Source organism: Cryptomeria japonica, chromosome 3 (genome assembly GCF_030272615.1).
Source record: "Cryptomeria japonica chromosome 3, Sugi_1.0, whole genome shotgun sequence".
Lineage (NCBI taxonomy): Eukaryota > Viridiplantae > Streptophyta > Pinopsida > Cupressales > Cupressaceae > Cryptomeria > Cryptomeria japonica.
In genome coordinates this window covers 813,679,231-813,751,319 of record NC_081407.1, presented here as the reverse complement: position 1 = coordinate 813,751,319, position 72,089 = coordinate 813,679,231, and positions in this window count along the sequence as shown.

Here is a 72,089-nt window from a genome sequence, read left to right as displayed (position 1 = left end):
CCCTAGACTCTTGATTTTATATCTGATATGTTTATATAAATGGTTGTGTGCAGACCATACATGATGTACTGTAGAATTGATATTGGTTAATAAGAATTCTCCTTGGTTTTTGGTGGACATAACCACTTAGTGGTGAACCATGTTAAACTTTGTGTTATGTGTTGTTATGTTTTCGTTTCTGATTTGTTTTCTCTATTTTATTGTTGATTGTCATGTTTTTTTGCTCGATTTTAAAATAACAATTGGTATCAGAGCCACGGTTGGCTTGAGTAGAGATGTGATTGATTGGATAGTTGATCCTGGATATGGGTGCCCTTACTTTGTGTTTGATCCCAGAGCTAGGTGTTTTTATGTTATTGACAAATAGGCTGAAGTTTCAGATGATGAGGCCGAATCAGACATCAAAAAATTTCTTGGCAATCTAGAATCGGTAGAGAGTGATGTCCAAGTGGAGGTTGAAACCAAATGTCATTGGTGGGATGGTTGGAAAGAGGAGGAGACTTTGGCTAAAGAAGAAGAGGGTTTGTTGTATTCGTTGTTTGAAGAAGAAGAGATTGGTTTGTTTCCCTTCCAAGATAAGGGGGATGCCTCCTGAGGTGAAGAGGATGTAGTCTCAAATCTAGTGAATGAGGATGACCCTGAAGAAAAAAAGGCAGATTGTAGAAGCAATGATTTATTGATGAAGATTGCAGAAGTGGAGGCAGAATGTAATGCATTGATTGCACACTTCTCTTCCAAACCTTCGAACCTTGTAATTGAAGCTTCATAAGGTGCTAAGGATAGTGTGGAGTTGGCAAAGGCAGATGGAATTCCAAACGATGATGTTCTGTCACGGGGGAGCTTCGATGATCTTAAGGATTCATTTTAGGATGAAGGGTTCATTTTAGAACCAGTTAATGATATTTTCAATGTTTTGGATATATCAACTGCAGGAGTTAATCGTAATGTCATGGTTCAGTGGTTAGGTTTTATTCAATCTGACGTGCTTTGGAGAAGATTAATCTGAAGTGTATGCGAGCAGAAGATCGTGAAAGTAAAATCTAGTAGGCTAGTTGTAATGCGAATTTCGAAAATGGAAGTAGGGATGTCAGTGCATGGCTATGCCAGTTGGCCTTCACGGGGGAGATTATTGGGTATATGAAGCCCAATGGTCACATGATTGTTTGTCTTCCCTAGACTCTTCATTTCATATCTGATATATAAATGGCTATGTGCAGCCCATACATGACGTATTGTAGAATTGATATTGGTTAATAAGAATTCTCCCTGCTTTCTGGTAGACGTAGCCACTTAGTGGTGAACCAGTGAACCACGTTAAACTTCATGTTATGCATTGTTATGTTTTCTTTTCTGTTTTCTTTTCTCTATTTTATTATTGATTGTCATGTTTTTCTGCACAGTTTAAAACTAACAGGGTCTGCATAAGAAAAGTTAAATTAAAAAGTAAAAATATTCTTACAAAAGATGTACGTAGTCCTAAAAGTTAACAAAAATATTGAGATCTCTATTGGAATATAGATCATTAAAGAGTATTTGAACCACTATAGACCAATGATAAGACAGTTGGGACATCCAACTTTCTTTGATGTCCATTGACAAGTGTTGAACATTTTCCCGAGCCATTGTGCAAAGCATTGCAAGAAATATCCATTTGGAAAGAGAACGAGAACAATGAAACTATAGAAGATAGGGATTTTGACATTGAAAATAGAAATAACCCACTATTTTGCAGTCATTACTTCAACTAGAGAGTCAATGCATTTTTGTAAATGATGCTAAAAGCCCACGAACTTTATCACAGGCTAAACTAGAAATACCACAAATCATACGCTCAAATAGAAATACCACAAATCATATATGATGGATACAAAGGCTTTTTTCATCCCTATTCAATTTACACACCTACACTTTCGTATATAAAACGAAGAGACAATACATCAAAGCGAACAACATTAAAATCAATTTTCTTCCTTATGGGCGACTTATTACAGACGAGTAATGTGAGAAAATCACATACCAATGATGTATATACAAACTGGGTACATATAAAAACCCTTTCCTATATTCTCTTAACTCTGATACAGAAAATCATTAACACTCCTGCTGGATACTCTGCTTCCATGTTTTCTATGCCTAAAATAAATGACAGTCGACCGAAATGACACTCCACTCTTCTCTATTCCATCCCCACTCATTTTATTCCCTGCAACGTCACCAGTTCGAATCTTGAGATTGAATGGAGAGCGAGGAGAAGAGTATTTTTCACAGCTGTAGATAACCAACAGCTGGTTCAAACGCTCTGTCAAGCAAAAAGAACAGACACCCACCATATTTGCACAAGGATGCTTTGTGCATGAATTCTTTCTCTCCATATTTGTTTCTCTCTTTTACAAAAAAGTGCCCTACAATACTGTGATCTATACATGCAAGAAACTAGTTGAAACCCATTTTCTTAAACAGTAAGAATATGAGAATTCTTTCTCTTGTTTTTTTTTTATCACATATGGTGTTGGCAAACGTGGCAGACTACGGAGAAACTTCAGTCCACAAAATTAGGGTTCCGAACATGCAAAAATTGTGTTTGGATTATGTGATTTGTCGTGTAATGCAGTTGACAGAGGAAATAATTATTATCAGACAGACTTCCATTTCTTAGTGTGTACACAAAGCAAGAAGACGTGTTTAACAGATTTTTAAAGAGAATAAGTTGGTCTGTTGCAGAAAAGTATATGAAACATTATTGTATAGATTCTTTGTAACGTGGCGTCTCCAATTTTTTACATAGCCAAGGAATCTTGTAGCAGATTGTTTTGTGGATCTTTTTGTATTGTTCTATTTTCTTTCTCAGACTTGGACGTTTTCCATGTTGTATTTTGCTGAATTTATGTGGACTAGCTAGTAGTTTGCCAAGCCATCACTCAATGCATTTAAAATTTTTGATTGTGGGGTGGTAAGGGCAAACAAGAATTTTGGTTCTCAAAGCATATTATTCTGCTCGAGTAAGGGACAAGCTAGCCTTTGAACTGCTAATTTAAAATATTATCATTAAAAATAGGTTATTTGTTGTCTTTCTATATATGAGGTGTAAAATTATTATTAACTGTTTTATATTCTGATAGACATTCCGGATGAGGTAGGGATATTTGATTAAGCTATATATGATGGTGAATGAGAAGAAAATGACAATTTTAAAGGATACAAGGTGATTAACATTTAAGAAAAGAGAAAAAATTATTGTCGTTTGGATGATGCCATCATTGAAAATGAAAGAAAAGAGTTTTAATGTGACAAGGTGGAGGATGTGCATATATTTAGTTTCTATTTGTTGGTTGTTTAGTATCACTGAGAGATTTCGATGCAAGGAGATGAAAAGAGGAAAGATGGCATCATCTTTTATTAGTGGTAAGGGATTTGAGAGAGGTATATAGGAGTAGTGGTCCCAATGCTAGTGGTCGCAAGAGGAAGGATCATGTGGATGGGGAACACATGTTAGGAAACTTTATGGACTTTTTGGAAAGGGAGGCTACCAATCCTAAATTATGATAATAGGTGGCGAATAGCTAGAAGATTACAAAGGGGATGCATGGTTCTCCATTTGTTGGTATTAGAGATGTGTTCAAGCATCTTCTGGACCCACCTCAACCAATGGGCAAGCACAATGTATTTCATGTTGCTAAATCTATATTAGCCTAACAATGCTATCAATAATCACAAACACATATCTATTGCATGAGGATATTGTAGGAATGGAGTAGCAAATAGAGATATTACAACTATCAATTGCACCATTTCTTTTACCAAACCAATAACATATGTCAACTACATTGCACAATGGAAAAGCTTTCTTCTAAACTAAAGGTGAGAAAATTTGATGGTGTTGATTTTAATATTCTTATCTATTGTTGTGAAGTGTTAGAAGTTGGTATAGTAGAAATTTATCTACTTCTTAATGATGTGTATAAAAATTGTGGCAATGACTTTGGGAATGGAAAGACCTATGTAGTTTACCCTTTCCCTGTATCATGAATACAAGACTTTATGAATTTGAGAGGGAGGGCTAAGGTAATTTGATCTTTCTCTTATATGGTTGAATAACTAGCGCAATGGGTAGTGAGATTTTTTTTTTTAGGTGTATGGATAATACATTTGAAGGTTAATAGTAATATTTCTTTTACTTGATTTTTGTTGTGTCATTCTAGGGAGGGGTGTGGATTCTTGGATGCTCGAACTACTTTTGGGAAGGGGCCAATTTATGATTATTGAGATTTAAGAGAAATACTAATTTTTGATAAATAGGTTCAATAAATTAGTTTTTACTAGAATCTAAGCACTTCAAAGCTCTTTTTTAGTCCTTGGAAACCTATCTTAGATTAATTTAGTAAAATAAAAATTATTGACTATTTGATCATTGAATCAAATAATATTTAAGTAGAGTTATGCTCAAAAAATCTTTCCCAATAAAAGGTTCAAGTAAGATTAATTATATAATATTTTAGATTCCATGAACATCATTGCATACTTGATAATATCCCTTTCAATTTTACTTTCAATTTTTAAAATTTTTTAATTTAGTTTGTATGTCTTTTTATATATATTTGTAAGATTATAAAGAAACAAGATAATAAAAGAATAAAATTATTTTTAAATATTTGTTAGAAGTATATAATTGTAAATGGAACAAAATCACTTTTATATAAATTTAAGCTTGTTAGTAAATACACAATTAGTTTAGATGTGATTAGGTAGTTAAGATGATAAATTTAATTTTTAGTATTATTATTTATTTATTATGCAGTTGGGTACTTAGCTTTACAAAAAATAATGATAATGTTGTATAGAATCTAGTTGTTAATTTATAGAAATGAATGCTCTTAATTTATTAAATATTTTGGGTTTTGAACAATGTCATTAATATTTTATGAGTCGAATCCGACAACTTCAAGTTCAAACTTGAGAATTATAGGAATCAACAATCACTTAAAACAAGTTATGATCTAAGGGAGTTATTTAGAAAAAGGTACCTCTTTTCCTTTACCTTCACCTTCTTAATGTCTAATCCTTTTAAGGTGGTTTTTATGAACCTATTTAGAAAAGTTGTTAAATCTCTAGGGTCGCATTCTCCTAGGTCAATTGCTAATTGTACTAGATTTATAGCTTTGAGTGTATGGTTAAGAACAACATGCAAAACCATGCAAACTTATTACATGATTTTGATACAAATGCACCATTTTTAGGCTCCAAGAATTACATTAGAAATTTATGACATGAGGTGAAGTAGTGCTCCTAAAAATTCGTCTTACCATTATAAAGGCACATCCATGTGCAAAAAATGTGAGGAATATTAATGAGTGAGGATTTAATGTAGAAAATAGAAGAGAATATTATATTCATTTTAAGTAATCATGAAACATACAACAAATGGGAGACATACTCTAAATAAAAAGAATACCAAAGCTATAAAGCACATGTTTACTTTAAAATTAGAATTTGAGATTAAAACCAAGTAAGATCCAACCCATTCCTATTTTTGATTAAGACATAGGATAAAATTTATTTATTAATGCCATTATAGTCATATATACAATGTTCAACTCATTATGAGTTCAAATAGGCTAGTCTTAAGGTTATTTTGTTTATAAGATAATAAAATTTAAGATATAGAAGAAAATCATAATATATTTAAAAAATGATGAAGGGATATTCCACCCTAGAGCAACAATACAACAACACAAGAAATGCAAGAGAAAGTTATTTCTTCTTATTACTCCAAAGAGATTAAAAATTATAATATTCATAATTCTCAAAATATTAGCCAAATTAGCCTTGCAAATATGCAAGTTACATTTGCAAGCCTTTCTACTTAAACTTTATATTGAAGAACTCAACTATGAATTCTTAAACCTCTATTTCAAGTGCCTTTTTATAGTGCTATTGTGCCTCTTACAATTCTCATGCCCCCTATTGATGAACAATACATAACTATCAAGAAATGCAACACATAGCTAATAAATGACCATTCAACATCCCTAGGCGGGTGCCTAAAGAGATGTCTTTTTAATTTTCAAAAGTGATCACCTAAATAGGTGTCTTTTATCATCTTCTATGTAAGTACTCAATACATGTGCGTTCATGATTGTTAGAAACATGGTTATCAGAGCACCAAAAGATCAACCTATTAATGCCTAATACAACCACAAGATCTAATGAATCTACATGAGGTAGTTAAGACATGTTAGAAACCTAAGCACTATGCTACATAAGACAAGGAGACCAAGGGCACACACCTTGAAACAATCCCCTCCTAGTGCAAGAGAGGGGTTTGAACTTATGACTTAGGCTTTGATACCACTTGTTAGAAACATAGTTGTTGTTGCATCAAAAGATCAACATGTTATTTCTTGATAAAGTCACGAGATTTAATGAATCCATGGGAAGTGGTTAAGCCATGTCACAAAACTGAGCACTACATTGCACAACACAAGGAGACCAAGGGCACACACCTTGCAAAAATGAATCTTCCCTTTCCCCATTTTCATGACAAGGTGGGTCTTTTCTTGATTTTTGCATTATAAATGATAGGAAAATGTGTTATTTCTTCAAAATTACAACCACCTTTATGCATAGGCTATAAATATTGAATAATATCAATACCCTATGTCCTTTAGGATACTTTCCTAAGTACATGGTGACCTATAGATTCTTTAATTTATTTTTTAATCACCTTAAATGATAATATTTTTTGGTTATGTTGGATTGCCCTACATCTATGGATGCTCCTGTATCAGACACCCTAGGTAAGAAAAAATGTTCCATGAGGGAAGCTCAAGAACATTTCAAAATCATATGACTATGTAGAATTCAATATGCTTCTTGTTTGCTTGAACATTCTTCTTTGCCTTGGTCCGCTTCTTTATGTCTCCTACTTATTTCATTCTCCCTCTCTCTCTTCTCCTTTGAACATAATCTATATCTAACAAACATGCACTATCAAACTCTCAAAATTCATATGCATTCACTTTCTCTTATTTATCATGAATGTCATGTGTTACCTTTATTACTACTACAAAATGTTTTCAATCATCAATCTCAGCTACAATATAGTGCTCCAAAGTCTATGCTTTTATAAAGATATGTTTCAACTACAAACTTTCTCTTCTCCACAGTCAAAACAATGTTAACATAAAATTATGGGATTCATTATTTTCAATTTGCATGAAATTGTCAGTCTTTCTTATCTCCTCTCCTAATTGGAGATCTTTATCTTCACCAATTTCTTTATCTAATAGGTAATCATCAAGGAACTACATTTTATCTCATTCATCTACTTCCTCACTTCTATTTGCACTATTTTCTTCCAAATTATTTACGAGCACAATACCCTTATTCATCGCTATCTTATCCTTTTCATCAAAATAATTAGATTTACCTCACCCTTTTTTGCTGGAAATTTTTCTCTTCTTGCTTTCAATGCAAGACATATTGTTGCAACTCACATTAGTCGATCATCTTCTTCACCCTCATCATATTTGGCTAACTATTCCATTCCATTAACCAAACAAATTTTGGTATTACTACATACCTTTTATTTTTCCTCCTTCAAGGGCTTCAACTTGTAGATAAATCCATCATTTGTCAATCAATATATATTTGCATATCCATCATGTATTGCACTTTGATAAAATTTCCATGGCCTCTCCAATAACATATTAAAAAAACAGAGGAATGATGTCACATAGTACGTCATGATGGTAGTTGCCAATCTTAAATTTCACTAAACATTGGTCATTGACCAAAACTCTACAACTATTCAACAACCATGCAATTTGGTATGGATGTGGATGTCTCATCCTCTCCAATTTTAACTTACAAAATATCTCTTTTGATACAATATTATCGATTCTACCATGATCAATAATCACATTACATACTTTTCCTTTGCATTTTCATCTAGTGTGAAACAAGCCCTTCCTATAAACTAGATATGTGTCTATTTTTCATTAATACTCTTCTTGTGACAAGAGCCTCTTCTCCTTCTCCATATTTGGAATGTGATGACTTCACATCTTTATTTGCATGGGAAAACCTTGCATTACCAGCTAGAGTCTTTTGTTGGCTCTCTCTTGGTTATGGCGATAATCATATGATGTATGTCATTCTATGCATTCAAAATATTGGAAATATCCTCTTCTAGGATCTAATCCAAATAATTGTATTACTCTTTGATATGCATTATTCTAGTCACGAGGATGGTAGTTATTATCTCCCTTTTTTACTTGACTAACTTCTTTTGTCTTCTTTTGATCTTAATTTTTATCTCTATATAATTTACCTCTTCCTCTTTACTTTTTATTTAGCTTATCCTCTACCTTCAAACAAAATTGATAAGCATCCTCAATTTTAGTAAATCTTAATAGAATTAGCATCTCTTCTATACTCAATTTCAACCCATTGATGTAAAGGGACACCTTCTCCTTGTTGGCCTCATAATGGCCTGTTCTAATCAAGACTCTATAGAATTCCGCCATATACTCCTTAACAAATTTTATCACTTTATTTAAACTTTTCATTTTCATTAGCTACTTAAGCTCATAGTTCATGGGGATAAACTATTTCTTCAACTTTTCCACTGCTCGATCCCATCTTGTTAACTTATCTTTTCCTCTTTTGTTTCTCTCCAACTAGACGTCTCTCCACCAAATATTTGAATATCCCTTAAATTTTGTCTTCAAATATTTAACTTGACCAGGATCTTCCCTCTCTTAATACTTAAAGTGTCACTCCATATTATTAATCCAATCAATCAATTCCTCTAGATTTAAGCTTCTAAAAATATAGTTACTTCAACCTTCAACCTCTTTAGGATCTCACACGAGTTCTTTTTCTTTCTTGGATTTCCCTTCCTCTTTAGATTCATATTCACTTTCATGTTGTCTTATTTTCTTCACACTTCCACATAACTCCACTATATTGCTTGCTCTTGTCTTTAGATGACTCTAAAATCCTTTGATGGAACAACATTTCTTCCACCACAATTTCTCCCACTAACATTTCTTCTACCAACATTTCTCCCACTAGAATTTATTCCACCATGCATACCAAGAATTACTCTTGGAGTTCTCTTAATAACTACCTCACAACTATAAATATTGGTGTGAATTGTCTCAAATTCAACACTTTGTCTACACACATAGGAACTCTTGCTTTAATACCACTTCATGAAGGGCTACTCCACCCTAAAAAAAATCACAACATCAACAACGTAAGAAACACTGGAGAATTAATTTCTTCTTATTACTCCAAAGAGATAGAAAATTATAATTTCATTTAATCTCAAAATATTAGCCAAAATTGGCTTTACATATTTGTAAGTTTGAGCTAGAAGCCTTTCTACTTAAACTTTTTATTGAGGAACTCAACTTTGAATAATTAAACCTCTATCACAAGCCCTTTTTTATAATACTTGTGTGCCTCTTATAATTCTCACATCCACCATTGATGAAAAAACATAGATATCAAGAAATACAACACATATCCAATAGATGACCTTTCAACTTCCCTAAGAGGGCATGCAAAGAGATGTCTTTTAAAATTTCCAAAGTGAGAACCTAAAGAGTTGTCTTCTCACATTTTCTATGTAATTCCTAAATACATGCGAGTCTATGACCCTTCCCCTTCTCTATTTCCATGTACCAAGAAGGGTTTTTCTTGATTTTTGCATTATAAATGATAGGAAAATGTGTCATTTCTTAAAAATTACAATTGCCTTTACACATAGGCTAAAAATGTAAAATAATCCTAATCCCCTATATCCTTTGAGAAACTTTCCTAGGTACATGGAGACCTATAGATTCTTGGAAGTTTTTTAAATCATGAAACCTATTAAAAAGATCAAAATAACAATATTTTGAATGATGTCGGATTTCCATACACCTATGGATGCTCCTACATCATAAATAATTTTTATACAAGTAAAATATGATAGCTTACATGTATAATGTGAAGAATTTTAAATCATAAATTAAATTTATAATTATTTAAGATTAACATGCTACATACATGAGAGAGAGGAGGGAGAGGGAGAGATTAAAACCTACACATAAATCAATATTATACCAAGAATATTTATATTTTATGTGAAATTAATTACACTTCGAATCAACATCAATTCAATTTTATATTTTTAGCTAGCATGTATCGTGTTGGGGCTTCAAATTTCCAAATAATTTCAAGCACCCTACTATTAAAAATGGTGGTCACTTCATGGAAATGACACATAATGGATGATTAATTATTTGAACAACTATATTAAATGAGGATATGAATAAATTAATTCCAATGGACCCCCTGAAAGACTAGTGTTTTTTATATGTAGAAAAGATGATATGAATAGAGAATTAAAATGAATGAAACATGAAAATATAATAAATACCCATTTCATAAAATCAAGTTTCCAAGCTTCAATAAAAATATTAGATCTTTACAATGTGTTTTTGGCTATAGACCATATAGAAGACCGTAAGAAGGCTGAACAACCTGTTATTTCGACTTGCATGAAAGAAGATGTCGACATGGAATGAAAATGTATGCAAATACCAAATCTGATGAAGACCCATTTTATAAGTGGATTTTTCCTATCACAAAAAAAAAAATCAGATTTGTATCTAAAGTTTAAGGCTGCCGACCAAACAAAAACCTGAAAGATAGCTTAAAGCAAGGTTATTGACTAACTAGAGCTTAAAGCAAGGTTATTGACTAACTAGTTTGTATATTAATTTCGAAGGGTTTTCTTAGTTTTAATGTAAAATGGTGACTTTTCAACCCAAAAGGGGTATGGTGCCCATTCAACCACATATATAAGTGGTTAAAAAATGTAGATATGAGGGGGAGAATGAGAGAAAAATATAGGAGAGACTCTAGATAATATTGTACTATTTTGAACCTTCTAATACAATCAGTTGTTTTCCTTTTTGCATATGTGTTGTGAGTTATTTTATTTTCTGTAGGCAGTTGTTTGTGATATTATCTAAAGGAGATAAAGTTTTTCATATTCTTATAGTGAAGTTTATTCTTTTATGTTATAAACTTGGATTAATAGGATCTACTTGCGAATTGTAATTGTTCCTTGTAGTTCTTCCTTGGATGGTCCTTTAAGGTTAATGTTAAATTCATTCAAGCGGTTTATGATATAAACATTTAGAAGATCTCATAAGAAATAGTAACTGACAGATTTACCAAAGGGGGTAGGTTTAAAAATTGTCTCACAAATCATACATTAAGTCCTAGAGAAATATAAGACTGTGTAGCCCAAATAACAGGAAAGACATTGGTCATTCACAAATCACAACCTTTACCATATTAATTACTTTTACATTAAAGCAATAGGACTAGTTGAGTAGGACATGTAAAACCAGTTAGCAATTGTATACATACTTATAAATTTCAAGTACAAAGATCGAATAACTTCCACAACAACAATCTTGAACTCATATAAAAGCCACCCATCCTAGGAACCTATGCCATTTTGAGAGAGGAGGAAGTTAGATTAAGATAAACAATCTGCTATAAAAAGCATTAGTCATCGAAAGCCACTAGTGAATAGGTATACTCACCTAGGTCTTGCAGAGCCTGAAGTGAGGGAGTTAGTAACCACATAGGTTCACTCTATAAGTTGGCCAAGTCAATTGGAGGGTTTGATCATAGGAGTTGGCATTTCCTTAGAACCTATCCAATATGTTGATTTGAGATCCAACATATCGAACTAAGGAGTAATACATAAACATGATAAATTTTTTGTTAAATTTTATAAATGGAATCAATAAATAGTGGACAATAATATAGTACTAAACTAATTATTTGACAAAATGATGAGATGCAAATTATACACAATTTAAAAGAAAATAAAAATTATGAAATATTTGACAAAATGTGAATACAATTTATTTATAAAAGAAAAAAAAAGCTAAAGGTATATAAATTCATTGTTAAGTTCTTTGAAGGAGATTTGTTACAACAAGCATGAGTTAGCACATACAAATATTATTCGATAAAATTCCCAAATAGTCTCAATGAAAAGAGATCATATAACTAGCATGTAGATTACATGAATAAATATTTACATAAATTAAATACTGGAAAATTAAACCTTACAAGGACATCTAGATCATTTAATATAATGTTAAAAGGAAAACTAATACAAAAATAGCATCTTAACCATTACTACCTAGTATATGTAGAAAGACAAGGGACCAAAAATTTACCACGTCACTTTTTGGATCCATCTATTATAATGCAAGTGTGTTATAACATGATCATGTTCTTCTTGACTTAAAAAATGAAACATCAAGAGGTTGAGTTAATTTAAAATTGGCCTCTAACTTGTAAAACAATAGTATGAAATGTTAAAGGAGTACACTTATATTTGGGAAGTCATTATTTCATGGGAAATTCACCTCTCAATCAATACCAAAATGCCACCATGATGTCCTCAAATTTGAGGAGGTAAGTTTTCTTCATGTTTTAGTATAAAAGTTTGATTAAATGGTAAGATATAAATGGTTTTAAATGAATTTTATTTATTTTATTAAAATTACCTAGTGAAGAAAAACCATAACAAACACATCTGGCAATACCTTAACATCCTTATAAGACAAAAGAAGACATATTAATGCAAAAAACAAACAACAATAAAGAACTTGAGATAATAATTCAAAATTTAATAGACCCATTAGTAACAATTCATGCAAAGCCAATGAGTCTCAATGGGTCAAGAAAGAGGGTAGAATAATTCATGCAAAGCCAATGAGGTGCTATAGTACTTTTTTAGGAAACTTTGTTGTGAGTTTGTCCTCAATGAGATGCTAAACTATTTTAACATACAAATTTTCTAGGGTTGAGATGCGAGATATACATAAGATAGAGTGGGGGGGAATATACCAAAAATTAGGTATCAAATCCCCTTTCTAGGCTAAACATTTAGAATTTCACAGTCCTTTTCATTATGAAGTAGGGAATTGAGGTCGATACCCTACAATATATAAAATCTCTCACTCAAATCCTTTTACAACACACTTGGCCTCTAGTACAAGGTGATGTGGTGACTCTTCTATGTTTGAAATTTCACCTCACTTATATAAAAATTGTTGAACTCTTTATGATTATGGGTTTTAGGATGATCAAGAAGCACCTCACAATAACAAGGCACGTCTTTGTTAGATCATTTTTTCATAGCAAGTAAATTACTAAATCAAACATTTGGCACAACAGATAGGTAAATTCCAAAAAGCTCAGATTCAATTTATTATATTTCATTTTTAAATATAAGGTTAACTACATTTTTATATTGATTGCATTAAAAATTTAGGGTCAAAGTGTTTACCTTATGTATGGTGGTCCTCTAGCTCTTGATTACATGATGATGTCGAGTCCAAAGGCATGTAATTAGTAAAGAAATAATTAACATAGTGCATGCAAATAGTTTAACCTTATAAGGACCTTATACATTAGCACCTATAAGTCAAAGTGGCTATACATCTTACACTAATGTAAGCATGACTATTTATTAAGATAGATATAGGTAATTTAATAATTATTTTATTTTTAAGATGATGAAATTAGTCGATACTCCTCCTAGTATTCATGCCACAATGGAGTATGGTGTTGTTTAAGTAGTGATATCTTCAATTTGTTTGAAAGAGGCACAAGAAATATTAGTAAATTTCATAACTTATTTGTTGTTTTATATATCTATTAGTGATAATTTAAACTACTATTCATTTTTAATTTAATTTGTATCTTGAATAATGCTTGCTATAGGACCTCTCAACTCACCTTCATAAAGCTTCCCCTCTTAAGAAAGTACCATAGGAAGGGAAATTTTTATTTGAAAAGGTACTCAATTTATACATTCCTAAATGAGAGAGATATAGAAAGGGGGAGTAGTTGAAAAAGAGGGAGCATTATACATTCAAAAATTATTTCTATGATAGTTTGTCAACAATGAAAAATGAGGATATTACTAGAATTAATTTTCATTAATGTCAAAGATGAGAAGGTCAAATCAATAACATTATATTGTGGTTGTGAAATAATAACATGTATAACTTGTGTAGTGTCATACATTGCATCCTCATACAATTTCATGCTTATTTGGGTATCACCTTGGTGTTTTTCCTTCTTTGTCCTAATTATGATTAATTTGTCTCAAACCAATGCTAGATCTATGGTCTATGCTTTCTCATCTTGCTTCCTAGCCTTTTCTTAATACAAAAGGATTAGGCTAGGGAACTAGGCACCATAGTCCATGCAAAAAGATCCCAAATTTGAACCCTCCAACGATTGGAAAAAGTTGAACAAGAAAAGATACCTAATGTTGGCCTTCTTTGTAATTTTCAACACTTTTCATGAGGTTGAGTATAAAAGAAAATATTATCCCGTTATTTAAAATATCTTTCCACAAGTTTCCAATACAATTCAAGTGAGAAAGCAATCAAGCATCTTCAAGGTGAAGGAAAGTGTAGATGGGCCTTTTATAGTCACCTAACATGCAATATTTTTGAAGTGAAGCTTCTCCTAAAAGAGAGGATTACGAAATCTGCACTCCCAAGGTCCTATTTGTTGGGTCACAACTGTGCGAGGGTAACTCAGGGTTCATGTGACTTGTTCAATCAAGGTGGTATGCTGGTTGTAGAAGACACTCTCACAGATCCACTTAGAAGTAAAATGAAAAATATATGGGGAACAAGGAAGAAGCAAACATAACCAAACAATATTGTTAAACTTGAAATAAATACTTCAAATAACTAGATATTATCAATAACGGAGTAGATAGCGGTAGGTGAAAATTCCATCTACATGTAGGGTCTACAATCTTACATGCAAAAAGAGATAATTAGAAACTTCACATACCATAATAATGGAATCCACAATATTCAAAACAATTATGCTATCTAGAATGAGAGAAGATATCATTTTAAAGAAATACCAACTTCATTTTAAAAAGATTATGAAACATGTGATCCATGAAGCAACTTGCATTGATTAATTATGAAAATAAAGGGTACCAACAAGCACTGATACTAAGAGAGTTCAACAAAGTTTGGAGCTTAAAATGCTAGAAATAAAAATATTGAAAATAAAATCCTAACTATAGCTTCCAATCTTCAATTTTCAAACCCCCAAAATGGTCTGACTCATTACATTTATATCATCTTGCCCCCTTTATTCCAAGAGTAAACTATGCCCATAACCTAGTTACAAAATGGTGGAGGTTGCAGTTGACATGCAAGTCACTAATTTTGAACCTCACTCAACTATCACTATACACAAGCAAACAACCAGCCTTCTCCAAGTGCGATAGTGTGCAAGGTTCCCACATGTGCTATGCTTATCTATCAATGTTATTGTGCGTGACAAGTGTGATTTGGGTTCTTTCTCAAAACTGCAATCATCACCAAGATTATTCCTTTCCTCTTCGTGACGACAAGAGCGCACTATGAATCAACTACTTGTTTGTTGTTTTCTATTCTTGTAGTTGCAGTAGTTCCTGATGTAACAATCTATTGAGGTAGATGGTGTATCAGACACATACTCAATATAGAACTTCAAAATTCTTAGAATTTCCTTTACCTCTTTCATCTTATCAACCATTTTGTCTACTATTTGTGTGGCTTGATAACACTCAAGAACTAGATGCATGTACTTGTCTATGACCGTGACATCAAATTTGGTGGTTGAGGAGAAGTATTCAGTCACATGTACACCTCCCATTTCTTGATAACCGCTTCCTAGTAAAGTGCACACGATTGCATTAGATATATTCCATACTTGCCCAATAGTTTTGTTACACACTGCTCATATTGCTCCAACAGACCAAAGAAGGGAGAATGTTCTATAAATACCCTTGTTTTGCATTGATCTATCATATCTACTTTCAACTCTAAGATATCAATGCGGGACTACAAAGAATTGAGGTCCTCTCCACCCAATAAGTCTTCTTCCCTTATTCCATCTTCTCCCAATCCCTTGATCTTCTTGAGTACTTTGGCCTATTTTGAGAACTTATCAGACTAAGCTTCCCATTGTGTAGAATGAAGAATGAGGTTGCCTTTCTTGAAGAGGTGAGCATCTTCATATATATCCATGACCAGTGTCTTATAAAAACATCATCACATTGATTAGTTGATTTCTTTTCTAAGTTTTAATCATGGTTGCCACTTTCATCATTTCATACAATGCTTTGACCTCTTCCTGTGGGAGTGCTGAGGTGAAAGGTAGAGCATCACCAGATCTTGAATCCAACATTTTTGACATCTCAATGAACAACTGTCTATATTGTTGCATCTAAGCCTTGACCTCCTTCTTATATTTGTGTTCCTTTTCTATTCTCATCTTTATGGAAGCGGTAGTTGCATCTAAAGAGGCTATTTCTCCCCATTTGGTCTATTTACCAAGGTTTACTTGGGAGACTTGATACCTTGGGGATGCTTAATTTTGACCTTCTACACCCTGCACTAGAGCAACTACACTAGCTATTACATCCCCTAAGTCACTTCTTGAAAGATGGTGGAGAATTTTAGTGCTTTTGGTTCTCCTTAGTGACTCAGTGATTTCTTTTGTTGGCAACAACAAGGAAAACTAAGAGGGGGAGGGTGAATCAATTTTCATTGGATTAAACAAATTAAGGACAATCTTAGATCTAATCAACTACAACAAAGATAAAGATAACAACAATAACAATAACACACATAACACCAATATTTTGATGTAGAAAACTCAGTTAAGGGAAAAACCACGATGGGAACCTACCCACAATGAGATGATACTCTATAATAATATGTGTAAATATTATAATGGAGAATGCACATGCATTTAGGCACACTTCCTAGAGCTCACTTCTCAAATTACAATGACCCAAAAGGCTACAACCCTCAAGGAAGGTTCACTACCTTACAAAGATGATCGAACTACACTTGGACAAAGATGAACTGCAAAAATAGCATCTACTAATGCTTGATCACAGGCCTAGTTAAGCTCATATGTCTTCCCTTCACCAATCTATGCTCAATACACCACACCGAAAGATTAATTCACTTGATCGCACATACACCACTCTCTAATAATGTAGACTCAACAACAACCACCAAATTATATGAATATTACATCCATTTATACAAATCTTCAACCTTGACTATGAGGTCGACCAAACCCTTAAAAAACCTAATTACAAAATTATATCACATGATACACAAATCAACCACTGAACCAATACAATGCCATAGACAAGATATTATGGACCTAAATCAACTCCTCGATTACACACCACCACTGAAAATTTTGCCAAGATCAATCGCAACATGTTACACCACCAAAAATACCACATAACATGAAGAATATCACTAGACACATAAAATAATCAAGAACATGCACAATGATCAATGCAGACCATCAGAACAAATAGAACATGATTAGGAAACACCAACAAGCATGTTAGAATCATCCACAATAGTTGCACCAACACCACTTAATCAAATCTTCATCGATTAGCACTCTAACACTCAAGAACACTTAACAACAACAACTCGAACAAGAAAGATAGCTTGCAAAACATCAAATCACGAACCATCTGAAATGAAGATACACATGAACATCCCAAACACTCTCCCAAATCCTCAACACTAGATATGATCATACCAAAGAACAATGGATCAAACACCAATACACTGCAACACTGAAAACCAATCTCCATATCAGAATCCTCAACTCGATCAAATCATCACATAGAATCATGTAATCAATAAAGAATGAAGTAGGGACACTAGAGATACTACATACTAAACCTTAGATCCTCATCAACAAACTAAGCCAAATCAATTCTCTACAACACCAAAACATAGGAATATGTTGACATCAATGACAACAACATATCCTAGCAGCAACAATATCCAACAAGCTCCCCCTTTGGAATTGATGACAACATACGAATGTGAAAAACAATAATTAGAAAGTAATAAATCAAAATCATCAAACTCCAACAAACCCCTGCTAAGATCATCCACACAAAGCTCCAAAGATAAGGTAGTTTTTCACATGCTTCTCTCCCCCTTTGACAACAATGCCAAAGACATAAACTGACCAATCTTCTCTCCCCAAACTAGATAAAATTTAAACTAGATAATCTCTCCCCCTTAGGATAAACTCACAAATATTAACAACATATTGACTACCCTAGTTGTGTAGAAGCACCAACTCATCAACCTGGATAAAGAGATAAGACTGTGAAGTCCACTAGATTGATGCATCTCAATGCACCTAGTTCTCATTAGGAAGGGTAGAGACCCCTAACTTGTCTCTCAAATACACAAATTTATTTGTAGGTAAAGACAGTGAAAATATTAGCAATTTGATCCAAGTTGTAGATACATATTCTAGTTTTACTTCTTCATCACTAACTTTCTCCCTCAAGAAATGACACTTAATTGATATATGCTTTATTTTAGAGTGTAGTACCCCTTCTTGGAAATATTATAAGCACTTGAATTGCCATAGTAAATAACAGTAGGCTTATCATACACAACTCTAATGTCTTTTAACATCGACTTCATCCAAACTACCTGAGCACAGTTGCTAGCAATAGCAATGTATTTAGATTCAGTAGTAGATAGAGATATAGCATCTTGTTTCTTACTTTCCCCTGAAACCAACTTCTTCCCCAAAAAGAAAGCTCCACTAATAGTTCTCTTTCAGTCATCTACATCACCTATCCAATCAACATCAGTATAAGAACATAACATGAAATCATCATTCTTCGGATACCACAACCCATAGTCAACAGTTTCCTTCAAATATCTGAAAATCCTCTTCAAAGCAGTAACACGAGTCTCTTTAGAATCATCTTGAAATCTGGCACAAAGACATACAATATGCATGATATCTGGTCTAGTTTGAGTCAGGTACAACAGTCCACCAACCATAGATCTGTACAAGGTCTGATTAACCTTATGATATTCATGTTTATTAGACAACTTGCATCCAGTCACCATAAGAGTTCCAACAAGTTTAGAATCAGCTAACCCAAATTTCTGCAATAGTTCCTTCACATAGTTAGATTGAGAAATGAAAATACCTTTATCGGTCTAACTAATCTAAAATCCTAAGAATAATTTTGTCTCACCTATCATAGACATCTCAAATTCCTTTTGTATATCATTAGCAAACATCATACTCAAATAATCATCTTATCCAAAAATAATGTCATCCACAAACACTTCAATAATCAAAATGTTATCATTCTCAACCTTAAAGTATAAGTTACTATCAATAGTACCTTTACAAAATCTCAACTTCATCAAATACTTATCTAATCTTGCATACTAGGCTCTAGGGGCTTGCTTTAGTCCATACAATGCTTTCTTCAATCTTCATACCATGTCTCCTTCAATTGATGATGAAAATCCTTTTGATTTCTCAATATAGACTTCCTCCTCAAGATCACCATTCAAAAAGGTTGACTTGACATTCGTCTGATATACCTTGAAATTCTTGTAAGCAACATTTATAAGCAACAATCTAATAACTTCAATTCTAGCTACAGGACAAAAAATTTCCTCATAATCAATGTCTTCCATCTGAGAGAATCCCTTATATACCAATCTTTCTTTGTTTCTTACCACTTCACTGACTTCATTCAATTTATTCTAGAACACCCATTTAGTACCAATTACATTCTTGTCTTTAGGTCTCGGAAAAAGCTCCCATGTGAACTATTCTTTTAAATTTGATTCAACTCTTCCTCCATAGCTTTTATCCAGTTCTCATCCTTGCATGCTTCAGCAATATCTTTAGGTTTCCATCTTAGAAATCAGACATATCTCTTCAGCAACAAGTCTTCTCCTAGTCATCACACCTTTATTTTTATCACCAATAATCTGATTCTCAGAATGATTCATTTTCACATTCCTCAGAGTCTTCAGATTATTCTAATTCTTAGACTCTTGAACTTCTTCACTGGCAACAACAATATTTGGATTAATTGTCTCTATTGGAGCATTCTTCTTCAAGATCAGAAAAAATATCTTGATCATCAATCTCATATCCACATGCTCCAATTTGCTTCCCAAATTACTCAACCTTCACATTTCCACTTTCCACTATTCTCTTCAACCTCTTATTGTAACACCAGTAGGCCTTGCTCTTAGTAGAATATCCTAAGAAGATTCCTTCATCACATCTTGCATCAAAATTTCCTATATCCTCATATCTTTTGTTATATCATTTGCTTCGAGAAAATTTGAAATATATTACTATAGGAACATGACCAAACCATACCTCATAAGGATTCTTACTAGAATCACCTTTGATATGTTGGTATTTTGGATGTGTGGCATTGGTTTTGTCATTAATATCAACACTTGTCAACACTTATCCTTCTAGAGATTCTTTGTTTTGTTCACCGGCATGTTCAGTGACTTATGCACAGTCACCGGTATCTAGTTCACCGGCAAGTTATATTGTTCACTGACACTTGGAATGACTTGGAGATTACTTGGTTATGTCGAAGACATTGTTTTAACACTTTGTTTTGGCATTTTGGTCATTGGTCTAATCGGGTTTACATATTTGTTGTTACCAGCAAATAGGTCTAGGTTATGGACCAGCAAGCATTATCAACACGACATGTTATGGAGATGATTGGTTATTATTGTAAATGCATTGAGTCAACATCATGCATCACATATTGATTCATTTGTAATTGATTTAATTGTAATATTCTTTGTAAAGCCGATGTACACTTTTGGTCTTAGGATTTGGTATATATGTAAGATCTCATTTGTGAGATTGAGATCGGATTGAGAAAAAGGTTTATAAGGTTGTGATATTTAGTATATGTGAATATAAGCAGAGCTCTACATGCAGACATCATTTGAAGATTCAAGGAAGGTATGAATAAGACAAGCAGAGCTTAACTGGTACTGAATTCAACATATGAAGATGCTATTTTGAGCAGTACATTATCATTGGATTTAACCATCCAATTGTAGTCAGTGTGAATCTCATTTTGTGATTGAGCAGTGAGCTCTAGGCAGTTGGTCTTTCTGCATGTGCAGACCCCATATTGTACACACATACTATGTGCAGTAGTATCATCTGATTGTGGGTAAGGTTTCCCACCATGGTTTTTCCCCTTACAGGGTTTCCACGTACAAATAACTGTGTTATGTGTTGTGTATGTTATTTGTCTTTCTGTTTCATGCATTAAACTTTATCGGTATTGAAATTAATTGTTAAACTATCTACTAGCTTTAAAGTTTGGTTAAGTTATATTTGGGATGAAATTAATAGAAAACTGATTCACCCCCCCCCCGCTCAGTTGCCTCTAGGACCTAACAATTGGTATCATAGCACAGTCCTCTTTTTGTAGAAGTTTAACAACTTGAGGAGATCCTATGTCTACTAACTATTTCAGGAAGGATAGTCTAAAGCTTGATTGAACTAACTATGGGATATGGAAGATCAGGATGGAGACTCATCTGAATTGCATTGGAAAAGATATATGGGATGTTACAAAGAATGGCTATGTTGGTCCTACTCAAGGTCAACCTAATCCACCAACCTTGGCTAAAGATGAGGAATATGATTGCAAAGCAAGAGAAGCACTTTTGAGTCCATTGTCTGATCAAAAAATCATGGGATTATCAGACAGATCTACTGCTAAATCTATTTGGGACAAATTGGATACATTGAATGAAGGTGATACCACTATCAAAATTGTAAAACTGGAATGCTTCCGGGTTAGGTATAAAAATGTGAAAATGGAAGAAGATGAAAGGATTTCTGCTTTTATGGAAAGAGTAAATGAAATTGTTTTGGGTATACAATGTTGTGGAGGATCCTTAAGTGAAGATGAAATTGTTTCTAAATTTTTGAGAGCATTGCCATCTGCATATAAGATGAAAGTAAATGCTATAAATGAATTGAGAACAATGCCTAATGCATCAGTATCTAGAGACACTTTGGTTGGAAAATTTTCAGCTTTTGAACTTGAGGAATTTGGTCCTATTGCTACATCAAGACAAATTAGGCTTTGAAGGCATCTTCATCATCTGCAACATCATCATCATCATTTGAAAAATCTGATTGGAAAGCACTCTATGCTAGAGAGCTCAAAGAAATCAGAAGAGAGAATGAAGAACTTGAAGCACTATTTGCAAGGAAAATGCCTAAAGGTCCAGTTGGAAGTAAGTATGAAAATAAAGCACCATTTAAATGTTTTAACTACAATAAAATTGGTCATATGGCATCTAGGTGTCCAGATAGACATGCAAGATTGAAAGAAGAAGCTAAAAGAACATATAAGCCTAACCCTGAATATCAAAGGTACAAATTTAAGGAGAATAGAGACAAATCATGTTACTATGTTGATGAAGGAGTAATTGATGATTTTGATGAGGAACCGACAGACAATGGATGTTATTTTGTTGCTATAACAGAAGATCAATCGACACCTACTCTTCAACTGGTAGAGCAGGCCCTGGCAGCTAAAATTGAAGAAAAGGATGAATGGGTTATTGATTCCAGAAGTTCACATCATATGACTGGTGATAAGAGTAAATTCTTAACCTTTCAAGAATACAATGGAGGTCTAGTAAGATTTAGGGATGATAAAGCTTGTTTGATCAGAGGAAAAGGCACTCTATCTTTTGATGGTAAGAATAATACTGATAATGTTTACTATGTTGAGGGTTTGAAGCATAATCTTTTGAGTGTTGTTCAATTAGTTGAAAAAGGATTTCAATTACAATTCAAGAATGGTAAATGCAAAATCATGAATAGAACTGGTTTGGAAATTGCAACTGGTAATCAAACTAGAGGTAATATATTTCATTTGAATAATAATGAGAAAGCATGTTTGACTGCACATATTGATAAAAGTTGGTTATGGCATAAGAGACATTGTCAAACTAAGGGAGTAAGAGATTTACCTAAGATTGTTAAACCTCACAATCTGGTATGTAAGGAATGTCACTTTGGAAAGCAAGTCAGAACAACTTTTAAGAGTATTCCAGAGAAATCTAATAATGTTCTTGACTTAATTCATACTGATTTATGTGGTCTAGCAATAACTATAAGTTTACAAGGAGATAGATATTTTATGCTAATCATTGATGATTATTCTAGAATGTGTTGGATTACTTTTCTCAGGGAGGAATTAGAAGCTTCTGGGAAATTCAAATTATTCAAATTCATGGTAGAGAATGAAACCACTAAGAAAATAAAATGTTTGAGATCAGATTAAGGAGGTGAATTCACATCCAAGAAATTTAATACATTCTGTGAAGTGAATGGAATTAGAAGACAATTATCAACACCTTAGACACCCCAACAAAATGGAGTTGTGGAAAGGAAGAACAAAACTATTTTGGATGTAGCTAGAAGCATGATATCTGAAGCAAACCTACCTCATGTGTATTGGAGAGAAGCAGTCAATACAACTATTTATACATTCAACAAAGTTCACATCAAAGGTGAAACCGGTAAGATCCCTCATGAACTATGGTTTGGTAATACTTCTACTCTTAAATATTTCAGAATATTTGGAAGCAAATGTTATATTAGGAGAGATGAGTATATTGGAAAATTTAATCCTAGAAGTGATGAAGGAATATTTCTTGGTTATTCATCTAAGAGCAAGGCATATAAATGTTATAACAAGAGATTGCATAAAATCATTGAAAGTGCAAATGTGAAGATTGATGAATAGTTTAGAAGGTCTATAGACTATGAACCAGTAGTTGAGATTATCACAAATGAACCTACAATGAGTACACCAGTATAGAATGTTGATCTAGTCACATCGACATCATATGAGAATTCCACAATGATTGAAGAACAACAACAAGTGAATACACCCCGGTATGTAAGATTGAATCACTCTGAAAGTCAGATTATTGGGAATAAGTATCAAGGAGTTATGACAAGAGGAAGACTAACGAATGAAGAGGTATGTTTAATTTCTCAAATTGAACCTACAACTATTAATGAGGCATGTGAAGATAAACATTGGATTAAAGCCATGGAAGATGAATTGGAACAAATTGAAAAGAATAACACATGGACATTAGTTTCCTGGCCTAAAGACAAAAATGTAATTGGAACTAAATGGGTATTCAGAAATAAACTCAATGAAGATGGTAAGGTAATCAGAACCAAAGCAAGATTAGTGTGTAAGGGATATTCTCAAAGGGAAGGAATTGATTATAATGAAACCTTTGCACCGGTAGCTAGAATTGAGGCAGTTAGACTATTCTTAGATTTTGTAGCACAGAAGAACTATAAAGTATATCAAATGAATGTTAAATGTGCATTTCTAAATGGAGATCTTGAAGAGGAAGTTTACATTGAACAACCTGATGGATCTTCTTTGATAGATGACAAAGATATGGTTTTCAGGTTAGGGAAAGCTTTATTTGGATTGAAGCAAGCTCCTAGAGCTTGGTATGCTAGATTGGACAAATATCTTTTGAAGCTTGGTTACACTAAAGGTAATGCTGACAAAAACCTATATTACAAAGTAACTAATGATGACATCTTGGTTATTGAAGTTTTTGTTGATGATATCATTTTTGGAGGAGAAGATGGATTATGTAAAGACTTATCTAATAAGATGCAGGAAGAATTTGAAATGTCTATGATTGGAGAAATAAAATTCTTTTTTAGGATTGCAGATTTTATAGACTGATAAAGGTATATTCATTAATCAATCAAAGTACTTGAAGGAATTACTGAAGAAATTTGGCATGAAAAACTCTAAACTGGTAAGCACACCTATGACTACAACTGATAAAATATCTTTGAAGGATGAATCATCACCTGTTAATCCGATAAGATACAAGTCTATGATAGGAGGTATATTGTATTTGACACAAACAAGACCTGATATTATGAATGCAATATGTATTGTTTCAATATTTCAGAGCAATCCTAAAGAAAATCATGAATCAGTAGTAAAAAGGATTTTCCGGTATCTACAAGGCACAACAAATATTGGTTTATGGTATCCTAAAGATGAAAATTTTGATTTATGTGCATACATAGATGTAAATTGGGCAGGAGATGTAGATGACAGAAAAAGCACCATCGGCGGAGCATTTTTTCTTGGTAGTAGACTAATTTCTTGGTTGAGAAAGAAACAAAGTTGTACATCACTAACAACAGCAAAATCAGAATATATTGTAACATCAACTAATTGTACACAGGTATTATGGATTAAGCAAATGTTGAAGGACATTAAGGTAAAATGTAAAGAACCTATAACCATTTACTGTGATAACATGACAACAATTGATATATCTAAGAATCTGGTATTTCACTCTAAAACTAAACATGTTTCAATCAAATTCAATTATCTAAAAGAGAATGTTGAAGCAAAAGAAGTGAAATTGGTTTATGTGAATACTAAAGAGCAGATTGCAAATATTTTTACTAAGCCTTTGCCTAAGGAAACTTTTGAATATCTCAAAGATCAGCTTGGAGTTATACCCTCACCAATAGAGACTTAGACAGTTGATGCTTGGTATCAAACCGACAAAATTAACAGAGAAATATTTTTACGGCTTTGATGAGGAGAGCTAATTCTTAGGGGGAGTAGTTGGATAAATTGATAAGTTGGTATTTTATAATAAGTTCTATGAACTGATTGTATCTAGTTTTTGTATTTTCTTTGGCATTTTATGTCAAAGGGGGAGAGATATCTATGGAAAAACACATTATCTTTGCGGAGATTATTCCTAGGGGAGACATATTATGTATTTTGATTTATGGTTAATGATCTCTTTGGGAGATTGTTGGTATTTTTGCTTTGGCACTTAGATGGTTTTTCCATCTTGTGTTGCCATCAATGCCAAGGGGGGAGATTGTTGGTATTTTGGATATGTTGCATTGGTTTTGTCATTGATGTCAACACTTGTCAACACTTATCCTTCTGGAGATTCTTTCTTTTGTTCACCGACATGTTCAGTGACATGCATAGTCACCGGTATCTGGTTCACTGGCAGGTTATATTGTTCACCGACACTTGGAATGACTTGGAGATTACTTGGTTATGCCGAAGACATTTTTTTGACACTTTGTTTTGGTGTTTTGGTCATTGGTCTAATCAGGTTTGCATATTTGTTGTTATTGGCAAATAGGTCTAGGTTATGGACCAGAAAGCATTATCAGCATGACACGTTATGGAGATGATTGGTTATTATTGTAAATGCATTGTGACGACATCATTGATCGCATATTGATTCATTTGTAATTGATTTAATTGTAATATTCTTTGTAAAGCCGACCTACACATTTGGTCTTAGGCTTTGGTATATATGTAAGATCTCATTTGTGAGATTGAGATAGGATTGAGAAAAAGGTTTATAAGGTTGTGATATTCAATATCTGCGAATATAAGAAGAGTTATACATGCAGACATCATTTGAAGATTCAAGGAAGGTATGAAGAAGACAAGCAGAGCTTAACCAACATTGAATTCAGCATATGAAGATGCTAATTTTGAGTAGTACATTATCATTGGATTTAACCATCCAATTGTAGTCAGTGTGAATCTCATTTTGTGATTGAGCAATGAGCTCTAGGCAGTTGGCCTTTCTGCATGTCCAGACTTCATATTGTACACACATATTATTTGCAGTAGTATCATCTGATTGTGGGTAAGGTTTCCCACCGTGGTTTTTCCCCATACAAGGTTTTCATGTACAAATAACTGTGTTATGTGTTGTGTATGTTATTTGTCTTTCTGTTTCATGCATTAAACTTTACCGATATTGAAATTAACTATTAAACTATCTACCAACATTAAAGATTGGTTTATCAGTAATATGCACTAAGTTTGGTTAAGTTATATTTGGGATGAAATTAATAGACAACTAACCCGGTTGAATGTTTAAACAATAGTACTAACAAATTCTTTCCAAAAGGTTTGAGCAACATTTCCTTCAATGAACATCATTCTAGCAGCATCCAAAATTGTTTTGTTCTTCCCTTCAACAATTCCATCCTGTTGAGGGGTCCTAGGAGCAGATAACAGTCTTCTAATTCCATTTCTCTCATAGAATGTATAAAACTCACCAGATGTGAATCTCCTCCTCTATCAAATCTCAGACACTTCAGCTTCAACCTTGTCTCAGTCTCCATCTTTTCTTTGAATATCTTGAATTTCTCCAAGGCTTCTGATTTCTCCCTTAGAAAAGTCATCCACATCATTCTAGAGTAGTCATCAATCAACGACATGAAATACCTATCACCCTTCATGCTTCTCACTCTTGTAGGACCACATAGGTTAGTATGATTAAGATCTAATAGTCCATTAGATGTATACAACTTACTCTTAAATGAAGTTCTTGTTTTCTTTCCCAACTGACAATGTCTTTACATACCAAATTAGAGGGCTTCACAATCTTAGGCAAATCTCTAACAGCTTGAGTAGAACTTATCCTTATCATGTAGTCAAAATTAACATGACATATCCTCCTATGTCACAACCAACTTTCATCAATCTGAGCAATCAAGCAACTTTCTCACCAACATTCAAGTGAAAGATATTACCTTTTGTCTTAGTCCCTGTTGCAATCTCTATACCGAGGGCATTCATAATCTTGCATTTACCATTCTTGAATTGCAAATCATATCCCTTATCAACCATCTGTCCAACACTTAAAGATTATTCTTTAAACCTTCAATATATAAGACATCATCAATATTATTCTTACCATCAAAATCTATAGAACCTCTACCAAAAATCACACAAGCTTTATCATCTCCAAATCTCACTATGCCACCATCATACCTTTCCATATTCACAAATTTACTTTTATCACCTATTGTATGATGTGAACAACTGCTATGAATTAACCATTCATCTTTCTATTCAATCTTAGCAGCCAAATCTTTTTCCTCAACAATGCAACTTGTAGGATTCATTGGTACTGGATCATCTTCCTTGATAGCAATAAATACAAATTCATCTCCTGAATTGCCATTGTCTAATTCCTCATCTGTCACACCTTCATCAGTGGCATAATAGTATCTCTTCTAATTTTTGTACTTTTGGTTAGGCTTGTAGGGCTTATCATAGTTATCATGCTTCTCATATCTACCATGCTTATCAAATCTATCATGTTTTCAATGCTTATCATGCCTAGACATTCTTTTAGGACACCTAGAAGAAAAATGACCTATCTTATTACAAGAGAAACATTTCAAAGGTAACTTTCCATCATACTTACCATCTCCCTTAGGCAATCTCTAAGAAATAAGTGCTTCAAGCTCATCCAACTCTTTCTCCTTCTCTTCCATCTCTCTCATATGTCTTTCATATCTAGAGACCTTAGATGAACTCTCTCCCGGATCATATAGCTACTTCCCAAATACAAAGGCTTTAAATGTAGTCTCAAATTTACCATGTGATTCTCCAAACTCACTCAATTCAAATGCAACTAGCTTACCAACTAACATATCTCTTGTCATAGTAGTCACACTTCGGATCTTATCAATAGCAGCAACTTTAGCTTTATAAGCAAAAGGAAAGGATCTCAACACCTTAGCAACAATCTCATCTTCCTCAAGAGTTCCATCGACACATCTAATGTTCATAACAAGTTCATTCACTTTAACCATAAAGGATGTTATGTTCTCATCTTCTCCCATCTTCAATGTTTCATACTTTCCTTTAAAACTTTGCAGCTTAGCAACTTTAACTTGTGCATCTCCTTCATACAAGATCTCTAGCTTTTTTCATATCTCATGTGCAGTGTGAAGTCCCATCACATTAGTCATCTCTGAATTGGTCAAGGTACTCATAAATGCTTTGTTATCCCTTATGTTATGTTCAAATTTCTTTATTTCATCAACAGTAACTGGTCCATTCAGAGGAACATTGTAGACATTCTTTTTAATCTTCCAATAATCTTCTCCAAGACACTTCAGGTGAACTTCAATCTGGTCATTTCATATAGTATAATTATTTCTATCAAATCTAGGACTCTCCTTCTTGAACACATAGGTTGCCATCCCAGATCTCCTCAAGTGGTTAAGCTTCTTCCAGAGGATCTAACTTTCATACCACTTGTTGGCAACAACAAGGAAGGAAAAATGAGAGGGAGGATGAATCATTTTTCACCAGATTAAACAAATTAAGAACAATCTCATATGTGATCAATTGTAGCAAAATAAAAAATAACAACAATAACAACAACACACATATCACCAATATTTTGACGTGGAAAACCCGATTAAGGGAAAAACGATGGTGGGAACCTACTCACAATGAGATGATATTCTGTAGTAGTATGCATGCAAATATTACAATGGGGAATGCTCATGCATTCAGACACACTTCCTAGAGCTCACTTCTCAAATTACAATGACCTAGAAGACTACAACCCTCAGGGAAGGTTCACTACCTTACAAAGATGATCGAACTACAATATGGAAAAGATGAACTGCAAAAATAGCATCTGCTAATGCCTAATGATAGTTCCGGTTAAGCTCATATGTATTCCCTTCACCAATCTCTTCTCAATACACCACACCAAAAGATGAATTCACTTGGTCGCACATACACCACTCTCTGATAATGCAGACACAACAACAACCACCAAATTACATGAATATTACACCCATTTATACAAATCTCCAACCTTGACGACAAGGTCGGTGAAACCCTTAATAGCTAATTACAAAATTACATCACATGGTACACAAATCAACCACTAGACCAATACAATTTCATAGACAACATAGCATGGACCTTAATTAACTCCTTGATCACACATCACCACTGGAAATATTGCCAAGATCAACCGCAACACGTTACACCACCAAAAATACCTCATAACACAAAGAATATCACCAGACCCATAAGATCATCAAGAACATGCATAATGATCAATGCAGACCATGAGAACAAATATGACATGATTATGAAAAACCATAAAGCATGTTAGAATCATCCACAATAGCTACACGAACACCACTTAATCAAATCTTCATTGATCATCACTTTAACACTTAACAATAATAACTCAAACAAGAAAGATAGCTTGTGCAACATAAAATCATGAACCATCTAAAATGATGATACACACAAACATCCCAAATCCGCAACACAAGATATGATCATTCTGGAGCACAACGCATCAAACACTAGTACACTTCAACAATGAACACTGAAAACCAATCTCCATACCGAAATCATCAACTCGATCAAATCATCATGTAACATCATGTAATCAATAAAGAATGAAGTCGAGACACTAGAGATACTCCATATTGTACCACAAATCCTCATCAACAAACCAAACCAAATCAATTCTCTACAACACCAAAACACAAGAATATTTTGACATCAATGACAACAACATATCCTAGCAACAACAATATCCAACAACTTCTTGTGAGGTGATACTAGGAAGGATATTCTTCTTCTTCTTCTGAAAGTTGAAATTCAACCATTGCAGCATACTAGAGTCCAATTGCTCACCTTGTGTGGTAACCTAGGTGATTTCCATGTGGGTTTCTAGTTGTTGTTCTTTCTCCTCTTCACCTTCTTGTTGGTCTTCATCCATCTCTTGTTGCTACTCATTATTTGTATTGCCAATTTGTTCTTGTACCTATTCTACAAAGTGTTCATGGAGTGGTGGCCGTTGCAGAACTTGTTGTGCTAGGTTTTCTTACAACACTTGCTTAAAGTTCCGCTACTATTGTTTCTTAGCAAACTCTTCTAATTTCGTACCTACTTCTTGTTCGAAGGATTCTTTTTTTTCATCATCTTGCTTCTTTTTGCTTAAGGATTAGCTCTTGATCCTATGGGGTAACACCATTCATTCATCTTGTTCATCCTATTCATCTACCTTGATAGTTTCTACTTGTACCTCATATGTTTCTGCTTGAGTTGCAACTACTATTTGATCTTTAGGTTCATCAACAAGTGTTTGGGTCGGTTGTTCATCCTGAAGGGTCAAAGATACTTGTTATGTCATTGCTTCATCTGAGACTTGTTTGTGGGTGGCTTGCCTTTGCATTGCATCTCCTCTTTTCTTATGATCTATTATTGAGATAGGCTCATGATCATCCTCTGAATTTGATTCAATATTGTAAACAATGACCCTTTCATGAGTTGGTTTAGTAGTCACATGAGGAGCTTGGGTGGAGAGAATAGGTTGTTCAATTTCTTGGTCATGCGATGTACCTTCTCTTGGAGTGATACCGATTGCAGGCACAACAGGTGTTATTGATGCTTGTGGTACGACAAGCAATCCGGTAGTTATCCCAAATTCAACAGCCATTTTCAAGAGTTGAGACTCCCTCATCTTTGCATCTAGTTGCTTCATTGATTCTTCCTTATTAATAGTCGGTGTTGTAGCTTCCTGTTCCATTGGAGTATTATTTCTAGATTCAGATTTTTTCAAAGACAATATCAATCTCTACATTCTCCTTTTTCAACCATCTTATTGGGGAGAGAGGTCTTTGGTCTATTATTATTTCATCATAAGTTGGATCGAGGATCTCCCCATTATCTTTGAAGTCACTGGGGATGTTTGTTTTTGCTTCAAATTCCTTTGCCTAGGCAGTTGCCAACCTATGAAATCCCCTTTTCCTAGCCTTAAATCTATCTTGCAAGCTTGCCTAGAATTCCTCCAAAGCTAGTATGTGCCCCTCGAATGCTATTGACGTCATTTCTTTTAATTTTCCAAATGTATCATATCTTGATTAGGTATATTCAAATTATTTAAGGCAAAGGTCCTACAATTCATGGATGGTTATTTTTGAAATTTGTAAATTGTGACATTTGTAGTACTTGAGGGCAATTGGGAATGTTACCCCTATTTTATGCTTCAAGGTCATGAGAGATTGGAGTCCTACAACTTGCCTTGCATATTCAAGAGTAATGATCTCGTTGTTGTAGTATCAAGGGAGAAGGAGAGGGTTACCTATAAATGCACTCAATCAGATGTACATGGAGTGTTGAATTTGAATGAACCAAGTTTCCCATTCTTGTATCAATTGCATGGCCTTGAGAGAGAGACTGTACCCCACATCACCTATTAATTTTCAAATGACTGCATATATAAAGGCATCCCATTGATCCTTTTGAAGTGGTTTTTAGCTTGTTGGATAAGTAATTGGTGTGTAAAATTCCGAGAATTTATTGTCTCTTGTTGCCTCTTCTAATCTGTCATTAGTGTTCAATCGAAGGTAGATTCCACTTCTTGCCACTACCCAAATTACATAAGAAGTCATAAAGCACTTCTTGGTTTGCAACACATTACACATCTTCTCATGAATGTTGTTGGACTTGATTTGTGCCCAGTTAAAGTACTCTTTCCCCCTAAGGATGGTGTGGATATAATGTCACATCCATAAATGATAGTGTCTGATGTATTCTTTGCCAAAGGATTGGCTAAGAATGATAATTAGGTCCATTGGTGCGTCTTTAAAATTGGCCCTTAGAATATTATATGTGGCCTTCAATCCTGATTTTATTGACTCACTAAGTCACACCTCATTTATATGGCGCATGTTGTCTGCAACATTCTTATTAAAGATATGGATGGCTTCATCTTCACTTGTCTGGAGGACCCTATCATATTTAGGAATATCGAAGGTTATGGAGAGAATATTAGCTAAAAGATCAACAACTACATTTCCTTGGTGTCTGTGCACTTCCTGATATCTTTATCGTAGTGTTGAGCTATCTCCACTATTAATTCTAGAGACTGCACTACTTGAGGAAATACTATGGCCTCCACAAGCTCAAATCTCCTTATTCTCCTATGCACTACCTTAATATTCTATTGAGTCATTTCCTGCTTAATTACATCCAAATCAATGTGTCCTATTTCTATATCGGCGATTCATTGTATTTCATTTTTGAACCTATAGACTAGTGCCTGGCCTTGGTACTGATATTTTATCGTAACATGGTTCTTTTCAAGCTTTACTTCACTTAGGGTCTTCTTCCTTGGAGTGGTTGATATTTCCATAAGAACTCTTTAAAATTTAAAAATAGGGTACATAGTTAGTACCTTAGAAATTTCTATCAAAACAGTGGACCTCGAAATCCTTCAGTTCGAAAGTTCAGATGTAAAAGGAACTCTTTTATCCACCACTAGCTAGACTTTGGAATCCTGAAGTTTTGGGGTCCCAAAGCTAGGAAAATATCATAAGGAGCTCACCTTAGAATCTCAAGATTCTAGAGCAGAAACTGGTAACAAAGATCATTGCTTCAGGATCTCGAGATCCCAAAATGGCGAGTAATAAATGACAAGCTCGGGGTGAGACTTTGGAATCCCAAGATTTTGGGGTTTCAAAGTCTTAGAGGAGGAAGGTTACTGGGCACTTCGGGATCCCAAAAACCTAGAATCTCGAAGCTAGGAAAAGGAAAGGAGAAAGATTTCTCCAGGATCCTGAGAACCCAATGTTCTGGAGGAGTTAACCAAACAAAGGTTGTGATCTCAAGAACACAAGATCCCAAAGGGGCAAGGAATTGAAAAAAAGGGGGCCAACTATTCGTCGAGAAATTTGACTTATTTAAAAAAAAAGACCTAAGCTAAGAAAGAAGGGAATGCAAAAGGAAAAAAATAGCACACCAAAAAAGGAAAACCACCAAAAAAACATGAGGCAAGAGAGAGGAAGACCTACCTAGACAGGAAGCCACAAGGAGACAAAGTGCACCAAAAATTGCCTAGTTGTCGAAGAGGGTGGAGCTCTAAACAACGTGAATGCGCAAATGAGAACAAAAGATCCTCAAATGGCTATTTATACCCCCTAACAAATGCAGGACTCAATGCACACCTTGGGGTTCCAAGATCCCAAAGTTCCTTGGTCAAGAGACCTCAAAAGTATAAAGGAAGGAAAGAAAAACCACATCGAGAACCTGAGATTCTAGACACCTAGGAGGTAGGCCTGCAAACAAATAATAGTGGCTCGGGATCTTGTAAACTTGAGACTCCGATGCCACAGATAGAAACAAAACACAACAAAGAAAACTTCAAATTTTTTGGATTCTAGGACTCTAAGGTCTTCAGAAAGGCAACAAAAGCACTGCAAAATCCTGGTAACCCGTAGTTCAGGAGCACAAAACCAAAACAAAAGGAAATGAAGTAAACACACTATGGTACCTCAGAAACCCAGAGTTCTAGAGTACATGGAAGGAAAGAAAAAGGACACTCTAGGATTTCAGGACTCTGAAACTCCGTAGTGCTAAACAAAAGGGAAACACAAACAAAAAGAAAGACAAAGAAAAAGGGGGACCCACATTTCAAGGCATGAAATAGAAGGGAGAGTATGCAGAGCATAACCAAAAGGGAATGTATTCATATTATAAAGAATTCAAGATAGAATTCATGATCAAATTAATGTGAAGACATGCATGATATCCCACCTAGTAACATCAACCTTTCATGAAGACTTCAAGGAAAAGGAGATTAACAAGTGAAGGTATAACATTTCATTTTATATCTATCCTCTTCCTTGTAAGGGTGGGCTCTATTTTCTATATATTCATCATTATAGGGTTAATTCCAAATCTAAGGTTTGACCTAGGAAAACCCCTATCAACCCCATACCATTTTTCCTCTCTTGTGTGTGTGCAAGTTATGGGTTTAGTAGAAACGGATTATAGACCTAGAAAGTGTAGATGTAGACAAAGAGATTTAGACTTTGAAGAAGTAGAAAACCATGTATATTGTGGCTTAGCCATATAGTTTGTAACTTTTCTAATAAAAATTTAGGAGGATATTCTAAGTGACATCTTGATCCCAAATCTATTTACAATATATGTATTAGACACCTTCTAGACTAGGATTCCTAGCCATATAGTTCAAAACTTTTAGGTTCAATTGTAGAGACAAGTTCCTTTTTTTTCCCTATTTCTTGATCTTTACTTAGAGCCTACATACCTATTTTGTATCTTATGGTTTATGCTGATTACTCTTAATTTTACATCATTAGCTCTAGTTTTTGCATTTCATCATTCTATCTTATCCAATTGCATCTACACTCATCAAGGAAGCAACTATTAGACAACTCAAATAACCAGAGGACAATTGCAAGGGGGTGAATCAGTTGTTACTGGATTACAAAAATTTAAGCATTCAAATCCTTAATACCAGAACACACAAACTCAATACCAAAATGCATAAACCAAATGCCAAAATAAAAGATATAGTAATTAAACATGAACATAGAACAGTTACCATCCATCCAGAACACATGACACCAAGATTTGTACGTGGAAAACCCAGTAAAAGGAAAAACCACGGTGGGAAGCCTACCCACAGTCAGATAATACTTCTACAGTAAGTATGTGATTACAATTTGAGGGGCTTGCACATGCAGGAAGGCCAATAGCCTAGAGAAAACTGCTCATCACAAAAAGGAGCCTTTGACTACATAAACATCAGACTACAATCCGGAAAGAAGAGTGAACTGCAAAGATAACATCTCCTATGCCTGAGTACAGTTCCTGTTAAGTTTAATACTGGAGGTCTCAAACCTCTCTTACAAACCCAATTTGATCACCTCTGATTGACCAAACCTTTTGCATATGATTACAACATTATTCACAAAAATATCATCCCATAACCTTGACCTATGATATACAAAGAGATATTACATCATATTTATACCAACTGGTACCTAAACAATTAGGTTGGCCACCTAAAAGATAATACAATAATTTGACAACATAGACCCACAATCCAATGATCAACCAAGTCGGCTTAGGCTGAAAACAATATAAACCAATCCTTAAATCCCATTGGTAACGTATCAGGAACATCCTCCAACACGTTACAAAAACCGGTCCATAACCTAGATAACACCAGACCCAAAATAGGTTTCCATAAACCAAATCCAACACCACTGATGGATTGGAAGATGAACATGATAACCATCAACATCTCGAGAACCATCTAGAAGCCGCACCAACACCACTTATCATGTGCATCAAAAGATCTTCAACAAAGCTCTGTCGATAAAACCCTTACTGGTGACAAAAAGGCTTACTAGAACAAATGATAGCTCTTGAGTCATCAAATCCTTATCCAACTGATCGTGATATAGATCTGAATAGCATGAATGATAGATCCAAACCAATTCCACAAACCAAAGCATACCAGATCATACGATCAATATCATAATCAACCACTCTACCAGAACTAACTAGAAACTGGTAAACAACCAAAATAATCGGTGTTTCCATCAATGACAAAACATCAATGCAACACATAATCAATTACTCCAAATTGCCAACAACAACCAATCATTCTAACTAACTCTCCCAAGGGTTTGTAACTGAACCTATAGGTTGTTTCTTGATGCATGTTGATGTTAATTGGTTTGATTCCTAGTTTTCATGTCTATAATAGTGAGCCCCATTCCTTTCCTGTACAAAAATATCTTATCCAATTGCATCTACACTCATCAAGGAAGAAACCAATCATTCTACCCAACTCTCCCAAGGGTTTGTAGTTGGACCTATTGGTCTTTTACTATATGCATGTTGATGTTAATTGGTTTGATTCCTAGTTTTCATATCTAGACTAGTGAGCCCCATTCCTTTCCTTTACATTTTGGTGAACCCAACTTCTTCATTGTATAATTTCTTATTTGGATGTTCAATTATAAGTTTAATTGTATGTCATTTCAGATTTAAAGACATTAATTGTTCAAATCAATCATTTCTATCGTTCATTTTTCTTAATTAAGTCGTTAACAAACAATTTCATTGGGATATTGCATTGTTTAACCATTTATTTTGATATAACTATTTTCATTATAAATTGTATAAGGGGAACTATGAGTATAAATCCATTTTATTGGCGTTTCCATCTTTTTCTATGATTTTCATTACTCTTTGTCCCAAATCCATTATCCTAGTGAGTAGAAGTTATAGACTTATGGATTCCTAGCATTGAAACACTAAGGGTGTTGAGACTAAGTTGACTAACTTATGTTACAAATAAAAGTTTTTGTTATCGTTGATGTCAAACTTGTTGGTCTAGTTGGTTTGGATATGGTTTGGTATGGTGTGGTGCTACAAATTGGTGAAAGGTAGACTATAACTATGTGCTCATTCAATTGTCATGTAGGTGTGTGAAGACTCAATGAAGGATTCTCTAGAATACATAGTACGAAGTTTAGTGAAGATTCAGGAACTATGTTGATATATTTGTTCTCATTCATTTGTCATGTAGATGTGTGAAGACATGCTGAAGGGTTATCTAAAATACATAGTATGATGTTTGGTAAAGATTCCAAAATGAGCTTCCCACATTTGACTTTCGTTGAACTCCCGGGTGGTTGATTATCCTCGAAACGGCTCCATCCCCCCACCTCCAGTTAGCTCCTCAAAAAGTATGGTGCTAAATCTCACAATCTGGTGATATCATCTTGTTGGTTTGAGTGTGTAACTTGCATACTCTGACATAGTTTGATATAGTATAGTGATTGTTGGTTGGAGTTAAAGGTGTGTAGATATATGGAACTCACTTGAAGACTTTCTAAACAACATAACATATTATTTTGTCAATATTAGCGATATTCAGGGTTTGGAGTTGTGTTTTAGAGAAGTGTGACTATTCCAATGAAAAATCTATTTGTTTGGATTTTGATCCATTTGTGATAAATGTGTATAAGATGATTATGAAATTAAAGTATTCTAATTGTGAGGTCATATTCTTCAAACTTTAGATGTTCAAGTGTTGTACAATTGAAGATATGTTTTGTGTTCTGGATAATGTAATGATAGTAAGATGGTATAGAAGGCTTTTTGATCCGATCTATCATGGAATGATGACAAATGGTTATACAGTTGTAGTATGGTATTGGTGGATATAATATCTCATCACATTTCAGCTTTCTGCAAGTGCTCAAGTGGTCTACAATTGAAGTTACTTTTATCTGAGTTTTGTTTGGTGTTGATGCAATGTAGTAGTATGGAGGAATGTATTGAATTCATTAGTCCTCTATTGGATGGATAGTTGGAGATCATATTTTTAATGTCTCATATGTTTTTTATTACCTATTTGGTCATCCATGAGTATTGTTTGTGGTCTAGATTTTTGATATATTTATTGTGTTGGCGTAAGTTAGCTGTTTCATCTTTTGGAGCAGCTCATGTGGTTTTTGGTCCATGTGGTAGTGTGTGGTTACATGGGAGTTGTTTTGGAAGTATCAAGAAGGTGTGTTGACATGGTGTGATCCTTCACACATTTCATTTGTCTTTTGCATTTTTCTTGGAGACTATTTTGAGCTAATCGTTATGTAGGAACACATTACATCTTATTAGGTTGACGTAGTGTGTGTTATTGAGGTTGTAATTGATATATAAAAGATACAATTATTATATTGATGGGTGTATGAGGTGTATACAATGTGCAATTTAATTTTGATAAAGTTTAGAGGTCCATATGTGTAGCAGAACAAAGATGAATACTATTTCAAATTTGTACTAAATTGAGAACTATAATCAATATTCTGGTAGATGTAGTATTCTTGAAGTTTATTCTTTTGATGCCATTCTACCTAAGTTCATGTATCATGCCCTGAAGAAGTGATCTTTTGTTGTGCAAGTATTCATTTATATCTTTCCCTAAGGTAGTGCACCTTATTTGTGCAAGTCGTTTTAGGGGTAGTGAGCTCCTAGTCCTTAGGCCTAAACTTTCTAAGTAGTAATATAGATGTTGTAAGTATGATTTATAATGCCCCTCCCTGATTCATCTTGTCTTTTTGTACATCAAAGGAATATATTGATATATCTTAGTCTACTTTATGATGATTTGATGGTATCATGTTATGTACTAACCCTTTTTCATGGTTGTACTAGATATGATGATGGATCTATATTTGATCATTATTCATGATGGATCATATTACTTATGGGATTTTCATGACATTTATATTACACTAACCCTACTCTATGATTATGATGACTGAGTTGATGCTACGGTGTTTGTGATTATCTTCTAGTGTCTTCATGATTAGAGACGATGTCATGCCACTCATTGCGAGCATGATATGATGTTGCAATTCTCTATCACTTGCCTGATCATTTATGATGTATATGTGTTGTATATATATTGTATTGTGTTTAGTGGTGGATGTAGGATTGAAGGTACCAGACATCAACTCCACCTGGTCTCACGGGTCTAAGCGTGTCTTTATCCCAATGGCAAGTTGTTGGAGATGGCATGTGTTTCCCTCTCATACTCTAGGCTTAAGTTGATACCCTTGTCAATTAGTGTCTTGGCTTGCGTTGTTGGTCTAAGTCATGTGGTATGTTGTTCAACCTTATGTCGGGTTTCCTTGTGGGTTTGCGATTATTTATTAATTAATAATTAATCATTTTATATAGTTTATCAATATTAAATTAATAGTTTATCAATATTAAATTAAACCTCACACTAAACATTTATAAGGTCTAACTGCCTTGGCACGTACCTTATCAACTTGTCTAGATTTTTCGCTTGGCAGCATGTGTGTAGATCAAACATGTTCCATTCTTTTCCAATGCATTAGAATCCTTCGTCGACTCTCAGTTAACACTTTTTAATAGCATTTAATTTTGCATCATGAGGATTTTACACACGCGCCCATCTCTTCACTTCATTCTATGGAGACATATTGAAGTTGCCATTAAATGCTTTTCTTCCCTCTAAAGTTTGAGGTGGAAAATACAATCTACTATGTTCATGGCTTCCAAAATAGTCCTCCACAGCCCTCATCAAAATCTTTTCCCAGAGGGTGTCAACCGTATCAATCTCTCAAACCTGTTCATCATTCCATGCTCGAAGGTGGAAAAAGAATTTATTCAAATCCTTGGTGCAGAATGGTTGGAAGCAAATCAATTTAGTCCCCCGTCATGGGTGATCTCTAGGTTTGCTTCGTTTATTTTGGATCTCTCATGGTTAGTAGAGTATATGAGATTCCTTGTTGGCTATGTTGTCCAACCTAGTTTCTTCACCTGGGAGGAATTAAACCTCCAAATTGCAAGCTACAATCTTTTGGTGGGGGACTCGTGGGTTGGCGGTTTATTTGACAGAGTGGAGATTTTGCAAGAGTCTTTAGCCAGAGCAGTCTACATTTCCTTTATGAATGGTCTCGTTTATGACTCCTCTGCCCCTTTTCGCCACTAGTTGAATCACCATGCGAATATTTTGGGGGAAGATATAGTTTCCCAAGTATACAACATATTTCATGGGATCAGAGTTATTTTCAAACATGCTTACATAGACCTGCATGGCTATGAAAGCTCCTTCCCCACTCCAATGGATATTGAACTCTCTACAGGCTCTTCAAATGGGAAGTAGCGACTGTACCTATCTTCCATTTTTGAAAATTTCACATCATTTTCTTACCCCTGTAGTTTAATTATGTGGAATTTCCCCAAGGTCTTGAGTTGCTATGGACATCTCTGCCATAGCCTATATTCATTTTTATGTGGTATAATTATAGCCCCTCGAGCAGCATTCGTGCCCCAAGTTTAGATTTGATGGCTTCCTGTTTTGGTATTGTGGTGAATTTTGTCTTCCTGAGCCCTTTTAACCCCCTCCTCCAGTGCGGTCGTGGTTTCCTATGGGTCTCTTCCAAGCATTTTTTTTCAGATTGGGATTTTGTGCTCGGGCCAGTGCCCTCTAGACATCTCTAAGATGGGTTTTAGTTCACTTTCTCCTTGGGGTCTTTGTCTCCCCTTGGTGCTCGACTCCATGGTCTTCCAGTTGATTACTCCAGGAGTGTGGGAATCTTCTTGACAGTGGCGATCGGGGTCCTTTTTCCGAGGATAGCCTCCCCCTCTCATCTTGGGAAGTTTTTCAAGCCCTTGAGTCCACTTTGACATTCCAATCATTAATTGATTGGCTTTTGAGGTCCTCATTATATCTCTCCATCGAGAATGCTCGGGTTGGGCCCATTGTAGCTTGTATCAGGCTTATGGCGATTTTTAGTTTAGATTGCTATGGTATTGTCTTTAATATTTCGAGCCATAATTGGAGGTTTTCTTACTAGCTCTTTCCTCTGGTTTTCTCTTTGAACCAGTTTTTGTAATCTCTATTATTTATATTTTAATATATTATGATGCTTCGCCACCTTTACCCTATATATATATAATATTAATGTGCGATTATTATTATTATTGGAGAATTATTACTCATTAATGTTTATTTTATGGATTTATATTTTATTGGTTATTTGGAATTGTGGAAATTAATTAATAAATTACTACATATAACCACTGGCGTAAATTATTAAATAATGATTAGTATGAATACAATATATTTATACATATTTATTTACTGGGAGTTTATAATGAATTAATAATAAAATTGGTGGAATTATATTAATTGAGTATTTATGCTTATCAGTACATCCATCTATTTATTTATTACTTATTTGATTATTTTATATGTATTTGTACATTTAATTATTTGTTTATTGTTTATCTATTTATTTATTTTGGCTCATCTATTTATTGGTTATTTATTATTTATTTATATTGGTTTTGATTTATTATTTGAGCTTTTGATTTATTGGATTATTATTTATTCATTTATTGTTTTATTAGTGGATGGGTATTTATGTATGTCCATACATTTATTTATTTATCTTCTTTATTGATTATTTATTTATTTGCATTGTTGTTTTATTTATTTGTTACTATTTATGTACCTACCCCTTGTTATGCTTGACCCTCTTGGGAGTTGTGATTGTGAAGATAATATTATTTAATTGTTTGTTTATTTATTTATATTATTTGTGATTTTATATTTAATTGGAGCCTTTATTTATATTGCCTTTGATTTATTTTATTGGGATTGAATTTATTGTTTATTATATTATTACATTCTCTTGTTACTAATTGAGTAATTAAATATTATGTTTATACCTACCCTATTATTTTATTGGTTGAGATTTGAGGGTAAGTAAATAATATAATTTTATATTCTTACCTCGATTTTTGGAAGGGGGGTTGGTATAGAATATATTTTATTGGAATATTTTGATTGGCAGATATTCTTCTATAGTTTTGAATGAGATTCTATTTATTGGTTTTGTGAGCTTTTTTGTGGGGGTGCTTTGGGTATCTTTCTGCAGCTTTTGGATTTTAGAATTGCATGGAGTGAGAATTTATCAGTTGGGTTGAATTTTGGAAAGCTTGTTGGTTTGGAGTTTTGCTCTTCTACAATTCCATTACCATGACTCTACTTCCAGGTTGGAGATCTTTTACCATTCTTGCATTTCAATTTTTGAAAAGAGTTGTTTTCTCTGTGACTGCTAAAAGATTGTTAAGGGGGATTTGGGAATGAATGATTATTCTATTATTAGCAATTGGGAGTAATATTTTGGGAAAAATATTTATATATGATTTTATGAATCTGGGTGTTGTATTGACGGAAAAGGGCATATGTGTATGTTGATATGTTGATTATAAGTTGGTTGTGAATGTATTGTGGTAACAATTGGTTTTGTGAGGTTTATTTGTTGTTGCATACCATGTCTTGTGTCCTTTTAATTTGATTAGATATGGAGTGGCTATGTCTATAATCTTTTATGTGTAATTTATTGCTGGTATAAGTTGGAATTCTTGGATGCGTTGTATTGTTGGCCTTAACAAGGCTTTGTTTTGTTTTCTTATTGGCTTTTAATGACTTTTGGATCCTAATTATGCCATTCTAAGGCATGTGCCTGAATCTGGGCAAATTTGAGTATCTTTGTATCCCATTTTTCATGAGTAGGTCCTTTGTTGCAATAGTGCTACTTTAGGGTTCAATAATGCCAAAGTAGTGTCAGCAGATTTCTGGGTTGTTTTTTTGAGTTCCCCAATTGATTTCTTTATTGGGTCTTCATTCCAAAGGCTTGTTTTATTATATTTGATGGTTTTGGGGCACTGTGCCATTCATTTATGATGTGTGTGAATTCATTTGGCCTCTGGCAAGTGGTTTTGTGCTTGTTCATTGTGGTTTTGATATGTTGCTTGAACAAGTTGAGTGATTCCTTGTTGTTGAGAATGGTTAATTGTGGCTCCAGTGAGAGGTTATGTTGTGCCTCATTGTGCGGGATCATTCTATGTTATTGGATTCATGTATTTTCTGTATTTATGTGTATTTGACATTCTTGAGGCTCTCTTTATTGTTTCATTTTGGCATTATGAGCTTATGGTTTGATCCTTGCTAAGTGTCTCTTGGTTGTATGTTGATGACTATCTTTGTGATTCGGTTGTATTAGTTTTATAATGAATTTTGATGCTTTCCATGTTGAGATTAATGTTATTTGTTATGTGTTATCCTATGGCTTGGCATATGATTAGGGGGAGTGGGCTTCCTTGTGATGATCGGGGTCACGTTAGGTTGCTTGGCACCTAGACCGCTAGGGCACATTGGGAGTTTTCCTTTTTGTACTTTAGTGATAACATTTAATAATTGATTGGGTTCGGGTTTCACCTAATAAGATAATTCTATTTGGTTTGGGCCATATGAGATGGCAAGCTGATCTCCCTTGTACTCACATAGGTTGAGATGGCTCCACATGCGTGTTAAGGGATTATTTTCACCCTTCTTTTGTGAGGGTATCTTGTATGTATATTAGGAGTATGGATTACTCTTCTTTGTGAGGATAGCATACATGTCTACTATGGGTTCATATCTACCTTCTTTGTGAGGCCAGCAAATAGGAGCGTGACTAGTAAGGATGGTCATATTCCCTTCTATATGAGGACAACATGTGATGGCACTCCTTTCCTACATGTGACCATGTCCATATGCCATGATTTAGTGTACACCTCTGGAATAAATTATTGTTGATTTCAACCTTGTGTTGTCATGTGATTATTGTTGCGTTGTGTTCATTATGCGCTATGTTGAGTCCCATGGTTGTTAGGTGTCAACCTAGGTCTTGAGAGTGTTGGAACTGTATGCATGTAAAATTCATCTTAATCAAACAAGTATTCAATTAGAAATAAAAGGGAAATCACGAATCCCTATCTAATCAAAGAATCTAACAAACAAGACAATGAAATAATGCAATATCAAGAAATAAGAGTTATAAATCAAATCAATCAAAAACTCCCTATTCCAAGATTGCATATCACTTCCATTGCTCTTCTCCTCTCTGTGGTATCAAGCTCTCAGATATTGCGCTGGTAACCTGCAAGTGACACAAAGACTCAAAGTTCGTGATTATTGAAAATGGAAATTGAATGCTCAATTTATAGAAAATTGGAGAAGATTGATTGAAAGGTGGAACAGATTGACCAAGAGGTGGAACTTAGGTGAGCTCAAATGAAAATTGATAGTTGAACTGTTGATTGTAGGAGTGAAACTCAATAGATTGAATAGATTAATGGAGTCAACTGATTGAGAAAAAGCTAACTAAGGGAAGAAAAAGAATGATTGAAGGAAATAAAGAGGATAACAAAGAAAGCTTAATTTAGAAAAAGCTAACTAGAAGATGGAAATAGAGATTGGAGAGATAATGATTTAATTAATTAATTGATTAAATTAATTAATTTAGCATGTGCTTGCATTTAGATTTAGATTTTCAATTTAATCTTTGCATGACATTTTAATTCAAATAATTGAATTTATTTAATTTAATTTAGTATTTGAATATATTTAGAACTTGACCTTGATTTTCAATTTGGTTTTTGAAATCATGCACATGTAATTGAATTTGGAAAAAAATAGAAGAATATGAAATTAAAAGAAAATAGAATTTGGGGATTTCGAAATGGAAGAATTAGTTAGTTAATTAAATAATTTAAAGAAACTATTTAATTATTTAGAAATGGAATTTAATTAAATAATAAAGATTATTTAATTTAAAGGATTAAATCATAATTAATTAAATAATAAATATTTAATTAATATTTAGAAAATGGTTAAATGATTAGATGATTAGAGATAGAAATTGAATAACTAGTAATTTATTTAAATAATAAAGATTATTTAAATTGGGGAATTAACCATAATTAATTAAATAATAAATATTTAATTAATATTTAGAAAATGGTTAAAATGATTAAATGATGATAAAATAAGAAATAGAATAATTAATTAGACAATGAGGAAATATGAATTTAGAAGAAATAGTTAATTAAATTAATTAAAGAATTAAAGAATTATTTAACTAATTAGAGGAATAATTAGTACATGATCAATGAGACATTTTTAGGTGTCTACATTTGCCCCTCTTTGAGACAAAGTTGAAATGACACTGTTTCAAAGAAAACAAAAAATCCTGCCCCAGTATGCCTTGGTACTGCCATATAGTGTAAATATGCCCCCTCGGAAAAGGTGGTCAGAAAATTAAAAAATTGAGACCATGTTTTTGATATCAGTTTAACGAGCAAGCGTGTGAAATTCTGTGCGATTTTGAGATCATTTGAGTAGGCTACGAGGTGTTTGAAGTTGGTGGGGACCATAGGCGTCAAGGTGTCAAAAAACCCTAATTTTGAGCTATAAATAGAGATTTTTTAGGTTTTCATTTTCTCATTTGCAATTTGGTAATTCCTTGGTTTTCTCTGCAATTTGTGTGCTTTTTTCTGAGTATTTGATCATCATGGCTGGTTATAGAGCTCGATTGCATCTGTCTGACTGAGTACGTTCATATCAGAGACCTCCTAGGACTAGCGACATGGTATTTTTCCAATTGTTTTGCCTGTTTTTGCTATTTTTCTAAAAAAAATCAATGATCATTTTTTGCATTGGACTACACATTCGTGTTAACTGTACCAAAAATGCTCTTAATGCTATGCATGCATCATAAGTGTTTCGCATTAGTATTAAACATGCCGCATTTTCTCATTTCTTTATGCAATAGTGTGTATTGTAACGCATGTGCTCATGTCATTATGCATTAGCTTTAAACACCATGCAAGAGTCATAATTGTACCGCATGTGTCATAACTATCACGCATTCATTGTATGTGTAATTTTTTCTTGGAGCATTTACCATGGGGTATCTTGTGTTCATGTTTTGTGTAGCATTTACATTTGCTGAGGTTGTGTTATTCCCTATTTGTGGATTAGATGACTGACTTGTTCCCAAAGATAAAACGGGTTGAGTTTTGTTTATCATTCTGGCATCTACAATACCATCATTGGTCACATTTTTGTTTTTTGACCAAAACTTAGATTTGCCAGTGTTGTTGGTGTTGCCATACTTAATAAGACCTTGTTCTATTAGTCCCTTCTCACATTTGAGAGCCTTTTCCATGATTTGTTTGAATGTGGTTAAACATTGCATTTGTATTGGATATTTAATCTTGGGAATCAAGTTTTCTGTGAACATGTCCACTTGCTCTATTTCCGGGATAACTGTCTTGCACCTCCTATAGAGAGCCCTCCATCATTGTATGAAGGATGCAAATGTTTCATTCTCATGTTGTTTAGTGGCACATAAGTCCATCAAAGTGATTGGGGTGTCAATGTTATGTGAGAAGTTTGCAATAAATTGTTCAACTAATTCTCCCCATGATGTGATGGTTGGTGGTAAATGTGAAAACCACTCTAAAGCCGGACCTCCCAGACTTTTAGGAAATAGTCTCATTAAATAAGTATCTTTTGAGGCAACTTTTATACATGTCGTAAAAAATTCTCTGATATGATCTCTAGGATCACCCTTCCCTCGATATCTATCAAATTTAGGTGTTTCAAAATGTTGTGGGAAAGGTGGCATGTATAATTTGTGATCGAATGGATAAGGACGTAAGTCCTGCATTGTGTAGCTCTTTTTATCATTACTAGTTTGCATGGTCATCATTTGTTGTTGTAAATTCTGCATTTGTTGTGTTAGAATATCTGTTTGTGTTAAAGGTATACCTTGTGTTTGTGTATGTCCCATAAAAGGATTCATGGTTGCATAACTAGGAAGTTGTTGGAAGGTACCAAGATTATAACTTTGTGTGTTGTGCGTTCCACTAGGCACTATGAAATAGGTGATGTGTGAACCCATGTTTGGTTGAGTTGTACTTGTTGTTTGTGTTTGAATAGGTGCTGAGACACTTGATATTATTGGTATTCTTTGTGATGGTATACTAGCATTGATTGCCGAGGATGACACACTTGTTTGACAATTTACATTTGTGTTGACATTTATTTGGATAGGTACGTTTTGAGGAAAACTGGAGGTCGTTGCTTGTATTTGTGTCAAGGGTGGTGTTTGACTGTTATCTTGACCTAAAGTTTTTCTTGGTGGTAAGATCTTTGTGACATCAAAATCCTCAAGTAGTTTTGCCCCATTTTGTATTAACAACAAAAGATACTTGTCCCTATCGCTATGTAAAAGTGCATCTAGGATCATGAGGACATGTGGGCCTTGTTGAGTGGACTCAATTTCTTCCTTTGTCAAATGTTGTTGTAATTCATTTAGGGTGGACATTGTCTGTGTACCTGAGTGTTTACCTCTTGACATGTGCATATTGCAAGTAGGGTTTACAAACTATGTGTTGTTCGGGTCCATTATTCCTTTTGCTTTTTGTGACCTTGTGACGGGCATCTAAAATTGCTTATATGAGGGTGGTTCTATGCAAGATGACAACTTAACATTAGACTGTAGACGTAAATATTAGGTATGCAAGGCTATACTAGACTCTCTATTGAGGATTTTGATGTGAAACCTGTTGAGCATTTCTAGATTTCTCTAATGCAAGTCTTTCCATTTATTGACTAAGTTGTTCAACCTCAATCTCTCTATCAATTCTATAGGAAATCTTAGACTCAATGTTTATCTCGTGTATGACTCCTATATATTGAGGTGCCATTCTTCTTAAGTCCCAAGCTAAGTTAGCTAGACCATCAATGATTTCTCGTTGACCACCATTTGGAACTAGATTAGGTTGCTCGAAGGGAGAAAACCATCATCTGGGAGACCCATGAAGACACATACTATGAATCTATAACTGACAATGAACGTAGATGTATATGGGGTCTAGATGACGACGTATATGATAATGTAGGACTATGTAGCTAATATGGATGATAATGCAAAAGACTTAGGACGATAATGAGGACGTAAGTGGGACTATGCAAAAGATGTAGGATGATAATGAGGATGTAAGTGGGACTATGCAAAAGAGGTAGGATGATAATGAGGACGTAAGTGGGGCTTATGCAAGGACTATGTAAAAGACTGCCTTGGGTCACAAGTATGTAAGGACTTTTGAGTTTTGGTTTCAAAATGGACTTTGTTTTCTATAACTTCGTGTGTGGGATGATGTTTTGTAGTTTTCCAAATCTGAGAACAATTGCTGGTAGGTATGTATAGCTGACTGACTCAATTTTCATACAATCTCAGAAAATTCAAAGATACGTGGGATAGGGCCTAAAATAGCCCAAGGGACTGACTCAATATTAGTCTAGCACAATGATACATAATAAAACATGGAATACAATCTTAGGTTGGATAGTGGAAACCATTCAAATGAGGACCTTACAATAAAATACCGAAACAAAATGAACAGATAGAGTCTGGTAGCACTGGCTCCACTCCACGACACACACTTCTCAGGCATGCCAGTCTCTCTTACCCCGAAGATCCGAAGATCTTATAGCCAAGGGATTTCTGTATCATAGTGTAAGGTACATGAAGGGTATCTATGGGGTATGATCCGCACTCCTGGAATCACTGAATGTAGGATTTTTGGCAACTAAATTGGTCCATAGTATTAGGTTTCAAGGGGTCCCGATCCAATGACAGATTCTCAGAGAAAGCCACTTAAGACTTTAGTTGAGCTTATCGGTGTAGGGAAGGCCCCCACATACGTTGAATTCACTCAACACTCTAGCCACCTGACTATTATTTTTATATAGCGGCTCGAAAAACCCACTCGAGAGTACTCTAGGAGAGATGATATCCCAATGCATCCCAATTTGAAGTACCTTTGTGGGGTGATGAAATCCCCAGTCAAAGATACCCCTCACTACGTAGAATAAAATAAAAATTTGGATGTCATTGTCACCTTCCTCCTTTCTCCCAAGACCCTGAAGGCGGGTGGAAAGTTAGTTAGTGCAACAATAGGTCCACCCCAGACATAATAAAAATTCTTTACCTTAAGAAAAAGAAAAATGATTTAATCTAATGCAGCCTGATTCACATTCATTTTATAGCCCAAATTTAGGTGTTAGATACGCATATGCATGCCTATTTTAAACACCAAATCGAAATACGAAGGCATAAATGTCACTTTTAACCATTTGTTGATTTTAAGCACCAACAGACAATGTGTGAAATTCATGCATTTCAATTTTAGCCCATGTTCATTTTAAGCACCAACAACGAAGTGTGAGATTATCCATGCATGTCCATTTTAATTGTTGTTGATTTTAAGCACCAAAAATGAAGTGTGAAGTGTGCATGCAAAAATACTAATCTAATCCTCTCTACAAATCTGCCATAGGCTGCAAACAGAAGATTAGTAGTAAAGTCCAAACAACAGAAAATAGAAACTCAAAATTTGATAGAAACGACTGCGTAATCTTACCTGTGCGATTGCGTGATACTTACAGATTGAATGCGTGAACCTAATAGAGCGAATGTGTAATTTTGATAGAGTGAATGCGTGATGATGATGGATCAATTGCGTAACAGTAATAGGTCGATTGCGTGATAGACAAGTAGACAACAACAAAAGTTAAAAAATAAAAAATAAAAGAAAACTAAACCTGATCAGGAACCTGCAAAACCAATTGTGAAGCCCTAGCCAAATCTCTCATCATCCATTCAATATTGATTAGATCATATTTAACTTGATAAGAAAGAACTAAGTTATTATATCTATCAAAGGCTAGTTGCTCTTCCGAATCTTGTATAAATTTTTCTGCCTGGAGAACCTTTTGATAGTGTTTGGCTTCTCTTCTTTGTTGTTTTGTCCTTCTTGCACCTGAAATCTTGAACTGTACTTTTCTTGCCATAAACTGTTATAATCAAATCATGAAATAGAAGCAATTTGATCCCAGATTAACCCAATTTGAGACAGAATTAGACAGACAAAATAACAGATGAAATAAAAAATTAGACAACTGTTTTCCTTGTGAATGTGTAATGGAGAAAGGGGGATTGCATGATTTGAATAAGGTGATTGCGTAACCCTGTCAAAGCGGATGCATGACCCTTAGGGGTTGAATGTGTGATGTTGTCTATGCGATTGCAGGAAGATGTAATCGTGATTGCATGACAAAATATCTATTCTCAAAATTTGTGCGAAATTTGTAAAAAAAAAGCAAAAATCCATACGTTTTGTAAAAATTACACAGAGAACAGAGAAGGTAAGTTAGTTGGGATTCACGTCGAGTTTACCAAAATGTATGCATGTAAAATTCATCTTAATCAAACAAGTATTCAATTAGAAATAAAAGGGAAATCACAAATCCCTATCTAATCAAAGAATCTAACAAACAAGACAATGAAATAATGCAATATCAAGAAATAAGAAATAAATCAAATCAATCAAAAACTCCGTATTCTAAGATTGCATATCGCTTCCATTTTTCTTCTCCTCTTTGTGGTATGATGGCTCTCAGATATTGCGTTGGTAACCTGCAAGTGACACAAAGATTCAAATTTCGTGATTATTGAAAATAGAGATTGAATGCTCAATTTATAGAAAATTGGAGAAGATTGATTGAAAGGTGGAACAAATTGATCAAGAGGTGGAACTCAGGTGAGCTCAAATGAAAATTGATAGTTGAACTGTTGATTGTAGGAGTGAAACTCAATAGATTGAATAGATTAATTGAGTTAACTGATTGAGAAAAAGATGATTGGGGGAAGAAAAAGAATGATTGGAGGAAATAAAGAGGATGACAAAGAAAGCTTAATTTAGAAAAAGCTAACTAGAAAATGGAAATAGAGATTGGAGAGATAATGATTTAATTAATTAATTGATTAAATTAATTAATTTAGCATGTGCTTTCATTTAGATTTAGATTTTCAATTTAATCTTTGCATGACATTTTAATTCAAATAATTGAATTTATTTAATTTAATTTAGTATTTGAATATATTTAGAACTTGACTTTGATTTTCAATTTGGTTTTTGAAATCATGCACATGTAATTGAATTTGGAAGAAATTAGAAGAATATGAAATTAAATGAAATTAGAAATTGGGGATTTCGAAATGGAAGAATTAGTTAGTTAATTAAATAATTTAAAGAAACTATTTAATTATTTAGAAATGGAATTTAATTAAATAATAAAGATTATTTAATTTAAAGGATTAAATCATAATTAATTAAATAATAAATATTTAATTAATATTTAGAAAATGGTTAAAATGATTAAATGATGATAGAATAAGAAATAGAATAATTAATTAGATGGTGAGGAAATATGAATTTAGAATAAATAGTTAATTAAATTAATTAAAGAATTAAAGAATTATTTAACTAATTAGAGGAATAATTAGTACATGATCAATGAGACATTTTAGGTGTCTACAGGAACCCCATGTTATCTCCTTGCACGGGGGGTGGTTCCTATTTGGTTCCTCATGGTTAGGTGGGTTGATTCCTTCTTTCATTGGGATATTCTTCTTCTTGGATGTTAGCGTGCATGGATTGGATTCTTGGGTTCTTCATTATGTGGATATTCTTTGCAGCTGATTTCTATGTACTTGGAATAGAAAACATTTTATCATGATGATTTGTATTTGCATATGATGTAGTATCCTTACTTGTTTGAACTGATACTTTGTTCTTATTATTCTCAGTAGATACATTATCATTGGTTATTTAGAATTGTATAACTTTGTTTCATGTTTTATCTGATTATGAGACATATGATTTATTTGCAGTATTTATGTATTTATGTTTTATGGCATTATATGGTTCATTGCTATGTACTGACGCTTTACTTCATCTATGCTCTGTGTGTTGTGTATCTGCGAGTGTATGGGATGCATGGGGACGATTTTCCTTCACTCATCTCGGTGAGACAGGGAACGTCACGAATCTCCTTCATCGGTGTGTATGTTAAAATTTTGATATATGTATATATGCATGTGTGGTCGGTGATGCAGGATGTTGCAGGTACAAGTACCGGGTAGGTACGGGGTATCATCTCCACCTGGCTACACAGGTCTGAGTGTGCCTTATATTTTCCGATGGAAGTGAAGGAGATAGTAGTTGACCCTAATTTTAGTCAGTTACACTCAGGTGAGTGCCTTCAGTAAGTCATTCTGTCGATTGGTTGGGTTTTCATATTTTGTTGTTTGATTTTTATAAAAGTCGCTTGATGCTTGCTCAGTCTGCGTATCCAGTGTCCCAATTTTTGTATGTCATTGGTAACTGTTACGTTTATTACGTCCATGAGAGTAGTTATTTGAGTTGAGATAAGGTGATCGTATTATCAGTAAGTTTATATTGCCATCGGTTTACTATGATATTGGATTATGCGTGTATATAATTAGAATTATAAATATGTCATGGTTTATTAACTATTCGAATGTATAATATATATACATAATTCAATTATTTGAAAATATTAATATAAGAAAATGCCACTCGTTATAAATATTAGAAAACCAAAATACACATTTACGATTGCTATGGAAGGATTAAAATTCAAATAATTATATTAACAAGTCATTAATTAATTATTTAAATATAACAAAGGAAGGATATTAAAACTTAATAACAAAAGTTTATTAAAGAAAACAAAAAGAAATTGTTTCGACCTTATAAAAGGTGGCGGGTTTAGGTTTTGGTTGTTTGGGCTATGGTGGTCGATGGTAATATCGACCACCCCCCTTAATATAGGGAGGGGTCGGTATTACCACCGACTACCCTCCTCCTTCGCACACCACGTCTCCTCCTTCGCACACTACATCTCCTTCTTCCGCCATTACTCAGCAGACAACATGCAAGGTGATGATTCATGTAGGTACACTGTAGTCAGCAATAATGGAGGATACATCTCACAGTTTAAAACAATAACTATCACCCCTACACATTCAGTTTTCTCCACGAGCTCCAGTTCGTTGGCAACTAACAGCTGATAGACCGGTTGGAAATGAGAATGAACTGGCGTGCAAGGTGGAAACTAAACCATAATTCTTAATGGACTCTAGACCTAGCAGTTTGAGCGCTCAAGTCGCTGTTTGCAAATGCATCAGTGAATAAAACAATAAGTTAACCTCTCCACCCAGCCGATAGGTGTCATAATCATTATCAATGGAGCGCTAAAGACTGAAGTTAACAAGAGGTGAACTCTCTGCATGGAGGAAGTAGATGAGTTAATAGAAAAAGAGTCTCAGTCGATAGCTATCACTCAGCCAGATTTAGGGGAGCGATAGATGTTTTCTTTTAGTATAAAAAGGGGTGTGGGTAGAGAGCAAAGGGGAGGCTTTTGGGTGACATCCAAGGAAGGACGAAGGAACGTAGAGAGGAGAGTAGAGTTAGTAAAGATAGTGCATGTATTTATAGAATCAAGTGTGAGATGTTTTAGAAGGGATAGAGGTTGATAGAATCAAGAGAGAGTTGTGTGCCTATTTCTTTGATAGAGCTGGAAACATTGGTAAAAAGGATTGCAAGAAAGGTAGATTTATCAGCAAACGGGCGTCAAGGACTTGCAAATTGATCATCGCTTCAAGTAGGTCGAGAATTTCTTAGTGTTTAACCATTATTATTTGCAATCTCAGTTATATATCATGCTTATGAAATAAATATGGTCATGTTTTAGTTATTCGTTAGGGATTGATTAAATAAAATCGTTTAGTAGTAGTTGTGATTACATTATGACTAAAGAAGTGGAATAGTTTTAAGTTTAAATTTCTTAATGGAAGAAGGGTATGATTACGTTCAACACCTAGATATTAAGATTTTTTTGACATAGCTATAGGGGAGTTCTGAGAAGTAATAGTTTACCATTGACACGTTACAGAGATGGTACGAGCCAAGCAAACAGCTCACAAATCAGTAGCGGGTTATGCTCACTACCTAAAAGTCAAGAAAAATTCTTTGACTCCTGTCCAGCCCGTTGAGGAGGACAATCCTGCCAAAGAGAACCCAGCTCCAGAAGGGAGCAAAGAAATAGAAAAAGGTCCTATTCAGAGCCCAACCAAAGCAGCTACCACTGAGAAAGGAAAAGAACCCAAGTCAGAGTGTTCACCTGAAAAGCCAATAGTGATTAGTTCTGACTTGTCGGAGGGGTATACCCCCTTGAGTGATAATGAGTCTGTGGGGTACTTTCCCCGAAGTGAAAGCAAATCTGAAGGATATACTCCTTTAGATCAAGTTGAGTTTGACGAGTGTACTTCTCCGTATTTTTCGAAAGAATGATGTAACACTCTTGTGTTAAAAAGATAAATAAATAAAAATAAAGGCATTTTTCTATGAAGAATTGTATTACGTTTTATTGTAAGATTTTTCTGATGAATTGAATATTTCTATTTTAATCTTCATTTATTTGTAAAAATAGAATTTATTAAGGTAACATACCTATAGTTGTTAACAAGAGTATTAGAACTCTTAAAACTTGTCATTAAGTGTAAAATTATGTGTTTTACCGACCATATTGTTCTTTGTGTCTTGACAATCATGTTTACGTTTTGCAAGTTAATTTTGTGATAGGTATTGGTACATAGGATTATCTTGTTTTATATGGTGGTCGCAACTAAGTACAATATGTCATGTTGTCAATTTGTCTTGTGTTGTGACTTGGCCAGTATATTTAGATGTATAACCTTAAGAGAGTGAGCCACTATGAGTTGTTCGTTATGGCCAAACCTTAGGTTAGTAATTTTGTATCTTTCATTTGAGGTAGGTCAAGTTTGGGAATGGCTATCTGTGTCGCCATAGAGTTCTGTAGATAGAACTAACCCATAGTGTCCTAAGAGAGAGAGTGGCTTTCGAGCGGGAACTGTGCCGAAGAGGTAACAGGATAACCGTCGAAAGTTGGTTAAGAAAGTGAAAACCTAATAAATGACTAGGGAAGGGTAGAATAAAAGTTAAATGAAATAATGTGCCTCGCACATAGGTGAGTGCTAGTATAGGGCTCATAATGTAGCGAGAAGGCCTGGAATGGCAAACTTACCACGTTGTCTTCATGAGAGGATTGGTAAGGTCCGCATGAGTCTTAGTTGGAATCGGAGGCTCGGGAGAGGTCACCAGGATAACCCAGGATGGGGGTCGGGACCTATGGAGGCTGTACCATGGTATCCACCGTAAGACATGCGATGACACTTTCTCCTTAGAGTCACTAGTGTTCTGTGAGTTGGGTTACATGAATGTAAGTGAAGTCTTGTAGTCCTTTTGTTCTTGTATCATTTTGCTTGCTTGAGGGTTATCTACTATCTCCAGCACGGTGGGGTGGTTCCTTTTCAGAATCACATGGTCGGGTGGTAGTGTCACTTCCCATCGGATGTTCTGGTACGTATCTTTGGGTGAGGAAGGACTTCGTTGATGATCTTGGATCGTGATTCATGTACCGACTCTTCTTCCTATCCATCTTTCAGTTAAATACTAGAGGTTTTGAAAAGAAACTATATGTAACTTTCATTTTGTATCATTTTAACTCATGATGTAATTTCATTTTGAAAACATGTATTTTTGAATATTGAAAGCAAAGAAATATTGTAATATATGCTACTTCAATTACTGATTTCTGATGTATATAATATATGATTGTTTGAAGAAATTTAGATTCTTTCATTGCGGAAATTTTATCTTAAATATTTAATTTATGAAGTAATATTCGTTGGCAACCCTTAGGAAATTCAGGTGTAAAACTTCCACTATGTTATTAGATGTACTAAGGTTTAATTCATGCATTTAAAAAAAAAAAAAAAAAATTATTTCACCCTTAGTTGCATAGATTATGATGTTTTCCTTTAGGGTTCCTGACGGGGCATTACATTTGGTATTAGAGCTTAAGTTTCAACATTGGGTACTCTGGGTTTGTAGTGTGCCTATTCAACTTGTTTTTTTTTATTTAGGTCCTAACATTTGTGTTTTTCCTTGTTATCCTTGTTATAAATCTGCATCTTTTCTCTTTTGTAGTACTCGGTCATGGCTAGGAGAGCTAGGGGACGTGGCCGTATGGGTGGTCGCAATAGAGGCAGAGGTAGAGGAAGAGGTGGAGGACGAGGCCGTGATTCGGATCATCATAGTCCTTCACCACCACCTACTCATGTTAGTGCTGAGCCAGAACAGTCTGTTCATCAGGACTTACCTCGTGCAGAAGAACAGGTTCCCGAAAGGGAAGAGCTGAGACAAATGTTTCAAGAGGTTCTTGCTAGGTTAGGCCCTAGGCCTGAGGTTGTGCAGCCAATGTCAGAAGAGAGAGAGAGGGAAAGATCACCTAGAAGGATAGGGATTGCAAACAATGAAGATCCAGTTTCTTTGGGTCACATAAAGGACTTGATGAGGTCCAATCCTCCTTTCTTTAATGGTATGGGTACTGGTCTAGAGGCAGAGACTTGGCTTATCGGTCTGGATAGGTGTTTTGCTATGTTCCCATATAGTAGCAACACCAAGGCAAGATGTGCTATTATGCGTCTCGAAAACTTCATATCAATCTGGTGGAGACTGGAAGAGGAAATGATCGGTGTGTGCATTAACACTGTGACATGGGAGCTGTTTCTAGAAAGATTCAGGGCACGGTTTCTCTCGCCCCAGTGGAAACAAACTCGGGCAGATGAGTTCCATGCACTACAACAGTATGGTATGATGGTAGACCAGTATGAGCACAAATTCTATGAGCTCAAGCAGTATGCTGGAATTGGTAATAATGAGGCTATGCTCGTACAACATTTCTTGAGGGGCTTGAATGACTGCATTAGTGGAGGTGTTAGGGTGTTCGAGCCAACCTCAGTAGAGACAGCTGTGGCAAAGGCTCGATTGGTAGAGCTAAACCTTAGTCGTGCTCTTGGTGGGCAAACAGGTGTGCAGATAGGGAGTGCTCCTTCCAGTGGGAATAGAGCTCGTGGTAATCAATTTCAGTCAGCTGCACCATTTAAGGTTCCACAGGCACCTGCTAAGGGTGGACCACAGCAGTAGCAACCATCAAAATCGAAATAGTTCCAGAGCCAGAAGGGTGGCAATGCTCAATTTAGGAAAAATAGAAATTGGCAAAGGGGCAGACAGGGCCCTACAGGGGAATCCTCGCAAAGTGCATCTCATGCTCCTAGCCAGGGAAATTATCAGCAATCCAATGGTCCGACAAGTAATAGAGGAGCTTGCTTCTCTTGTGGGCAGTATGGTCACAGAGCTGCGCAGTGTCCTCAGCGTTTCCACAACACAGGTAGTCAAGGGCCGGCAGCATCAGAGCCTACAGTGGGAGATGCGGGCAGATCTCACAGAGTGTTTGCAGCGGTGGATAACCGCCAGGCTGATCATCAAGGTACAGTTATAGAAGCAGCAGGTATGTTGCGTGGAATCCCTATCTCTGTACTTTTTGATTCTGGAGCTTCAAATTCTTTCATTTCTTTGGCTATTGTGGAGCGGTGTGGACTCACGCTTGCTAAGGAGATGAATAGGTGGCAAGTAGAGTTGGCAACAGGTGTCCATATTTCTATAGATGCCTTTATCCCCAATTGCGAGTTGAATTTAGGAACCATAGTTACTTCAGTTGACCTTCGAGTCATTCCTTTGGGTTCTTATGGAGTTGTGTTGGGAATGGATTGGCTATCTTCTCATTATGCTCACGTAGATTGTCGCAAGAAGACAGTGGATTGTTTAGATGACCTTGGCAAGGAAGTGAAAATTGTTGGAGTTCAGAGACCAATATCCTTACGTATGATCTCTGCTATGCAACTTAAGCGATGCATGCGTAGAGGGTGTCAGCTTTTTGCAGTTACTCTTGAGGACGTGGATGAGTTAAAGAGTCAAGAAATCGCTCTTGATAGTCACCCTATTCTTCAAGAGTATGCTGATGTATTTCCATTAGATATTCCTGGTATGCCTCCAAAGAGAGACATAGATTTTCACATTGATTTGGTTCCTGGTGTAGAACCTATTTCGAGAGCTCCATATCGGATGACTACTCAGGAGTTAAGTGAATTGAAGTTACAACTAGAAGAGTTGTTAGCCAAGGGATTTATTCGTCCTAGTGTTTCTCCTTGGGGTGCGCCTGTTATCTTTGTTAAGAAAAAGGATGGTTCTCTTCGGTTATGCATTGATTACCGATAGCTGAATAAGGTAACCATCCGAAATCAATATCCTTTGCCTCGTATTGATGACCTTTTTGATCAAGTAAAGGGAGCCAAGGTATTCTCTAAGATTGACCTGAAATTTGGATATCACCAGTTGCGTATCCAGGATGCAGATATTCATAAGACAGCGTTTCGCACTCGTTATGGTCACTATGAGTTCACAGTAGTACCATTTGGGTTGACGAATGCACCTTCAGTTTTCATGAGCCTCATGAATGGGGTTTTTCGCACCTACCTTGATCATTTTGTCCTTGTGTTCTTAGATGACATATTAATTTATTCTAGAACTATGGAAGAACATGAAGGTCACTTACGACAGGTAATGCAGTGCTTGAGGGAAAACCAACTTTATGCTAATTTGGCAAAGTGTGATTTTTTTCAATCAGAGGTAAACTATCTTGGTCATATAGTTTCAGGGGAAGGTGTATCCGTGGATCCTTCAAAAATCCAAGCCATTGTTGATTGGCCAGTGCCAACCAATGTTTCTGAAGTTCGAAGTTTTATGGGTTTGGCCGGATACTACCGTCGATTTGTTCAAGGTTTTTCCCAGATAGGTCACCCGATCACTTCTCTACAGCGAAAAGGGAAGAAGTTTGTTTGGTCAGAACAATGTGAGTCAGCTTTTCGTACCTTGAAGGAACTCCTTGTCAGTGCTCTGATTTTGGCAGTTCCAGATCCATCTAGAGATTTTGTAGTATGCACAGATGCCTCTTTGGAAGGTATAGGTGCAGTGCTTATGCAAGATGGATGAGTGGTTGCTTATGAGTCTCGCAAACTCAAGAACCACGAGTTGAACTACCTAGTTCACGATTTGGAATTGGCAGCTGTAGTTCATGCCTTGGTTAGATGGCGACATTTTCTGTTGGGGCGTCGTTTTGAATTACATAGTGATCACCGTAGTTTACAGTATATTTTTACACAACCAAATTTGAATGCTCGACAACGGAGATGGATGGAATTTCTTTGCGAATATGATTTTGATGTTCGATACATTCAGGGAAAAGAGAACTTGGTGGCAGATGCTTTGAGTCATAGGCGGCATGAAGTTTCAGTATTGTCCCTTGGAGTTGACTTGAGAGAAAGGATTCTCAGAGTTCTCCCTCAGGATACTTGGTATCAAGATGTTAGAACCATGATACAGTCCGGAAGGTCTTTAGAGGGAAGATATTCTGGATATAATCTTGAGGCAGATGGACTTCTTCGTCACCATGGGCAGATCTATGTACCTTCTTTAGAGGGTCTTCGCGTCTTGATCATGACTGAGGCCCATCGTGCACCTTATTCGGCACATCCAGGTGTCAAGAAGATGCACGCAGATCTTAGACAAATTTATCATTGGGAAGGTATGAAATGTGACATTGCTGATTTCGTGTCAAGGTGTTTAGAATGTCAGCGGTTGAAGGCAAAGCATCAGCACCCGGCAGGGCTTCTTCAACCTAATTTGATACCAGATTGGAAATGGGATATCATTTCCATGGATTTCATTGTTGGGTTGCCTGCCTCTTCGCGTCGGCATGATGCCATTATGGTCATAGTTGATAGGTTGACTAAGATTGCTCATTTTGTTCCTATTCGAGCTTCCTATACAGCAGCAGTAGTGGCACGAGTCTTCTTGGAGGAAGTAGTGAGACTGCATGGGGTTCCGAGGTGGATCATCTCTGATAGAGATCCTGTCTTTACTTCAGCTTTGTGGACCTCACTTCAGCATGCTTTGGGAACTCAGTTGAACTTCAGTTCAGCCTATCACCCAGAGACGGATGGTCAGACAGAGAGAGTGAATCAGGTTTTGGAGGACATGCTTCGCATGTATGTTATGGACCAGCAGTCGCGTTGGGAGGATTATATCTACCTTGTAGAGTTTGCATATAACAATGGATATCATAGCTCCATAGGTATGTCCCCCTTTCAGGCATTATATGGTCGTCCTTGCCGTACTCCTTTGAGTTGGGATCGGTTAGAGGATAGGGTGCTTTTAGGTCCGGATATTCTTCGAGAGATGGAGCAACAAGTGGGGCGAATTCGAGAGCATTTGGTAGCTGCACAGGATAGGCAGAAGAAGTATGCAGATGCTCATAGGATGGATTGTCAATTTTCTGTTGGCGACCGTGTGTTTCTGAGAGTGCGTCCATGGAAGAGTCCAATCCGTTATGGGAAGGGTTCTAAGTTGGCACCTCGGTTTGTAGGCCCTTTCGAGATTCTTGAGAGGATAGGTCCTGTTGCTTACTGCCTTGCCTTGCCACCGAGTCTATCCCGCATTCACGATGTCTTTCATGTTTCAGTTCTTCGACCTTATCACCCTGATGTGACACATGTTCTTGATTGGAACTCTTTGCAGGTCGAGGACGGGCAGCTTTCCATGGAACCCGTGCGCATTCTTCAGCATCGGGATTTGATCCTCAGGGGTCGCACCATCGACCAGGTAAGGGTCCTATGGGACTCAAATGATGAGACCTCGGCAACTTGGGAAGATGCAGTGAAGATGAGAGAGTTATATCCATATTTGTTTTAGGCTTCCAGGAGTAAGCCTAGTCTTGGGGGGAAGAATGTAGTACCCTTACTTGTTTGAACTGATACTTTGTTCTTATTATTCTCAGTAGATACATTATCATTGGTTATTTAGAATTGTATAACTTTGTTTCATGTTTTATCTGATTATGAGACATATGATTTATTTGCAGTATTTATGTATTTATGTTTTATGGCATTATATGGTTCATTGCTATGTACTGACGCTTTACTTCATCTATGCACTGTGTGTTGTGTATCTGCGAGTGTATGGGATGCATGGGGACAATTTTCCTTCACTCATCTCAGTGAGATAGGGAACGTTGCGAATCTCCTTCATCGGTGTGTATGTTAAAATTTTGATCTATGTATATATGCATGTGTGGTCGGTGATGCAGGATGTTGCAGGTACAAGTATCGGGTAGGTACGGGGTATCGTCTCCACCTGGCTACACAGGTCTGAGCGTGCCTTATATTTTCTGATGGAAGTGAAGGAGATAGTAGTTGACCCTAATTTTAGTCAGTTACACTCAGGTGAGTGCCTTCAGTAAGTCATTCTGTCGATTGGTTGGGTTTTCATATTTTGTTGTTTGATTTTTATAAAAGTCGCTTGATGCTTGCTCAGTCTGCGTATCCAGTGTCCCAATTTTTGTATGTCATTGGTAACTGTTACATTTATTACATCCATGAGAGTAGTTATTTGAGTTGAGATAAGGTGATCGTATTATCAGTAAGTTTATATTGCCATCGGTTTACTATGATATTGGATTATGCGTGTATATAATTAGAATTATAAATATGTCATGGTTTATTAACTTTTCGAATGTATAATATATATACATAATTCAATTATTTGAAAATATTAATATAAGAAAATGCCACTCGTTATAAATATTAGAAAACCAAAATACACATTTACGATTGCTATGGAAGGATTAATATTCAAATAATTATATTAACAAGTCATTAATTAATTATTTAAATATAACAAAGGAAGGATATTAAAACTTAATAACAAAAGTTTATTAAAGAAAACAAAAAGAAATTGTTTCGACCTTATAAAAGGTGGCGGGTTTAGGTTTTGGTTGTTTGGGCTATGGTGGTCGATGGTAATATCGACCACCCCCCTTAATATAGGGAGGGGTCGGTATTACCACCGACTACCCTCCTCCTTCGCACACCACGTCTCCTCCTTCGCACACCACATCTCCTTCTTCCGCCATTACTCAGCAAACAGCATGCAAGGTGATGATTCATGCAGGTACACTGTAGTCAGCAATAATGGAGGATACCTCTCGCAGTTTAAAACAATAACTATCACCCCTACACGTTCAGTTTTCTCCACGAGCTCCAGTTCGTTGGCAACTAACAGCTGATAGACCGGTTGGAAATGAGAATGAACTGGCGTGCAAGGTGGAAACTAAACCATAATTCTTAATGGACTCTAGACCTGGCAGTTTGAGCGCTCAAGTCGCTGTTTGCAAATGCATCAGTGAATGAAACAATAAGTTAACCTCTCCACCCAGCCGATAGGTGTCATAATCATTATCAATGGAGCGCTAAAGACTGAAGTTAACAAGAGGTGAACTCTCTGCGTGGAGGAAGTAGATGAGTTAATAGAAAAAGAGTCTCAGTTGATATCTATCACTCAGCCAGATTTAGGGGAGCGATAGATGTTTTCTTTTAGTATAAAAAGGGGTGTGGGTAGAGAGCAAAGGGGAGGCTTTTGGGTGACATCCAAGGAAGGACGAAGGAACGTAGAGAGGAGAGTAGAGTTAGTAAAGATAGTGCATGTATTTATAGAATCAAGTGTGAGATGTTTTAGAAGGGATAGAGGTTGATAGAATCAAGAGAAAGTTGTGTGCCTATTTCTTTGATAGAGCTGGAAACATTGGTAAAAAGGATTGCAAGCAAGGTAGATTTATCAGCAAACGGGCATCAAGGACTTGCAAATTGATCATCGCTTCAAGTAGGTTGGGAATTTCTTAGTGTTTAACCATTATTATTTGCAATCTCAGTTATATATCATGCTTATGAAATAAATATGGTCATGTTTTAGTTATTCGTTAGGGATTGATTAAATAAAATCGTTTAGTAGTAGTTGTGATTACATTATGACTGAAGAAGTGGAATAGTTTTAAGTTTAAATTTCTTAATGGAAGAAGGGTATGATTACGTTCAAATAGATATTAAGATTTTTTTGACATAGCTATAGGGGAGTTCTGAGAAGTAATAGTTTACCATTGACACGTTACAGAGATGGTATGAGCCAAGCAAACAGCTTGCAAATCAGTAGCGGGTTATGCTCACTACCTAAAAGTCAATAAAGATTCTTTGACTCCTGTCCAGCCCATTGAGGAGGACAATCCTGCCAAAGAGAACCCAGCTCCAGAAGGGAACAAAGAAATAGAAAAAGGTCCTATTCAGAGCCCAACCAAAGCAGCTACCACTGAGAAAGGAAAAGAACCCAAGTCAGAGTGTTCACCTGAAAAGACAATAGTGATTAGTTCTGACTCGTCGGAGGGGTATACCCCCTTGAGTGATAATGAGTCTGTGGGGTACTTTCCCCGAAGTGAAAGCAAATTTGAAGGATATACTCCTTTAGATCAGGTTGAGTCTGACGAGTGTACTTCTCCATATTTTTTGAAAGAATGATGTAACACTCTTGTTTTAAAAAGATAAATAAATAAAAATAAAGGCATTTTTCTATGAAGAATTGTATTACGTTTTATTGTAAGATTTTTCTGATGAATTGAATATTTCTATTTTAATCTTCGTTTATTTATAAAAATGGAATTTATTAAGGTAACATACCTATAGTTGTTAACAAGAGTATTAGAACTCTTAAAACTTGTCATTAAGTGTAAAATTATGTGTTTTACCGACCATATTGTTCTTTGTGTCTTGACAATCATGTTTACGTTTTGCAAGTTAATTTTGTGATAGGTATTGGTACATAGGATTATCTTGTTTTATATGGTGGTCGCAACTAAGTACAATATGTCATGTTGTCAATTTGTCTTGTGTTGTGACTTGGCCAGTATATTTAGATGTATAACCTTAAGAGAGTGAGCCACTATGAGTTGTTCGTTATGGCCAAACCTTAGGTTAGTAATTTTGTATCTTTCATTTGAGGTAGGTCAAGTTTGGGAATGGCTATCTGTGTCGCCATAGAGTTCTGTAGATAGAACTAACCCATAGTGTCCTAAGAGAGAGAGTGGCTTTCGAGCGGGAACTGTGCCGAAGAGGTAACAGGATAACCGTCAAAAGTTGGTTAAGAAAGTGAAAACCTAATAAATGACTAGGGAAGGGTAGAATAAAAGTTAAATGAAATAATGTGCCTCGCACATAGGTGAGTGCTAGTATAGGGCTCATAATGTAGCGAGAAGGCCTGGAATGGCAAACTTACCACGTTGTCTTCATGAGAGGATTGGTAAGGTCCGCATGAGTCTTAGTTGGAATCGGAGGCTCGGGAGAGGTCACCAGGATAACCCAGGATGGGGGCCGGGACCTATGGAGGCTGTACCATGGTATCCACCGTAAGACATGCGATGACACTTTCTCCTCAGAGTCACTAGTGTTCTGTGAGTTGGGTTACATGAATGTAAGTGGAGTCTTGTAGTCCTTTTGTTCTTGTATCGTTTTGCTTGCTTGAGGGTTACTACTATCTCCAGCACGGTGGGGTGGTTCCTTTTCGGAATCACATGGTCGGGTGGTAGTGTCACTTCCCATCGGATGTTCTGGTACGTATCTTCGGGTGAGGAAGGACTTCGTTGATGATCTTGGATCGTGATTCATGTACTGACTCTTCTTCCTATTCATCTTTCAGTTAAATACTAGAGGTTTTGAAAAGAAACTATATGTAACTTTCATTTTGTATCATTTTAGCTCATGATGTAATTTCATTTTGAAAACATGTATTTTTGAATATTGAAAGCAAAGAAATATTGTAATATATGCTACTTCAATTATTGATTTCTGATGTATATAATATATGATTGTTTGAAGAAATTTAGATTCTTTCATTGCGGAAATTTTATCTTAAATATTTAATTTATGAAGTAATATTCGTTGGCAACCCTTAGGAAATTTAGGTGTAAAACTTCCACTATGTTATTAGATGTACTAAGGTTTAATTCATGCATTTTAAAAAATAAAAATAAAAATTATTTCACCCTTAGTTGCATAGATTATGATGTTTTCCTTTAGGGTTCCTGACGGGGCATTACATATGAGATTATGTGCCCCTAAGTTATGTATCTTCATGTATTTGTTGATGTAATTGAAAGGGAATATGATGTAGTAGTTTACGAGGAGATCTCATTGCATATTCATTGATGTATTGGTTACTCATTTATGTAATATTAGAGTATAGTTTGATGTGAAAGAAAGAGATAGTATTTGTATGTTTGTATTGTGTGAAATTGTATGCATGACCTTAAGGAAAATTTAAGATGAAAGATTAGTAGTTGTTGTTATAGGATTTGTTTAAATAATGAAAATCATTTAGGTGTGATGGATTATGTTTCTTAGGAGATTGAGCTTCTTTTCTTAGAGATTTTTAGTAAAACTTAAAGTATATTCTATTCTTTTTAAAGATAATGGTTATATTATCTATGTTTCTTTTATGAGGAATGAAAGAATGGATATTATGAGTATTTGATTTAGTAGTTTCTAAAAGAATCTAAATGATATGTTATGTGACTAAGTTATCCATATGTGTTAAGGATTTATCATAGTTGTATGGAAAGTAAATGAATAGATGGATAATAGAATATGATGTTCTAAGAGGATTATATGAGGTGTTAAGATTTTGTCAAGTAGTGATGTTGAGATACCCTAGGGAATGGATTTGCATTGGATGAGTTTATATAGAGTTATGTTAATGGTTAAATGTTTATCTCGCTTGCATAATATGATTCTATGGTTATGTTCTTGTTGATTTATATATTCATGTATATAGTTAATGATGCCTTGATGAATAATGGTAGTAATGTTGCTTTAATAAATACCAGTAATAGCGTAGTTGTAATGGTTATCTTAAAAGAAAAAAAAATTATCTCTTTTTGTTAGTAAATTTTGGTTTATTTTCTCTAGGGTATTTTTGTTAGAACCTACTTGGAAAGCTAATGTACTGAGAGGGGAGGGGTGAATCAGTACTTCAAAACTTTTCTTAAAAAATAGTTTTACTGATAAACACAAACTATGTATTGCTGATCTCAAAGATATAAAATACTGAAACATAATCATAAAGATAACATGCATCAAAATATCACTCCATAACACAATGATTTTTGGTCACGCAGAAACTCTTGGTTAGAGAGAAAAATTGCGGTGGGGATGGCACCCACAACTTCACTACTACAGTAATTAAGATTGCTTGGTTAGAGCTACATGTTTAGCCATTTCTGATAGCTTACCCTGTTAGGAGTATAAAGATCTTTAGATCTTCCTTGCTAAAGGATTTTACAAACACTTCTACAAAATGTTGTACCTGGTTAAAGGCTTTACAATTTATAGACTTTATTAGAGTCTTTTACCCTGTTAAAGGTTTCTATTACAACTTAATATTTCAATCAAAATCTTTACAAAATATCTGTAACTTCACATCTGAAATGTTATAGTAGACTCTATGTGCTTAATATGAAATTACCTTGCTCATAGCATTCCTCGGTAATTGATAAATCAACTCGGTAAACACTTTTGTATTCTCTATTCCTTAAATTGTTCTCTGAAACCTTCTCAGTAACCTGTGATTATCTCTGTCAATATTATTCCTTCATGCTTGACTTAATCATTCCTTCGTCTCTCTACTCTTGATTGACCTTACATGTCACCTTATGTTCATGTACTCAAGTCATTATGTTTATATAGATCTCTAAGATGATGATTTGCTCATGCTTCGATCATACAAACATGTTTTATTGAATGAATAAACATAGAAATTATTTCATTGGATATTCTTCCTTAAAATCATACAAAATCTTTAAATGCAATTTCCAATGTAGTAACGGTTTCATCTTCTTGAATTATGTAGCACGTTTCACATGAGTGTCCAGGTTCATTGAATCCGGTAACATGTTTTCACTCGGTTCAGATTAACTCGGTATACCTTCTTTGCTGCTCGGTAAACATATAAACCTTACTTGGTAGACGTTCTGCATATGTCTTGGTTCACAGCTTGGTGTCCGACTCGACTTTTCGGTAGTATTAACCGACTAGAGTATATAGAATGACTTTGGGCATAAAACTAATGACAACTTAGTAAATAGCAACAATCTCCCCTTTTGACATTAGTTTGGTATGTTTGACAAAACTCCTTTCAAAGTCATAATACAAAATCTATATACTTGCAAAATGAACTGAAATGTCAGTATATACAATTGTTCAAATACATACTCCCATTATCAATATTTTGTACATAACTTGATGTTCCATGCTCTATATTTCCATGCTCTATATTTCCATGCTCCCCCTAACAATTTCAACTGTACACTCAGATATTTATGCTCGGTCATGTGTTTGGTACACTCCCCTTTTTTGACAAACATCAAAACTAGTTACCATTTGGTGGGGGCAACTGATCAAAAATAGATTTATACTTTGTATGAGCTTCTGTAAGAGTGTTCTTAAGGGAATCCTTGACACTTTCTAGTATTTTAATATGAGCTGTAATATCAGATGACAGTGTGATCAAACCATCTAAAGTGCTTCCCTCAACTTGAGTTGACAATTGGGTAGCTCGATTGATCTGCTCTTGACCTGATGACAAATGGGGAATAAATAATGTTTGATGAGTCATGATATCTATCCTTATTTTATGCTCTTCATTCCAAAGTTCTAACTGTTGAGCCATAAGTGTTTGTATCCTTTTATAAAAATTCTGTAGAGAATTTGGCTTGGTAGTCAATTTATTTGAGGGATCAGTGATCTCCTTTTCAATTACTTCAGTCTTATTCTTGATATCTTTGATGAAGAATGAAAATGTACATAACTTCTAGAATAAATAAATAATATGCTTGAGTTGAGGGGATAACTCAGCAATAAATTCAATAAGCTTTATTTTACCTATAGCAATTGCTTTCTGCACTTCTTCAATCATCTTGGCAGTTAGCTCTTTTTCCTTCAATTTGCTAAGGTATTTTGATGCTTCTACTCCTGATTTCTCCAATTGAGTGAGTAGTTCATCTAGTTGCACATGGATGACAACATCTTTATTGATGGTAGCTCCAGGTATCATATCTATCAATAATGTTTTGACCTTCTGAAGTACTCGGTTCTTTTGTTGAATAGCTATCTGTCTTTCCTGCTCTACTTTGGCTTTACAAAACTCACTGAATTCTATCAGTGCTTGCCCTTTCAATTTTGTTAGGTCAACATTCGGTAGCACAATAGGCTTTGACATATCTACCTTAAAATTGTGTCATTTTTCTTTCTTCTCCTTTGATGATGTCTTTGCCAATTGAATGGGTACAATGGCTTTGGAGATGTGTCCTTCCTCAGTATGTTTCTCGGTAGAGGCAACACTTTTTTCGGTTCCTGTAGCCTCTATTTTATCCTTCGGTGTTTCCTTTCTTGGAATTTCAATGGCAATTGTCTAAGTGCTTGAAGGTACTTGTGAAGTTTGCTCACTGATGGCCTGAGAGGTAGGTTCATCTTGTTTACCCTTTGGAGCCTCTGTGCCTTCATCTGTGATCTGTGGTTTCTCAGCTGAGACTTGTTGGGTGATCAAAGGATAAGGCTTAACCTATTCCAAAACTAATTCACTGGACACCAGTTTGGCATAGGTGCTTCCTTCTATCATCTCTCCTTCCTATGCTTCAGTGTCTATGACATCCTCATCTATCTGAATAGTGGAAGTAGGATCTTGCTCAGTGATGTCAACTATTTCATCTTCACCTTTGGGCTCTTTAGTCTGAATCCTAAATATCTTCTTCCATTTCTCTTTGGTTTCATTTTCAACTTCAAGATATAGTCCATTTATCATTTTTAAGGCCCTTTGTTTTACTTGAAAATTTGTCTAGTAGTTTTTCAAGTGATCTCTTATTTCATCTACCAACATATCTAGAAAGAGATGTACCAAAACTCTTTTTCTTATTTGCTTCTCCGATTCTATAGCATACTTCCATCTATTATCAATATGTGAGTATAATGCTTCTAGAAGAAAACCAGTCACTTCCAATGGAACTACTTGGAATTTGAGAAGTGTACTAATTACAGTCTCTTTGATTTTCCTCTTCTCTTCATCCATTCTAGTATCATATTTTACATATCTAAATGACCCAAATCCACCATATTCCTTCAATTTTGCACAAAAATTGTTGACACTATGTACATCTTCCTTTGTGCTTTTTACAATCTGAAATTTATTTACATCTTCCGACTCTGTGTCACTTTCCAAAATTAGTTTTATGTTCTTCTTTCTATAAGTTTTTGTAACCTTAGTTATTTCTATATTCTTTTGCTTCTTACCGGGTGACACAAAAGATGATCTAGTATTTGGTCGCTTCACTGGTGGGGTCGGTGATACCTTGGTTGCATCCTGTTTCTTTCTTTTCAAAATTTTGCCCTTTGGCAACTCGGTGCTCAGTGTAATTGCTACTTCTTGAGCTTCAGATTCTTCCTTGATTGAAAGTTGATCACTCTTAGTAGGAGTGGAGGTAGAGCCTTCTCCAAACCTTTTAGTTAAATCCTTGATCATTCTAGTGGCTTTCCTGGCAGCCTTCAGTACAACTATGCTCATTTTTACTTTTTCTTTCACCTCTTCATAGGTGCCATGTCTTTTCTCGGTAGCATGCCTTGGAAGTGCTAAAAATGCATCTATCTACTATTGAGCAATGTTAAAATCTATCTCATAACCTATAGGCGTTAGTGATTGAGTGTTGGGTTCTACTGCATTGACATAACAGTAATCTGTATCCAATTCAAAACATATAGTATCTTTGTATTTTTCCACTAGTTGAGGTGGAATCTTGTACCTGCTATGCATCTTTTCTTGGAATTTTTTGAAGTAGTCATCCATTATCATATTGAAATTATCACCTAGTTGATTGATGAAATCATTTATTTGATGGGTGATAGGTCGGTGTAATTCCCAAACTTTAGTGTGTTGGCACTATTATTCTTCCTAGGTTTCCTTATTGTATTTAGATTTTCAAAAAGATTCTTCAACAAAACTTCACATAAATCAATTTGCATACCCTTTTTAACAATTTTATAGGCCAAATCTATAGCTGCACATGGTACACTAGTTTCTCTTGCTGGCTTGAAGAAACAATAACCAATAACTCTAATAGAAAAATTAAGTTTTGCATCTGTCACATTGTTCAACTTAAGACCTCTGCTATCAGACTCAACACCTGTTAATGTTATCAATTCGTTCTGTGAAATCATCTTCTGTGCTCAGGCATGGTCAAATATAGGGTATCGAGTTATTATGTGAATAATCTCCTTGGTGATCTTGAAAGGTTGTTCCTCTAGCCACATAAAATTGTCATGTACTTGGCTCAAGACAAATTTGACCCATTGGGGTTTGAAGACTCGAGGATAGGTTAGGGCTTCAGTTAATCCCTTGATTTTAATATGCTCAAACTTGCTGTCCAGATTTCCATCGGTGCACAATTTATCATACACATCCTTAATCTCAGTATGACCTAGCTCATCAACTCTGCACTTGGTATAAAATCTAACATCTTCTATCAATAGAACCCTATCTGGAATAAGAGAAAATGTAGTTTTCTCATCGGGTTTGGAAGCCACTTTGGGAGGTAAGGTGTATTTCAATGTAGGCTTCTCAATGGTTTCTACTACAACAGGTTTTTGAACTTTGGGGGCCATTACAAACTGCAATTCTGCTTACGAAATAGCTTAGGGTTTCAAATAACCAGAAAATGGTTTCAACTTAGTAAATACTTCGCAAATATTCACAACTTGACTTGATCGGTTAACTTCTAAAAATGCAACTTTAGATTTGCTAAATACCTTGAATTCGCTCTGGAAATGTTTGATCGCCTTTAGATTCGCTCTACTCTGCTCTTTGAAAATTGGTAAGTGAAAAATGACTGCGCTCAATACTTTTAATACCTCCTTTTGACCTTATCGGGATTCATGCAGTTAGGTATAATAGGCATTAAATGCACTTGGTTTCCCTTTACCGACTAACTCTCTTATTGTCTTTTTACCAACTAGACAGGCTTACTAGTTTTACCGACTTCCCTGGTAAATCAAAAGACTAGATAATTTTTTGAATTTGCTATTGCATCTTAGCTATGTAGATTTTGAATTTAAGTGCATGAATACATAGGAACTGTTAAGATATAACCTTCGAGAATGCAGTCCCTCCATACCTTCATTGACTAATTCGAAGTAGATGCACCTAACTCGGTAGGTAAGGTGCTTCCTTCATTGGTTGACACATTTTCCTTCTTTTTCCAAAATTTCTACAATTTGCTTCTTATCTCCTCAGTATCTCCTCTCGGTTGGTCTCTGCAGTCTTTAGCTATGTGTCCAACTTTGTGACAATGAAAACATGCCATTCTAGGACTTCTCCATGATCTCTGGTTGTTTATTCCAAACCTTATCATACATTTTGCACTTATATGTCTATATCTTCCACAACATTCACACCAAATTCTTGTATTGTAATCCCATGGTACTGAAGTATATTGTCAATTGAGATTTGTGTCAGTTTGGTAACTTCTAGTGTTTGCTCGGTGTGGAGTCCACATATAGTTTTTCTTCTTAAACCAACATTTCTCGGTATTGTGTCCATATCTATTACAATTTTTGCAAAACCCTTTGTATTTTTCCTTCTCATAATTGTTGACAGACTTTGTTCTACATTGCTTAGATGTGTGACCATACTTATTGCAATTGTAACAATAACCATAAAACCTAGTAACATCCTATTGCTTACCTTTTCTAATCCAACAAATGTTGGCAGTATGTCCTTGCTTTCCATAGTAGTTGCAAATAGGCTTCTTGTCCTTGATGTTCTCTTTGTTTCCATCTTGCTTGGATAATTCTCCTTTCTCGGTAGTGTTGATCCCTTTCTTAGTAGAGTTGTTTCCTTTGTAACCGAGTCCTATATTTTTGTTGGGTTTTCTCATATTCAGTTGTCGATCCAACATTTTTGATGCTTCATGGCTTTTCCTCAATGTTTCTTTTGACTCTTTTTCTGCTTCTAGTTCATCGGTTAATCTTGATATTTCAAGTTTCAATGCTTGGTTCTCATTTCCTTTTGAGTAGCTTCATGATGTGCATAGTCCAATTGATCAGACAGATTATGTTGAACTATAGTCATCCCTGATATTTCATCATTCTTTACAGACACCATTGCTTCTAGCTGTTGTTTTTCCCCTTCTATATTCGCTTATTATCTTTAGTTG